This window comes from Prionailurus viverrinus, chromosome A3 (genome assembly GCF_022837055.1).
Source record: "Prionailurus viverrinus isolate Anna chromosome A3, UM_Priviv_1.0, whole genome shotgun sequence".
NCBI classification, from domain to species: Eukaryota; Metazoa; Chordata; class Mammalia; order Carnivora; family Felidae; genus Prionailurus; species Prionailurus viverrinus.
Window position 1 is genome coordinate 123,039,242 of NC_062563.1, and position 72,089 is coordinate 123,111,330.

At 42.4% G+C, this 72,089-nt stretch overlaps 1 long non-coding RNA gene and 1 other non-coding gene across 2 annotated transcripts; one reads left to right on the forward strand and one right to left on the reverse strand.

Moving 5' to 3' along the window:
• Nucleotides 1-19,061: 19,061 nt before the first annotated feature.
• Nucleotides 19,062-43,172, reverse strand: LOC125162515 (uncharacterized). The gene is made up of 3 exons (XR_007151068.1): nt 42,354-43,172; nt 39,354-39,533; nt 19,062-19,217 (listed from the first exon to the last, which is right to left on the reverse strand). It is a non-coding gene; the product is annotated as an uncharacterized LOC125162515 (long non-coding RNA).
• On the forward strand, nt 28,270-28,374 carry LOC125163142 (U6 spliceosomal RNA). The gene has a single exon (XR_007151302.1). It is a non-coding gene; the product is annotated as a U6 spliceosomal RNA (small nuclear RNA).
• Nucleotides 43,173-72,089: the final 28,917 nt, after the last annotated feature.

Below are 72,089 nucleotides of genomic sequence, written 5' to 3' on the forward strand. Positions count from 1 at the left end.
GCTGATATTGCTAGAGTTTGTCCTAGAAATTAGGAGACCCTAGGTCTTGATTTGCCTAGGGTAGTCCTGTTGTCTTGAAATAAATATTGATAGTGCATTCTTTTGTTCTCAAAAGTATGCCAGTTTGGACAATAATTTACTTTGAGGAAATTTGTTGCAGAGGGACAGGCTTGCTGATGAGACAGAAGCAAGTGTGAGCAGTGGCATCTATAAAAGGTGCTCATTCCCTTATGCTCAAGGCAGGCATCTCTATCCCTAACTTTCTAAAGAAACGTAATTCCCCTATCATGCAGCAGGGTATCTGGTCACTTCACTTATCCAGATAATAGCTGAAAATCAGAGAAAAAGCCAAAGTATCTGTGTAGTAAGAATTAGTAAATCCTGTAATAAAGTTCTTGCCCTAGTCTATGGGAAAAATTCTTATTCAAAGCCTGTCTACTCTTCTTTTACTCACAGATCTCCCCAAAGCTTGGGTATCTTATTTCCTCCCCCCAGGTGATTAAAAGGATAGGTTAGAAAAGAGAACAAATGCCTAAGGCAACACTTCAGCTTGAGCAGAAAGAGAGCAAAAATGGCTTATATGAGAGAGAGAAGACAGAAAACTTAAAAGGAAAGGGAAGGACCGCCATTGCAACAGCCCAGGACCCTGCGATGAAGCCGGAGAGAATCAGCACAGGGGGCAGCAATGGGAGTTCATAATGATGACCTTGAACTATCAAGAAAGTGTTTTATGCATTTGGTAGGTTGTATTTAAGAAGGTAGCACAGCCTGAAACATTTTAGATGGGATTTCTATCCAAACTAGTTCATATTGTTGAAATTAGACTTATAAGAGGTAAATCTTCAGCAATCTGAACTCCTTGATTATATGGAATGACTTAACCTTCTGAGAGTCCTGGGCAGGAAAAAAAAAGTAATATATAAGGAAAGGCATTTAAGTCATGCCCTCAGACCTCAAATTCTTATTGATAATGTAAGTTTTTCACTCTTCCTAGGAAGAGTGCAAATGTCTTTGCATTTTACAAAGGAGTCAAGTTCCAGTAATAGAATTCCAGGCACTGAGAACACAGGAGGAAAGTTTTCAGAGCTAAAGGATTTTTCTGCTTATCTATGCAGAGAGTTTGGCTTTTCTCCCTGTGAAGATAGTCCTGCAAAAAGGGTGGCCTTCTTAGCTGCTCATGTCCTTTGGAGTCATAAACTCCCACCTCTGAGGGACCCTCTGGACTTGAATCAAGTCCATAAGACAAAGAGCAGAAAGTCAAATATGCTCATGGTCAGACAGAAGGCTAAGGGGTTCCCAGAGCAACTGAGGGTACTACTCAGAACTAATCAGAAACAAAATTATGGATCACTTAAGTGACAAGTGGTCCTAAGCTCTCAGAGTCAAGACCGTTGGGGTTCTGAGAATTCTGGCTGAATATCCAGCAGGCCTCTGCTCATTAATTCCATCCGTGGTGATGTTTAAAGTGTAATGAAAACTCAATGCAAAAAAATTAGAAGACCTGGAGCTGTTAATAGTTATCCCCAGGACACATGGCCTGAAGACAGAGGATGGAGGGAGCAGGAAAGAGAGATGGATAAGGCCACCTCCACTGCCGTGTTGCTCTCCTCATTGGTGCCCCACAGGAAACTCAGCCTAGACTGCAGATGGCTCCCTGGATGGATAAAAGCTCTAGATGAAAGGAGCACCATCTGCCCCATTGGAGGGTCAATCCTCCCCTCTACCTAAAGCCTCAGCTCAACAGAGAAGCTCTGAGGTCTGGGACAGACACTTAAATCTGCAGAACCATGATGCATCCCTGCATGTCGTTCCCCAAAGTAATTCTGGTCTACATCTCCCTGCCAGAGGCTCAGTGCCCCTCCCAGAATGTCACTAATCCAATACCCACTCTTTCTCTGGGAGATAGAACCTCGGTTTCTAATGTCCAACCAGGAAAAATAGCTGTTCAGATCCAAACAGCTCTCTGTTGACTCTACTTGCTCTTTCGATGCTTTGGGGGTTCCAGTTTCTCATTCTTTCCTGCTGGAGAAAGAAGGACAGCAGGGCCACAGGCAGCTGATTCAGATATGCAGGGACTAAACAAGTTGTGTCCCAGACTTGGGTTGAGGCAAGAAGAGTGGCTGCTTCCCATGCATGATCTCTTCTTGTACATGGATATCTCCTTTATTAAACACAGTATCTATTTTCTGTGGTTAATATTTACAATTCCATTATTAGAGGCTTATTCCCCTGTGGCTTGTGTGGGCCCACCTTATATGCCTCATCAATCATTGCACCTCTCGTGCTGCAAGAAAAGGTGTAGAGGGAGGGACCCCAGGGATGCTGGGGACCCTGGGCACCTGAGAACTGGGCGGCGGGGCGGGGGCTGCACTCCAGCTCAGGGAGAATGCTGACAACAGCAAAGACACATTCTGCTTCTCAGTCCCTGGTGCTTATCTCACACAGCTTCTGTTCCTTTGTCACATGTTTTATGAGCTGAATTGTGTCTCTCCCAAATTCATGTATTGAAGTCCTAACCCCAGTACCCCAGAGTGTGACTGTACTTGGACGCAGTCTTTAGAGAGGTAATTAAGTTAAAATTAATTCATTAGGATGTACCTTACTCCAATCTGACTAGAATCCTTGGAAGAAGAGGAAATTAGGATACAGATAAGGACAGAGGGAAGGTGATGTGAAGGCACAGGGAGAAAGGTAGCCATCTACAAGTCAAGGACAGAGGCCTTGGAAGAAGCCACCAAAATAAACTCTTGCTGTTTACGGTGCCCGTCCTGGGGTAGTTTGTTATGGCGGCCCCAGCAGACGGACGCACTGCATCATATGACCTCCACCTCACCAGCCCAGCCCTGCTGCCATCGTGGACTCCTGGAACATGGCTGCTGAGTTTGGCTCAGCTCTGCCACCTGGCCACAAAGTACTACTTGAACACGGAAAGAAAATCCTATCTTCTGCTCTGCTCAGAAAAGCCAAATTTAAAATACTTTGGTTCAGGGATTCAAAAGTTAGTGGCTGTGGATAGTACCAAGGAAGCTCAGGAGATTAAGGGTAAAGAGGCCCACCCCAGGGCCCAAACAGATTTTGGTGTTTACTAAAGAGGTGTTAACCACTGTCCTTAGGCCGGGGAAAACCTTGGTATAGATCTGGATGTAGGGAGTTGTAGAGTCCCTAGGGTAGGTCATGGTTGTTCTATCCCTCAATGAGCTCCAACGAGAAGCAGAGTCTGCTATCCTCCAGGGAGAGCCCAGGCTGAGACCATAAGCCCTGGGGACAGACACCTAGGCTCAATGTACACACAGGTACACACAGATGCACATAGGCATGTACACACACACACACACACACACACACACACACACACAGAAGCCCGAGGCCTGCCTGCCTGAACAAAAGAGTTTCCTGTGGTAGTAAGGTGCTCTCAGTTTAAGGAGGTTCAAAACAAGGACTGGGAGATAGGAGTCAGAGAAAAATTAAGCCATAAGCTTAATTTTACTTCCTAAAGCAGGAGTGTTGACTGAGCTAGTGTAGCCAGCAATCAAAGAGGCCCCTGTCACCTGTCATATATGCCTGTCCTTCCCAAGGTGCACACCAGGACAGGCCACCCCTCTGTGTAACTCATTTCCACATCATCTACACTTTTCAATAAGCTCTTACTCTATTAGATTGCTTCTTGAAAGAGCCACATATTGAAAATCACTGGTCAGTCAGTTCTTTATTCTGTTAGTCACCAAACTGATTTTTTAAGCTCAGCACCAATAAAGCTGTGACGGCAAAGAACTGATATGGATTTCTCATTCTCACACACTCATATATAATAATAATAAAACTTTATTAAACAAGAGACATGTTGTTTCAGGGAATTTTTCTTTCCCTTCTCCAGTGCCCCAAGGCTAAAATATACAATCTTATTAACTTCCTCGAAGAAATACTCCATTCCCTTGGTGCACCTGCTGAGCATTCATCTTCTTGGACCTGGAAAATGAGACGGGTCCCTGACATGAAGGTGCGTGGGCCACAGTTGTATCCAGGGAAATCTAGGGGAGTGAGCCTGATTAGGACATTCCCAAGGAATCTTAGTGGAGTGCAGGAAGCCTTCTGTAATAGATATTCCTGCATGGCCCAGGCCAGGAAGAAAAAAAGAAAGGATTGGCATAGCAGGACATGCAGATAGGAGGGAGACTGGAGATAACATTTAGTTCACATTCCCAGACAATAGGTCAGGAGACAGAGGCTCACACAGGGGCTGTCATTCACCCCAAGGCACACAGAATAGATGGTAGAGCAGGAACCAGAGTCCTGGTGTCCTGTTCCGGGCTCCTTCCTTCCTTACCTTCCACCCCACAGCCCCAGGATTGATCTCAAACTAAGGAGATTCTACTGTGATTTCTACATGTCCTGTGAGATGGCCTCATGCTCCTCAGGAAGGTCAGGGGTCATGTCCGGTCCCCCCGTCTCTGAATACAGCTAAAACAATAGCCGTGCAACTCACGCAGGCAGGAGAGTCCCCCCAAACCAGCCCAAATCTGCTGGATGAATGAATGAATGACCCCCATGAATGAATAAGATTATGACTCAGGAATCTAATTTGTATCATCCTACCCTGACTACAGACAGCGTGTGGTCCAGGGAAGGCTGACATTCTGAAACAGCCTGACAGTGGGTGGAAGACAAAGGAAGCAGGCTCTCACCAAAGTTACTTTGCAGATCCTCAGGAAGGACTGTCTCTGGACATCCAGGGGTGTAGGATTAGATCTCTGAGGAGGGAGGAAGAGACCCAGGACGATCTGAAGGGGCGATCCCTGGGAGGCAACACGCAGATCTCAGCCACTGACTGAGCCATGGGGCAGAGGAGCGTGAGACTAGTGGGACCAACTCCACACTGCTCTGCACAACCGAGTCAGGGTTCAGGCTGGTCCCTTGGAGTGGGGGGCTGTTATGGACTGAACTGTGTCCCTCCAAAGCTCACCTGGCAAAGCCTTATCACCCAATGTGACTGCTTTGGAGATAGGTCCTGTAAGGAGGGAATTAAGGTTTCCTGAGGTCACTGGGGTGGGGCCCTAATCTGATAGGACTTGTGTCCATATAAGAAAAGAGAACCCAGAGCTCTCTCCCTCCGCATGTGCGCAGAGAAGAGGCTGTGTGATGACACAGTGAGAAGGTGTCATAAGCAAGTTGAGGAGACAAACACATGAGACCAGTCCCGCTGGCCCTCGAGGTTGGGCTTTTAGCCTCCAGAACTGCGAGAAAATACATTTCCATCATTGAAGCCCCCCAGTCTGTGACATTTTGTTCTGGCAGCCTGAGTGTACTAACTCTGGGGCTGGTAGTCTCAAGCAGGGGAAGTGCAGAGGGAGTTAGGGCCAGGTGAGGAACAGGGGACTCCCATTCTTGTCGACAGCTCTGTGTGTGCAAGCAGTCTCTCTTGGTGAGCCTTAGCGGAGTGGAACAGCCCAGGGCTTCGCAGGCAATGATGTTCTGTGCTTTCTCCTTTTATGAAGTCCTAAAAACAAGCTGGGATCTTTCTGGGAAAATGGGAAAAGGGTCAAGTGACCTCTGATAGCCATTGGAACCCTAAGCCTCTAACTACAAGAATGACACACGCAGTTTATCATTGAAAATGATTTATTGGGTTTTTTTAACTGCAAGATTGGGAATCTTTTCACTCCATATATGAGGGAGTAACAGCGGGATAATTATAAATGAGTATTTATATATATTTATTTTGGATTATATATTCCGGATGTTTTTTAGTGAAAGCAAGTCAAATGGCTGTCAAATACACATGGTCTTCAGCAGAAGCTGTCTAGGTATTTACACGGTCTGGGAGGTTTTGCAAACGTATACAACAGCTGCAAAGAGCCAGACACATTCTCTGGTTGACCCTCTGCCCACCCACTAGTGGAGTTAATTTGTGGGGACCCTCCCGGGGTCCCTCTGACTCGCACTCAGGTGGTATCGATGCTCTGGCTCTGGACCCTGGGCCCAGCATCCACCCTCAGCCCCTCTGTCTGCTGCGCTCCTCTAGATCCCATTTCAGATCAAACACCAAATGTTGTCCAAGCAATTACCGTGCACCCAGCTCTGTGCTTTGCTGGACTGGGAGATAGTGGCTGAAATGACCTCTGAGGTTACTTCCAGCCAGAGACAGGGGAGGCTGCAAGAAGGCACATTCTCAGGGAGCTCGGGTATTACTCCTCCAGGAAGCCTCCCTGATTCTGCAGACAGCAGAAGTGTTTAGCAAGCTCCATTAATTCCCTTTCCTCCTATACACAGAAATAGACGCTGCTTTCCTACCGTCCCTTCATAGAAATGCACTCCATGTGACAACGGAATGTGGGTGGGAGTGATGTGTGTCACTTCCAAATTTGGCTCCTAGCTGCTCCATTTTTACCTTGTCTGCCAGTGTAAAATGTTGAGGTCCTAGGAATTGGCGGGAGCTGCCTTATCTGAGAAGCCTGGATCCCTCAGTGACCATGTGGAGCAGGGCCCCCACATCTGACTGTGACAAGAGTGAGAAATAAACCTGCACTGAGCTAAGCCTCTGAGAGGTAGAGGTGGTTTGCGCAGCAATTGGCCTGTCCAGGCTGATACACTGACTGGTTGAAAGTTGAAAATAGTGGTCATTTGCTAATTGAACACACCCTCCGGTAGGGCATTCGAGAATATGCCTCTTGGGAATATGCGTGAACAGTTTTCTAATTTGGTAGGGCTATGAATGCAAACCATGGCCTGTCGGACTCCAGAGAGTGTGCCCCTGACCCATTTCTGCTTTGTCACTCTCCAGGCTACAGTGGTAGCCATCAGTGCCGTGGAAGACTGTAAGGGAGAGCCTAACTCATAATATTCCTGAGCTGGAGAGAATTCTAGAAGTTGTGCATATGGGCATTTTTTGTTGTGTGAATTGTGTCTCTGTTTCACCTGCGTGTTCCTATCCCGTGCCCTCACCTCTATCCTCCCAAAAGAAACCAAAGCAGCTTTTGAGCTGGGTCTAGAACCATCTCTTGGGGTAACCTTCAGGCCGAAGGCAGCAAGCTCAGAGAGTAGGCTTTTGCAGATGGCCACTGTGGCACTTTCGGGAGCCCAGCCGAGATGCAGAGGTCCGATGTAGTGACTAGGCCTGCAGTCCACAGGCACACAATAGCAGAGGCCTGGTTTTGGGCACCCACGACCCCTGAGGTGCACTTCTATTTAATTGGGAGGTTCGCAAATAGAGAAATTCATAGCATTCTCAGTGGTTCCCTTGCTCGGCTGCCTCCCCAGTCTGGGCCTTGGCAGCACTTGCCTCTTTATAAATCACATTCCATCAGCGTAACTGCGGGGCTTCGGGGATCGTTTTGGAATACCAGGATGTTAATGCATTGGGTTTTGTTCCAAGCAGTGAGCCACCTCCTGGGATTTGGGAATCTCTCTTTTAAATCCAGATAGCACTAATGAGCTAGTAAGGGCTCCTGACCTCCTTGACTCCTTCCCTCACTCCCGTGGCTGCTCTGGGCATTGGAGTCAGCCCCATGTGCACTGCACTGCAGCCAGCCATGGGCCCGACATAGCCGTGGGCTTTCAGTGCAACTGGTTCCACCTGGAGGCATTCAAACTGCAATTTCTTCTTCCTTTTTTTTCTCCCTAAATTATTGAGTACACCTAAAAGTGCTTTTCACTTACAGGCTCTGGGTAAATGTTTGTGGTTATTTTGACGGCAATTGCACTGGTGTCCTTTATAACAGGGTTTGGCCAGGAGCTTTCCTTTAATTCTATACCCAGGCAAAAATTATGCTGGGGTGTCGAGGAGGTGGTCTGAAAAGGGGAGAGTGATAAGGGGAAGACACAGGCTGGCAAGCAGTTAAATATCACTTATCCTTTTAGCTAAGCCTGGCTCTCAGTGCCCGTGACTCAGAAATGCCTCGTGTAACACTTATTATGTGTCAGGGGCTGTTCTAAGTGGGTGTACAAATATTTACCAATCTACTCTTCCGCACTATTTTTATGTTCACTTTACCATAAGAAACCTAGGACACAACAGAGAGGCTAGGGAACTTGTCCAAAGTCACAGAGCTAGTAAGGGGGGCTGCCAGGGTTTGAAGCAGCAGCCTCTGGCTCCAAGGACCACACACTTAATCACTGTGCCATTTCTCTCCTCCACAGCTATTCCTGCCTCTCAAGCTTGGCTCAGATTGTTCATCTTACCTAGAACGCTCTGTTCCTTTCCTCTTCACACTTCTGAGTTCTAGCTCATCTTTCAAGGCCAGCTTACAACCTAGTTCCCACAAGAAGCCTTCCTGAACATTCTGCACCATGCTACAGTTGACTAACTCTGAAATCTGGTAGCACAGTGTTTCAGGGCATGGCACTTGGCACTAAACTGTATAGCCTTAGATCGAACCGAGCCCTATCTCTATGACCTTACATAAATTAATTAACTTCTGTGAGCTAAGTTTTCTTATCTGGAAATGGAAATATGTGTTGCCCAACAATACAACCCAACAGGGCTGTTGAGGGGATTAATTGGATTGTCATACCTACGATACTTCGAAGAGTGCTCACTTACTCAGACTGCTATATATGCATTTTTGAAATTATTATTGCTATCATTATTGTCATTATTGCACATTGCTTTTCCTATTGCTCTTGTGTCACACTTACACTTTCCTTGTCTGATCCTTATCTCTTGTAAGATTGCAGGATTATTTGCACCTGTTGAAGACCAAGATTGGTTGTGTGTGTGTGTGTATCTATCTATCTGTCTACCCATCTATCTGTCTATTTAATTCCCTGGTACTTAGATTAGTATCCTGCAAGAAGTAAGCATTCATTTAATGGCAATAATTAATTAATGAGTTGAAGGTAGCTAATATTATATCCCTAGGCGCAAGAATTCACAAATCCCTTTCTCTCCCACTGAATTGCATATAAATATAAGTCACAGGTCTTCATTGATCTTGGAATGGTACACCTCGGGGGAAATTGAATCTGTCATAGTTCAAAGAAAACCCACTCCTAAATAAGTTAACAGATGCATTCATTAACTGAGGTGGTCCAGTTAAAATAGGGCACACACTTGGTGGGATTTGAATATCAATAGTCTGTAGAGAAGCATCAGCTTCCAAGAATGTTTGGCTCCTGATGTGATCTTCTTAACCTTTGCTTTCCAGTCTAGTCTTCAGAGAGGCTGCCGCTCATGTATGATGGAGATACTGCAGACATACCGTGCTAGGTCATTGGGAAACCATCTGAAGACTGATGTCTTATTATCTCTCGAAGCACATGGCAAAGAACCACTTACAGAACCTTCTCTGTTATTTGACTATTTAGTCCCTTAGGTTCATTGACTTCAGAATAGTTTTACGGAATCACTCTGAAGTCAATAAGTCTCCATGACTTGGAAGGAGGCAGGAAGCTACTGAAGGGCTCTGGGTCTGGAGTTGACTGGCTCCATGCAAGACAGAGGCATGCTGCTCCTGCTGAAAATAGGGACAAGAGTTTAACTGCACGAGGGCGGGCGGCTGGCTCAGCACAAATCGCTGTGCTCAGCTTCAAAGGGCAGGGCCTCCTGCAGTCTTCCTGGGAGCAATAACATTCTTCCGTGGTTGTTTTGGGACGCTGGCCTTTGGGAAGGTGGCAGCTGAAGAGTTATGGAGAGTAGGACCTACTTTTCTCAGAAATGTGCTCTGGTTTCCCAGGGCACTCCTCCTGGAGCATTGGCATCCTATGCCATCCCTGAGGGCTTCAGCAGAGCTCCAAATAGCCAAGATGAGGAAAATGAAGCACCAGGAAGCAGTGTGAACCACAATGCTCCTTTGCCCTAACCCTCTACTCCCCCCTTTTCAAAGTATTTCCTACCTGCTTTCATATAGAGCCCTGGAGAGCACTGAGATCTTTTCCCTTCCTGTTTAGGGACAAGTTTGGGATGAGCAGGTATGTTGTCTCACACTTTCCTGGCTGCCCTGAATGAACCATACATTGGATGGCATCCCACAGATTGCTCAGCTTTTCTTTGGCCTTCTGTCCTGGCAGGTGTGGAGGGACAGAGATAACTGGGTGGTTCGAGGAAAGGGAAGTAGTCAGTGTTACCCTCCACCCCCATCCCCAAGTGGTTTTGGTAGCAAGGCAACAGTTATCCTGTGGAGTTATGTATGTAACTTGTTAGTGGTTTCTCCAGTTCTTCCAAATAGCACTCCCCAGAACTCTTTTAAGTCATGCTTAGTATTATAAACAATTGTTAAGGATATTCATTTCACCTCAGTACCTTTTCCATAACATTATACGTTTCTTCATCCTTTTTATTTCATTCAGTATTTCATGCACCCTGTAAATCATAGCCACTAATCACCTCTCTGTCCCTGTGTCAACAACCAGGACTCTGGTCCAGTTCTCATCAACTCATGCTTAGATGATGGTGGTTCAACCGGACATTCTCCTCTCTGATCTGGGCATACCAGTTTATTCTGTGCTCCCTGAAGGATTAATCTTAAGCTGCTGCCTGGCTCAAGAAAATTCAGTGGCTTCCCATTGTCTACTAAAAGTTGAGCTTAGCCTAGCTTTTAAGGTCCTTTAGAATCAGGCTATAATTACTTTTTTTCCCAGGAGTCCCTAATATATACTTCATAATTCTCATCCCCAAATTTTCTCCACACTGCAGATGTTTGCATTGCCACACAACACGTTGTCTCCCTGAAATGCCTGACACTCTTCTGTGCCTCATCTGCCAAGTCATCTAATTTATTTGGCAAAGAAAGAGTGCTTTCAATACCTCCAACTTTGGCTCTCTTAAAGACCTGGCTTGTCTTAACTACTTCACATCCATTACCCACTGCCTTGTTTTCAGAAATCTAAGTGTCTTCTGCCTACATTACTGGACCATTAGCTTGATGCCGTATGAAATAGAACATCAGCTCTGACACCCCTACCCAGATTTTTTCCCCCAACAGTACTTACCCACATAGGGCCAGGATTATAAGAGCTCCACAAATACTCTAAAAATAAATTATTTAAATTCCACCTTTGGGAACTCGGTGGTTGGTGTACAGTCTTATGCAAAGGAAAAATAACATGTATTTTATAGTCAGTATTATTGGAGGGGACACACCTGGAGATGCCACTTCCTTGATAGAATCTTTCTTTATTTGAAGGGACCCTGAGTGGAAGGAAGGCCCACCCCTGAGTTTCAGGAGGATAAATTGCCTTGCTCTCCCTCACCTTCTTTGCTGTACTCTTTCCTCCACTTGGAATTCCCTTCCCTCCCCCCAACCCTTGATATATTCTTTCCCAGCCTTTGATATTAAACATAAAATATTATCATGCTAGTAAAGTCTTGGCCAGGCCTCAGCTCTCCATTGTCATTTTATGTTATTTAAAATAAAAAGACATAAAAGTTAACACAATTGCCCAGTACATATATGACCTGATTGTTTTGGGAATATAAATCTTACCCCATCTGCGGACCTGTGGGGCAGGTCCTCCCCTCCATGCTGAACTGGCCCTCCATGCTGCTTTCTCATTATCATGGAGAGATGGCAGGCTTTGATCACCTGTCCCTAGTTTTTCCTCCATGGAATGTGCTGGCATTCTGGCTTTCTCTGCTCCCATCTGTGAGAATTGCATTGGTATACTTTTTCTGCCTAGATACCAGACACCTTCCTCAAGGACAAGAACATTGTGATTTATACCTCTCTGTTCTCTCATTGCTGATTCTGGCATCTAGCACAGCAGTGGGACTCAGTATCTATTCATTCACTGAATAAAGGGATTGAATAAATACCAGCCAGACACTTTCCTAATCATCTTTCCTTATCTTAATTTGTGTGTCCATTCTTAGGTGCATGACTATGTATATATTCCTGATTAAGGAGAACTAAGTAGGTCAAGTGACAGAAAGCAATGAATAAATCCATAATTTATAGTTTGGTTTAGGCTTCTTACTCTTTACATAGTAAGGCTCGGCATTAGTAAAATTTTCAGGCATTAGTAGGGAAACCTAGAGACTTTGTTACATCCTAGAAATTCTTATCATTCCATGCCTCATGCTACTTTCTTCCTTGAAGTAGGGCCCATCAACTTAGTCTACCTTTGTTTCCTTTCTTTTTTTTTTTTTTTTACTGTCCTTATCCCCAGTATATCCCTTAGGATTCTTCAATGTGGGAGGCACCATCTCTTCCAGATTGTTTTACTCTTTCTATCGCTACAGGGAAGTATAAGGAGGAAATAAGTAACAAATATGGGAAAATTACCAAAGCTTAAAAATTCCAGTCATGTCCTTGACCTCATTCTTTGGCCTTTCTAACATGGGCACTGCTTGTAGCAGGCAGTGTTAACCAATGGTTATTTCGAATTGCTAACTCAGCCACTTGCTAATTAGGAGGGACTTGGGCAGTCTATGTAACCTTGGCACTCTCGGTTTTTCCATCTGTGAAAAGGGGATGCTGAAGCTGCCTCTCAGGGTGCTTATGAGCATCTTGTGGGTTGATGTAAGGGTGCTCCTAGCCCAGAGTGCATAACATTGTTACAGCTTGGACCACTGTGTTAAATGTCACTGAAGCAGATGCTGCTGGAGTTATTGCCAGCTGTGGTATGTACTGGACACAGGTGTTACTTTTTCTTCCCAGGGCTGGTACTCCCTGAAATCCTGCTGCCTTCTCAGCTCCATTTCTGGAGTGAGGACCGCCTGGAGCTTCCTTGACCTTTTAGGCAAGACCTAATGAACCAGGTGCAGAGAAGTCAAGCCAAGGAGAGCAGAGGTAGAAGGCAAAACCAAAACCCAGCTCAAGGATAAATGCAAAGTGGTTTTCTGTTTTTTGGGTTTTTTTTTAAGTTTATTTATTATTGAGAGAGAGAGTGAGCATGAGCCAGGAGGGGCAGAAGGAGAGAGGGAGACACAGAATCGGAAGCAGGCTCCTGGCTCCTAGCTGTCAGCACAGAGCCTGATGCAGGGCTCGAACCCATGAACCATGAGATCATGACCTGAGCTGAAGTTGGACGCTAAACCAACTGAGCCATCCAGGTACCCTGCAAGTCGGTTTTCTTGAGAAGGCCTCTGGAAGGGGCTCAGATATTCATAGTTTAAGACAAAGAAACACAGGCGAACAGCAGATACAATTTCTTGATTTGACTGAAAGCTCTTTGGGTGGGATCAAAATCTCTCAGAATACACGTTGCTTATCTCTGTGGGTGCTTGGGCTCTCTTCTAGGAGGCTCTGACTCCTGACTCCTATTGCCCTCCTTAATAGCAGAACAGAAGCCCCAGCCTTCCCAGATATCAAAGATAAAATGATAAACTCTTTTCAATGAATAAATAAATGAGCGAGTGAATGAATGAATGTATACATGAATATAAGAGAGACAAGGCCTCTATGACAAAGCAGAAGCTGTCTAAGACAGTAATCCCAAATCCGGACCTCCAGCCTTCCCTTGGAAGGACAATATATATGTAAATAGAGCCATCACGTTTAGAATGTCAGGCCTCAGAGGGTTCCTCTGGAGCTTACAAAGGCCACTTCACACTTCTCCATGAAATTACAAAACTTGACAGCTTTCTTAACACAGTGATGGTGAGGAATAAAAACTTCAAAAATTATGCTATTTGAAAAGTAAACTATTTACTGTTCAGAGGAAAAGAATCTGAACTTAACTACTTGGCTGCTATCAGAATGTAACCCTATGACACAACAGTGATTTAAAATGTAAAATAGAGCTTTAGGCATGCAGAGAAGGAAGGCGCTATCCCCACCAAAGCCCAGCTCTGTGGCACCTTCACCTGCAGGGACACGACCGAGGCCCAGGCACTCACCCATCACTGCCTGGACCGGATCATAGACTACCTGAATTTGCAGGTTTTTCTCCACCTGCACCTCCTCACTGCCAAGGATGTAAAAGAAACATGACAAATGAAGGCCTGGATATACATTTTCATGAAGGAAGTATGCACTAAGTGAAGTCTAGGTTCATAGAAAAGGCAGGCATTCTTAAAAAACTTAATAAGTGACCTCTAGGAATAACGGAATAGAAGGTTGTATGTGAAATGCATTGTGCCCCTGTGTGTCATCCCTGTGATAATGAGTTAGCTTGATCCAGGTCTAGAGATGTGCATATGGGCCCATACAAATGGGCTCACACTCTAGAGCTGTGGGCCTTGAGAATGCGTCCTTCAATAAGCCTCGCATCTTCCTGTTGAATTTTGTAAGATGGAAAAGACCAGGCAAGGCTCCGCGGTGTGCAGTGGTCAACACAATCTTTATTGGCCTATATGCCCCTCCTTAGTTGTGGGCACCTGCTGCCCCAGGGCCTGGCAGTGTGCACTGGGGTCAGTGCCAGTGCCTGTGGAGCCGGTGCTGTTCACAGTTTCAATGTGAGTCGGCGGACGTGGCCTGGGATGGGGGCAGGGACAGATGACCTCTAAGTTCCCTTCCCATCTCAAGACTCTGTGATGAACTCAGAAGACATGACCCCGATATTCTGCAAAATTAAACTGTCACCTAGAATTCTGAAGACTTTTTGTGGGTCTCTCCCACTTTTTTGCAGAAGACAAATCCAAAACGTGCAGCCTATAGACAGAAATGTGATCCAACAGTTTTGTTCTTGTTTTTTTTTTAATTGCACCATAGTATTAATATAATTATGTGAAAGCACATGACCAAATATGAAATGTTTCATACACTAAAAATCACAAACACTTTATAACTGCAGCCAAATCACTCAGGAGCTCTAGGCAGGAGTAAGCCAAGCTTAATTTTTAGAGGAATATCAAAGCCAAAGAAGCAAACCAAGGAAGTCGCCTATGGATGTAAAATTTTGGGCACAGTTCAGTTCAATTCAATTCCGTTCAACAAATATATGTATCTACTAAGTAGGCCCAGGGCACTGTGCCTGTTTCTGTTCCATATGAAGAGGGATTGGCATTACACATATGGTTTCATAGAGATGGTGAGAGGTGGATGAGAGCAAGAGCACAAGTAGTTTTCCATTTAATAATCATAATTATAAAAATAATTAGGGAAAGCTACCATTTACCAGAGGGCCAATCATATGCCAGTGTTTATGCCACACCAGGCCCTCTATACGTACATGAATGCTTGCATACACGATTCCTAATCCTTAAAACAACTCAGCAGAGGTAGTTATTCTTATTTCCCATTTTCTCCATGAGAAAATCAAGTCATAGAGAGGTTAAGTCACTTAGCCAAGGTCACCCAGCTCTCAGGTACTGAGCCAGAGTTTGAAATCATAATTGTCTGACTTCAGAGCCAGCACGCTGTGCATCTCACCTACATTAACCTACATTTCACCACCTTCCACTATGGCCGTTACTAGCGGGCAGAAGGGATGAGGGCTGAACCTGGCCTGTGACTTTTGGTGAGAGTGGCTCAGCTGTGCTCCGCCTGTCCTCCCAGGCCCTCCTACACGCCGCCTAAGCCAGGAACCTCTCCTTGTTATTCCAAAGGGGCCAGACAGTGGGCCAGGCAGGAAGCAGAGAGACAGCTTCTGAACCTGGCTTTGAGCTTCATTAAATCCTCTCAGTCGTTGGTTAGGGCCAAGTATCTTCCAGCCACCATCATATACAGTCTTCCTTTTTCCTGTTTAAGTCAATTTGACTACAAATGCAACCTCGCTGACGTGGAGTCTATCAGTAGCTGAGCAGGGGCTCATCTACCTCAGGGGCAGAGCTTCCTGGGAGTGAGGCTTTGAAAGACAGCTGGCTTGTTCCCTGAAGTAGGTCACATGCTCTCAGCCCTCTCCTCCTCCTCCTCCTCCTCTTGGAGCCACCCAAGGGGAAGCTCATGGGAAAGCAGCAGGTTACTCCCTATCAGCAGAGATACATCTTTGCCCCCTGCGATGGGCTCTGCTGGTCCGGTAGCCACAGGCAAGCTGTGTTTTATTCACGAACATCCCTTCTTGTTTCAGCAGATAATGGACTCTAGTTAGGAGACAACACCATAAACACAGCATAAACATTGGGATGCAAAGCTGGAATGAGTCTGCATATAAATAAGAGTGCTGGGAGCCAGGGAGGTAATAAGTCAGGAATGCAATGGAGAAAGGTTATTAAGAGAGGAGCTTGTAAAAATCTGCAACAAGGCTGAAAGCTGGGAGCATTTCTTGATTACAGAGGACTAAAGGCAGCGGCCTGTCTCATCTGTGCTCTGCCTAGCTGGGTGGCTGGACTCCGCACTTAAAATCCTGCTGTTACTCACTTTGTTCAGTCATGAGGTTGGGATTTTATACACTTAAAACAAAGGAGAGTTGTCGGGCTGTTGTGAAGGTTGTACGTGAGTGAAAGCATTATGAAAAGCTGATGTTGCTGCACAAATGGAGGCTTATGTGATTCTTAATTTTGGAAAGTGGCTGAGATGACTCTTTTACACGTCTGAGCCCTCTTCTTGGTTGAATATCAAGCAAAGTTATCTTTTGTAATAGAAATCTCTCAGGGACCTATCAGGCATGAATGAAACCAAGGGTATTTTCTGTTGTGTTATAGTCAAAACAGAAGGTCCTTTTTATTGGCTTTATGGTCGTCAGGATATGTATGGTAGTCTTTGCGGCAGTAAGAAGTAAATCCCAAATCCCACTGGCTTAACCACAGTACCAGAAAGGAGAATGTTTGTAGCTCTCTGACATGACACCCAGTATGTCTGGGGCATTTCTCCTGTGTCTCTCTTGCAAACAGTGAGTTCTGAGCCCTAGGTTGCTCCTATCCAGTAGCTACATGGTGACTTCGTTCACTGCCTCGGAAAGGAAAGAAAAGGCTGGATCCCATGATGAGAGGTTTTAAATAGTCAAGCCAGGAAGTGGTTTATCACATCCACTCGTATTCTGTTATTCATAACCCAGTTATGTGGCCCCAACCCAACTGCAAGGGAGGCTGTGATGTGTAGAGGAACCCTGGATGTCTTGGTGAGCTCTGTGTCTGCCTCACCTTTCTTAAAGTTAGCATCTGGCTAATGAATAAAGGGATAGCTTGTAGTCAAGGGAGAGATTACACTACTCCGATGTTGTTCCAGTGACATGTAAGTCTCTGGCCAAGATTATGAACTTGCATATTTTTGGGGCTGAGCAAGATTCCCAAAAGGATTTATCAACCAGCTGTAGACTTCTAATATGGTATTGTGATTTTAATTCTGGACACTGGTACATCTGAACCCTGGTTTATTCAGGATAAGACTTAAGTAATTTAGCCATATTTCCAGGCTAATTGTTGCCATGCCGTCTTAGCAGTTATGATAAAATTGGGATAGTATTGCCTTTTAGCCTTCTAATGCTGAGGCTAATAGCTTTGGTCAGGCATTTTACTATTGATTAGAACACTTTATTAAAAGCTTTGAATTGGGGCGCCTGGGTGGCGCAGTCGGTTAAGCGACCGACTTCAGCCAGGTCACGATCTTGCGGTCCGTGAGTTCGAGCCCCGCGTCGGGCTCTGGGCTGATGGCTCAGAGCCTGGAGCCTGTTTCCGATTCTGTGTCTCCCTCTCTCTCTGCCCCTCCCCCATTCATTCTCTGTCTCTCTCTGTCCCCAAAATAAATAAACGTTGAAAAAAAAAATAAATAAAAAAAAAAATAAAAGCTTTGAATTGTGCAAAAAGAAAAATTTGCTAAATTCAGTCATATACATCTTATGGCCTAACATCTGGCATTTTCATAGTCTCAAGTCATCATAGATTGCTGACATTCATTACCACCTTCAAACTTTCTAAATTTTAAAATGATTCAATGGTATCTTTTAGAGTTGCAGAAGATATCTCAGCATTGAGGTTATTGAGATTTAAATTAATTAAACAAGGAGGCCGTTAGACTGATGTGGCTGTAATGCCATGGCAGCCTATGTAAACACATCAAATTCTAAACCTGTAAATACATCAAGGTTATAAAACTGGAACCTATGGACAATGAATCACACACAGCCAAGTAGGCTTTAATCAGTAGTCAATCAATAATTTCCTTTGCTTCTGCCTTTTCTTTATTCTTTATAAAAGTCTCACCCAGAGTTCTTGTCTGGGGGCGGGGGCGCTTTCCACCACTTTCGATTTGATGCTACCCAGTTGGAATCGGTTTTTGCTCAGATAAACCCTTAAAATTTTTAATATGCCTCAGTTTATCTTTTAACAGATTCCAATGTCATATTTTCATTGGAACAGAATGGGCATCTATAGAAAGCAATTGCTACCTTAAAATAGCACTCTGAATTTCAGTTAATTTTTAAATACCTTTTCCAGATGGACAGCCAACTGTTTTCATCAGTTTGGAACTTCCTAGCAGTGAAATGCTGGTGTATAAAGGTTACCCTTTCATTTTGTCTTCAACAATGCAGTCTGTTCTTAGACCCAGTCCATCTTCTCCCAGTTTGTGAGCTTGATGATTTGAATTCACCAATCCTAAACTCCATCTGTTTGTTGCCTGAAAACAGTTGAACAGATTTCAATAAATTTAGAAACTGTAAATAAATTGTTGAATAAGCCTGAATGATGGGTAGGATTTCAGCTCTGAGGATGGACAGCCATTGTATAAGACCTACAGATGTGGATTTGCTCCTGTCTCATCATCCACAGTTCAGATAAGAGCATCCTACTTTCTCATACTCCAAGTGGTGACATCATTGCCTTCCAAAGTTTGCAGAAGAAAGTAAATCTAGACTGAATTTAAACTGAATTTAAACCTCAGGCTTCCCTAGGTTTTTGAAATTAATCATCTATACATTCCTTTTGCATTTCCATCAGTTTTCCTACAGAAGAAACAAATAACAAAGGGAAAAGCTATAACACAGTACATAAAACATTTGTATATTATTTCATTCTTAAAGAATTTGAATATATTCTAACAGCAGAAGTTATGGTTCTTTTAGAGGCATTGTGGAAACACCAGGAATTCTAGGGAACACATGTTGATATAAAACATAAGTCACACAATAAGAGCTACCTTTCTTTTTTCTCCTAACTACTATTTACTGCAGGTATATTATATTTCAAGCATCGCTAAGCATTTTCCATATGGTATTCCATTAATATTTGCAAAGAAGCTGTCATTTATACTTTCTGGTCCTCGTTTAACAGATGAGAAAAGCAAGTCTGGAAAAGGCTAAGTAACTTGCCAAAATCACAAGGCTGGTAGGTAGAGGAGATGTGATTCTAATGCAGGTCTTTATCCTCTCCTTTTGATTTCTTTTGATTTTGTTTTATTGAAGGGATTGGGTGGTGCCAGTGAAGGAAGATGCATCTTTCTTCAAGTTCTTTGTTGCTTCCGGAAAGTCTGTGTTGATTAAGGAAAAGAAGATGTTTAAGTTTTTGTTTCACAGGCATCCTTTGATATTCCTATTTCAGATCATTCTTTTAAAGGGACAGCTAGGACATGCTAACTTCCTTCTATAATCACATTACTCAGAGATGGATACAGGCATCTGAACATGATTAGAGTCCTTTTTTTCTGTATTGCTATCATGAAATATGGGTTCAAAGTACATTTCAGGTCCTGTTTGTTTTCATATTGACAAACCTCCTGTACCTTCCACTGATTACCTTTTTTAAAAATTAAGTAAGGGGTGCCTGGGTGGCTCAGTCGGTTGAGCACCCAGCTTCGGCTCAGGTCATGATCTCACGGTTTGTGAGTTCGGGCCCCGCGTCGGGCCCTGTGCTGACAGTTCAGAGCCTGGAGCCTGTTTCAGATTCTGTGTCTCCCTCTCTCTCTGTTCCTCCCCAGCTCTGTCTCTCTCTGTCTCTCTCTCTCTCAAAAATAAATAAACATTTAAAAAAATTTTTTAAAAATAAAAATTAAGTAAACTTTGTTGAGATGCGATTTACATAATGAAGATTTAACTATTATAAGTGTCCAATTCATTGAGCTTGGGTAAATATGGACACTCATGTAACCACAAGCACTATAAGGATAGATATTTCTATCATTCCAGAAAGTTCCTTTCTATCTTTTGTAGCTCATCCCTATGACCACATATTTGATATTTGGCCCAGGTAATCATTGATTTTTATGTGATTGTAGATTTGATTTGCATGTTGTAGAAGTTGCATAGGTGGAATCATATAGTACGTGCTCTGCACTTTTTTTCCTTCTTAGAATAATGTTTTTGAGATATATGCTTTTTAAAAAATTTGTTTTTAATGTTTATTTATTTTGAAGGAGAGAGAGAGAGACAGAGCATGAGCGGGGGAGGGGCAGGGAGAGACAGGGATACATGGAACCTGAAGCAGGCTCCAGGCTCCGAGCTGTCAGCATAGAGCCCAATGTGGGGCTCGAACTCATGAGCCATGATATCATGACCCGAGCCAAAGTAGGATGCTTAACCAACTGAGCCACCCAGATGCCCCCAGATGCCCCCAGATATATCCTTTTTGATGCATGTATCAGTAGTTAGTCCTTTTTATAAGAAGGTAGTATTTATTGTATAGATATAACACAATTTGTTTATCCATTCACCTGTTGATGGATATTGGGGTGGATGCCAGTTTGGGGCTATTATGAATAAAGCTATAAGAACATTTTTGAATACATTTTTTTTTGTGAATATATGTTTTCATTTCTCTTGGGTAACTATCTAGGAGTAGAATTGCTGGTCAACATGGTAAAGCTATGCTGAACTTTTAGGAAACTAATCCATTATTTACCAAAGTGGTATACTCCTATATGAGAGTTCCAGTTACTCCACATTCTGACAAACACTAGGAATTGCCAGTATTTTTAAAATTCTGGCCATCCCATTGCATGCAATAGTTTTTATTTGCATTTCCTAAAGACTAATGGTTTGGGGCATATTGTAAGGTGCTTATATAACGTTTTTTCTAATCTTTCTGTTTAACTATTTTGTCCATTTTAAAAATTGGATGTGTCTTCATAGGGTTGGGTTGTAAGATACAAATCATTTTTCAGATACATGTATTCAAATGTAATATCACAGACGGTCATCCTTTTATTTACTGCCTTTCAGGGAATCAGTTTTTAAATTTTGATGAAGTCCAGTATAGCAGTGTTTTCTTTTTTTTTTTTTAATTTTTTTTTTCAACGTTTATTTATTTTTGGGACAGAGAGAGACAGAGCAGGAACGGGGGAGGGGCAGAGAGAGAGGGAGACACAGAATCGGAAACAGGCTCCAGGCTCCGAGCCATCAGCCCAGAGCCTGACGCGGGGCTCGAACTCCAGGACCGCGAGATCGTGACCTGACTGAAGTCGGACGCCCAACCGACTGCGCCACCCAGGCGCCCCAGCAGTGTTTTCTTTTATGACTTGTGTTTTTCTCTTCAATCTAAGAAATATTTGTCTATCTGAAGGCCACAAAGATTTTTCCTGTGCATTCTTCTAAACTTTTAGAGTTTTCACTTTTCACATTTAAGCCTATAATTATTTTAAGTTAATTTTTATGTATGGTATGAAGTAATGGTCAGGTTTTATTTTATATAGATACCCAGTTTTCCAGCACTTTTTGTTGAAAAGACTATCTTTTCCCATTGAAATATCTTGGCCTCTGAAAACCCATTGATCGTATGTGTACAGGTCTATGTTGAGACTCTGAATATGTTCCCATTGATCTATTTGCTTATATTTGTGTCTTACTAGGACTTTATAGATCTTGAAACCAAGTTCTATAATTCTTCCATTTCTCTTCTTTTTTAAGTATTTTTTTAAGGTTTATTTATTTATTTTGAGAGAGAGCCTTATGTGGGGCTCTCAAGGATTGTGAGATCATGACCTGAACCAAAATTAAGAGTTGGATGCTTAACAGACTGAGCCACCCAGGTGCCCCCATTTTGTTCTCAGCAAAGTTTTATAGTATTAAATAAATAAAACTTGCATATGTTTTGTTAGATTTATTCCTAAGTATTCAATTTTGGATGCTATTCTAAATAGTATTATTTTCAATTCAATTTTTAATTTTTTTTCTTAGTATATAATTGATTTTTGTATCTTGTTTCCCGAAACTCAGTTCAACTCATTATTAGCTCTAAGGTTTTCTCTAATGGGTGCCTGGGTGGCTCTGTTGGGTGAGTCTCCAACTCTTGATTTTGGCTCAGATCATGATCCCACAATGGTGAGATTGAGCCTCACATTGCCCAGCACTGAACGTGGAGCCTGCTTAAGATTCTCTGTCTCCTTCTTCCCCTCTCCCCCATTCATGTTCCTTCTTTCTCTCTTTCTCTCTTAAAATAAATAAATAAATAAATAAATAAATAAATAAATAAATAAATTTTTCTCTAGATGTATTAGAATTTCTTCATATAAAATTTCTTTATCTTTGAATAAAAGCATTTTTATTCTTTCTCTTAATCTGTATGCCTTTTTTTCTATCCTTATTCAGCTGGCTTAGACCTTTGAGTACAGTGCTAAATCGTAGTAGTGAGAGAAAACATCCTTGCCTTCTTTTTGTCCCTAAGGGGAAATAGTTAAATATATTTGTTGTTACAATTAAACATTGTGTTAACTATAGATTTTTCATAGATACTCTTTACTAAGTTAAAGGAAGAGAATAGGTGTTAAATTTTGTCAAATGATTTTGTTATATCTATTGATAGGATCATATGTTTTTTTTCTCCACTATTTTTTTTAATATGGTAAACCATATTGATTGGTTTTGAAATTTTATGATAATTTTCTAATACTTGAATAGGTCCCACTTTGTCTTGGTATATTATTCTTCTTATACATTTCTATATTTGATATGCTAATATTTTGTTAAGGAATTTTGCCTCTATATTCATGACAGTCTTCAGTTTTTTTCTTTTTTAATTTTTCATTTAAAAATTTTTTGTTTATTTATTTTTGAAGGAGAGAGAGACAGAGCATGAGAGGGGGAGGAGCAGACAGAGAGGGAGACACAGAATCTGAAGCAGGATCCAGGCTCTGAGCTGTCAGCACAGAGCCTAATGCGGGGCTCAAGCCCACGAACTGGGAGATCATGACCTGAGCCAAAGTCAGATGCTCAACCCACTGAGCCACCCAGGCACCCCAGTGTTCTTATACTATCTTTGTCTAGTTGTTTTGGTATCAGGATAATACCAGCCTCATAAAATAAATTGCAAAATATGTCAAGGAAGAAGTAAAATTTTCACTATTTGCAGATGATATGATACTGTATATAGAAAACCCTAGAGATTCCACCAAAAACCTGCTAGAATGGATAAATGAATTCAGTAAAGTTGCAGCATATAAAGTCAATATGTAGGAAATCTGTTGCACTTCTATTCACTAATAATGAAGCAGCAGAAAGAGAAATTGATAAAACAATCCCATTGATAATTTCACAAAAGAGAGAAAAATACTTAGGGATAAACTTAACCAAAGAGGTAAAAGACCTGTACTATGAAAACTATGATGAACTGATGAAAGAAATTGAAGATGACACAAAGAAATGGAAATATATTTCATGCTCATATTGTAAGAACAAATATTGTTTAATGTCTTACTACCCAAAGCAATCTACAGATTTAATGGAATCTCTATCAAAATAGCAACGGTATTTTTCACAGAACTAGACAAAAAGAAATCCTAAAATTTGTATGGAACCCAAAAGTCTCTGAATAGCTAAAGCAATCTTGAAAAAGAAAAACAAAACTAGAGTCACCACAATTCCAGACTTTAAGTTATATTACAAAGTTGTAGTGATCAAAACAGTACGGTACTGGCACAACAATAGATACATACATCAATAGGACAAAATAGGAAGCCCAGAAATAAACTTACAATTATATGGTCAATTAATCCTTAACAAAGGAGGAAAGACTATCTAATGGGGAAAAGACAGTGTCTTCAACAAATAATGTTGGGAAAACTGGACAGCTATATGCAAAAGAATGAAACTGAACTACTTTCTCACACCATATATAAAAATAAACTCAAAATGGATTAAGGATGTAAATGGGAGACCTGAAACCATAATAATCCTAGAAGAGATCATAGGCAGTAATTTTGGCATCAGTAATTGCAACATCTTTCTAGATATTTCTCCTGAGGCAAAGGAAACAAAAACAAAAAATAAACTATTTGGACTTCATCAAAATAAAATATCCTGGAGTACCTGGGTGGCTCAGTCAGTTAAGTGTCCAACTATTGATATCATCTCAGGTTGTGATCTTGTGGTTGTGAGATTAAGCCCCACATTGGGCTCTTTGCTGAATATGGGGCCTGCTTGGATTTCTCTTTCTGTTTCTCTCTCTCTCTCTGCCCCTCCCTGGCTCTCTGTCTCTCTCAAAAATAAATAAATTAAAGTTAAAAAATTCTTCAGCACAGGAAAGGAAACAACCAACAAAACTAAAAGACAGAATACTGAATGGGAGAAGATATTTGCAATGACATATCTGATAAATGGTTAGTATCCAAAATCTATAAAGAACTTATAGACTCAATACCACAAAAACAAATAATCTAATTAAAAAATGGGCAGAGGACATGAACAGACATTTCTCCAAAGAAGATGTACAGATGGCCAACAGACACACAAAAAGATGTTCAACATCACTCATCATCAGGGACATGCAAATCACAACTACAATAAGATATTATCTCACACCTGTCAAAATGACTAAAATGAAAAACTCAAGAAACAACAAATGTTGGTGAGGATGTGGAGAAAAAGGAACCCTTATGAACTGTTGGTGGGAATGCAAACTGGTGCGGCCCCTATGAAAGACAGTATGGAGATTCCTGAAAAAGTTGAAAATGGAAGTACTATATGATCCAATAACTTCACTACTGGGTATTTACCCAAAGAATATGAAACGCTAATTCAAAAGGATATATGCACCCCTAAGCTTATTGCAGCATTATTTATAATAGCCAAACTGTGGTAAAAGTCCAGATTTCCATCAATAGATAAATGGCTAAAGAAGTGGGATATATATACTTATACAAAAGAACTATTACTCAGCTATAAAAAAGAATGTGGTCTTTCCATTTGCAACAACATGGATGGATCTAGAGAGTATGATGCTAATAAGGGAAATAAGCCAACCAGAAAAAGACAAATACCAGATGATTTCATTCATATGTAGAATTTGAGAAAAAAAACAAAGGAAAAAAAAACAAGCTCCTCCCCCCCCCCCCCAAAAAAAAACCCACAATAGACTATGAACTATAGAGAACAAACTGATGGTTACCAGAGGGAAGGTGGGTAGGGGGATTGGTGAAAGAGCAAAGGGGATTAAAAGTACACGTATCTTGATAAGTGCTAATTAATGTATGGAACCTGCTGAATCACTATATTGTACACCTGAAATAGTATAACACTGTATGCAAACTACACTGGAATTAAAAATTAAAAAAAGAAAAACAAGAAAACAAGAAAAATTGAAAACAAATGAGCTAGCAGTGAGGAAGAGCCAAATAACATGAAAAAGAATTGGAAAATATTCTTACATTTTTCTCTTTAGAGAAAGGGTCTTGGTGTAGGAATGGTATTATTTTTTTCTTAAATGTTTGATAGGCTTCACCAGTGAAGACATCATGCTTCAAGTTTTTGTTACTAAGAGGTTTTTAATTAAAAGTTTGGTTGTTCAGGGGCACCTGGGTGGCTAAATTGGTGAAGCACTGGACTTCAGCTCAGGTCATGATCTCATGGTTCATGAGTTTGAGCCTCACATTGGGCTTTATGCTGACAGCTCTGAGCCTGGAGCCTGCTTCAGATTCTCTGTCTCCCTCTGTCTCTCTCTGCCCCTCCCCCATTCGTGCTCTGTCTCTCTCAAAAATAAACATTAAAAAAATTAAAAAAAAATTTAAAGTTCAATTGTTTTAATAGACCTATTGCTATTCAGATTTCCCATTTCTTTTTTCTGCTCTTTTGGTAAATTGTGTTTTTAAAAAAGTTTCTTATTTAAGTTGTTAAATTTATAGCCATATGGCTATTCTTAGTGTGTGTGTGTGTGTGTGTGTGTGTGTGTGTGTGTGTATTAGTTTTTAAATGTTTTATTTTTATTTTCGAGACAGAGAAAGAGCATGAGCAGGGGAGAGGCAGAGAGAGAGGGAGACACAGAATCCAAAGCAGGCTCCAGGCTCCGAGCTGTCAGCACAGAGCCCGATGCGGAGCTCTAACTCACAAACTGTCAGATCATGACCTGAGCTGAAGTTGGACGCTTAACTGAATGAGCCACCCAGGCACCCCTAGTTTTTAAATATCTATAAAATACCCCAAATTCCAGCAGAATATAGTCTAAATCTATTTCTCACTCAAGTAAAATTTGCTAGAGGTCGTCTTAACCTTCAGGGGCTCCCAAGCATGTACTGAGTCAGTGATCTAGGCTATTAGATCTTGTGGTTCTGCAATCTTTATGCATGGTTCCCATACTCAATGCTGAATGGAAATAAAGTTAGAATATCTTGCAAGGTTTTCCCTTGCCTCAGTTTGGAAATGAAACATGTCATTTCCACTCATAACCTTTGGCCAGAAATAGTCACTTGGATTTGTTCAGGTGCAAGAGAGCTAGGAGATATGGTGTCTAGTGTGCCCAGTGAGGAGAGAATACAATACTGATGAGCACTAATGATGTCTACCGAAGCGTTCATCTGTCACCTGACATTATGCTTCTCTCCACCACTGAAGAGAGCACTTCAGGCCGTATTACATGCCTGTAATCCCTCCACCTGTTCAAGTGCTTTCATATCCATTATCTTAATGTGTCTCCAAATCACTGTGTGAGTTACGCAGGGCAGGCTCTTTTAACCATATTGCCTTGGGCGAATTATGGTGAGTCCAGACACACATCAAAGGAGAGAAACCAGAAAGAATTTTTCAGTTTTGTTGTGCTGATGATTCCCTGGGCAGAATACAGCATGCCATGCAGGACCAGTCAGGGGAAGCATGAGGGTCTGTCACCAAGGAGAGGGAGGGAAGGGAATGGTGGGCAAGCACCTTGTGATTTTTACAGGAAGGAAAGAGCAAGGAGAGGCAAGCAGATTTAGAATTGCCTAATTTAAAATCTTTCAACAGGATCTGGGTCATAAGGGCTATTAAAGGGTTGTCTGTTACCTGGCCCTGTTACTCACCCTGGAATCAGGTGAGTTATAAGGGCCAGGAGTATGAGTGCTTGATAAGGGAGGTGGTTGGGGTGTGGACTCAACTGACTTCTCAAGAAAAGGAACTGATGGGGCACCTGGGTGGCTAAGTCAGTTCAGCCTCCGACTCTTGATTTCAGCTCAGACCATGAGCTCATGGTTCCAGAGATCGAGCTCTGCCTCAGGCTCTGGGCTGATGGTGCAGAGCCTGCTAGGGATTCTCTCTTTCCCTCTGTTTCTCTACCCCTTCTCCACTTGCTCTTCCTTTCTCTGTCCCTCTCTCTCAAATAAATAAACATTAAAAAAAAATAAAAGAATGGGAACTGACTAGCCTCTAGCCTGGGCCTCAAAACTGGGTCAAGATAGCATTAAAAAAAAAAAGTATATTACCCAGGTAGTATTTATTGTCCCCACTTTGCATTTAAGGTACTGAGTCACTTTGAGGTTAGATCAATTACCTAAGATCATCTAATTATTACCTAGAGGGCCCTAGGCTTAGAACACAAAAACCCTATTCACTGATGGATGTGCTTTACAGTGCATTGCCTTACACATCAGGGAGGTTTAATAAATGCTTCTGCGAATCACATTACCCAATCAGAAGCCTGGGTTCCCCACTCTGCTGTCTCATTTAGGAGCATGGCCCTTCCTCTTCTCACAGAAGGTCATAATCTGTCAGTCCCAGAGGGGCCACTGGACCCAGTTCCTCTTGTGCATCAAGGGGAAGCACACAAGATAGTAGATACTGAAGCCAGGATGGCAGCCTTTAAGGGGGTGGCAATAGTTAGAGCTGGTGATTGAAGCTTTTCCAAAACTAGGTTAACCTAGGCCAAAGGTTAGCCTAACACTTCAATGTCATCCTTTTAAAGGGATGTATGCATAGAACCATCACTTTCAATGATGCTTTAGGTCTTTCAAACACTAAATGGCACTCCTCCCTTACCACCGATCTCCCAAGCAACGTTGTCCAAGGCAAGCCTGCTGACTGCTGAATTCAGCTTTTTGGGGAAAAGCTAACAACCAGGAATTGACATGCTGTGCTGTTTAGGCCATATGAATATTAAGACCTATTTGCAAACACTATAGAAAAGCTAAATTGAGTTAATTTCTATTTCTTGAGTTGAAACACTGAATTAAAAAACAATTTAAATGTCTTACTCTTTTAGGAAAAAAAATCAATGCTTTAAAATTAATTTCATTTTTTAAACTTATTGTTAACTCAATAAAGCCTTTTGGGCTTTTTAAGCTAATTGTCTTTGAACTCATTTTAAATTCAAAAGTTTTTATAATTTTGATAATATTTTAAACACTATCTTCACTATATGGCAGTTCATGTTATAAACCTAGAAGGGTACAGAAAAAATTACCAAGGTCCTTGTGCAAGAACGACACAAATATCTTTGAAGCATTCTTACTGTTTTTGTGGAATAGTAGGAATTGTATTATTCTATTTTGTTTAATGGAATCATATGTGTGTGTCTATATGTATGTGTGTGTGTATATGCATATATATGTATATATGTATATATATGTATGTATATGTATATGTGTATGTATATGTGTATGTATACATATGTATATATGTATATATATGTATGTATATATGTGTGTGTGTGTGTGTATATGTGTATATATATATATATATATATATATATATATATATATATAGTGAAAATTTATAAACCTGTAGATAAATATCCGAAAGACTGTACACTAGAATGTTATCACTCGGGGATCTACAATGTGGGTACTTTGCTACAATTTTTATACTTTTGTTTTAACTTGATTGTTTCCAACAAGTTTTTAAGACATTTTATAACTTATAAAACAAGTGATTTGAAACATCTATCAGGCCATGAATCAAACAATTTATTTGAATGTGGTCAGGTTTATTTTGCCCATGTGTGAACTTCAAATCGTTTTCAGATTCTTGCCAATGGCCACAATGTTTGGCCACATATTATGAACATCTTCCATGCCATTAGTCTTCCACAACAGTGACATTTTGAATAGTTTCATAATATTTTACTTTCTAAGTGCATAAACACTTATTTCCAATTTTCCAGTTTTTAGTTTCAGTGGGTACAGTACAGAGGTCAGGCAAAGCCAGGAGTAACATACTCTCTTCTCAACCACCTTCCACCTCCTTCTCTACGTGGACACATTTGTAAAAGTTTAAAGCACGTTTTGCTGGACTGTTTACTATTTCCATGCAAATTCAGTCAGTACACGCTCCTTCCCTGTCGTGCATCTTCTTTTCAGTATTTCTATCTCTAATTCTCCCAGTGGTAACCTAGAAATGATTTACTAATTTCAAATATCATTTGTTGATTTGTTCAGTATATGGAATGTTTATATCATTTACACTAGTTCCTTCTCCATTTGATCTTCAATCATCATGCTTTAATTATAAGTGTACTGCTTTATTTTCTGTTCTTGAAATTATATGAAGATATCTGTATCTGGACCTATCTCCATGCAATTACATTTGTCTTTCTCCCTTAGGACTGGGGCTGAAAAGGGCTAGATTCTATATGTTTTGGATTCTGTAGAATCCGTATGGATTCAATACATTTTGCTTGGCATCTGCACATATGTACCAGAATTCAAGCTTATCCAGTGACCCAACTCTTCCTTCTAGAGCAGCCATGGACCCCAGGCTCACAGATGGCAGACTGCATTCTGACTGATAGAAACCCACAGAGAAAGGAAAGGCAGGGAAAATGTGACCCTAGGGCTCTGGGTTCGTCTTCCTCCGCTGTCTTGAATTCATTTGGGTCTGACTTCTTTGTGCATATGGGCACAAGGCCCATTAAAGGCTTTAAGGCTATGACTAAAGAAAGTATTTATTTTCTTCTTGGGACATGCCCATGAGCAAGAAGGAGGACGAGGTCAGAAGATGTGTCACCAGACGCTCTTTGATATTCCCCCAAATTAATAACTGTCTTCAAAGGGGTGAGGTTACCAAGCAAAGAGCTGGGATTTTCTGGAAGTACTTTCTCCGAGAAGCATTATTTCAGTGGCCCCATCTGTCAACCTGGGATCACACACAGGCTTTGCAGACAGAGTGGAGTTTCCAATAATTCCTTCTACTTCCAGGCAGAAAGGCAGAGAGGATTTGAAGGACCAGCCACTGCTGTGACTGAGAAGGGGAGGTGCCCCTCACCTTGCTTTGCCTTTTAGAAATAATCCTCTTATCTGTGCACACTTTGCAAGCCTTCCTTAAATGAATCTTCCGGTGCCTACATGGGATTTGCACATCAGTCAGACCTCACTCACCCATTCTGCAGCCAATAGAGCAAGGCTAGGACCCCTTTCACTGCTTGTTTAGAGCTCCAGGGGTGCTCCCTGGAGCACCCCACTGTGCTTCCCCCACTGTGCTCCCGCTGCACTTGTTTCTGCATGGTCTCTAGTTTCCCACTGTTGGCTCTGTCTCTGTTTTTTTGGCAAAATCCTCTGAAACTTTTATGATTTTATTCCCTATCTTTTATAGTTGTTTTGCCAACTAATTTGCCTGCCTCTTTTTTTGTGGTTGCCGTGGAAGTCACTCATCTTTATCGAGTCTTTCTACAGCATTCCAGTTGGTATGCATAAAACAACGCTGTTTGTGTTTATCTTTCACTGGTTTATGTGACATTTAGTTACATTACATTATTACCAGACCATAGGCTGGCATAAATAGGTTGGGGTGCAATCGCAATTGACATGGCTGAGCATCCAGCTCCATTGGTGGAACTGACAGTGTTTGTGTATATCAGAAATTAGCCAACTAGCAGAGAGCCTTCAGTGCGCGGTGCCCTCAGCCAGTGTGATTTACCCAAGACACGGAGAGGATTCATTAAGCGAGTAGTTGTTTGAGGGAGAGCAGTTCAGAGAGATTGCTCTTCCATGAATTCTATAATGGTTAGTCACCAGAACTCTCTCCACATCAAAAGGACACTGCTCTCTGGCTTGTATCCCTGGGACCTGAGTCTTGATTAGCATATGTGGCTAGAACCTCAGCAGACCCTTTTTGGATGTGGGTGGCTGGGAGGAGGTGGGGATCATTCAGACTACCCTGCAATTGTCTTCCCAATATCAGGTTCAATGCCAAGCTCACTAAAACTGTAAGCCCAGCATATCTCCAATTATACCTATTGTGTTAGGCAGCCTCCTTTCCCCAAAGATGTCCATATCCAAATCCTTAGAATCTGTGAACATACATTACATGGCAAAAAGAAATTAAGGTTGCAGATGGAATTAATGTTGCTAATCACCTTATCTTAAAATAGAGAATTATCCTGGTGGGCCCAAGATAATCAGAAGGGTCCTTAAAGGTGGGAGAGAGTGAGTCGGAAGGAAATGTGCCTGTGGAGAAGCTCACAGAAATTCAATATCAGAAGAACTCAGTGTGCCATTGCTGGCTCTGAGGTTGGACCATGCCACGAGTCAAGGACTATGAGCAACCTCTAGAAGCTAGAAAAGGCAAGATTCTCTCCCGGAGCCTTCATAAAGGAATGAGGTCCTGCCTACTTCTTTGTTCTAGCCTCCTGAGACATGCCTCAGACCTCTGAGATAATAGGATTGTGTTTTTTTAAGTTTGTCATAATTTGTTATAGCAGCAATAGTCATCTAATGCATCTACCCTCTTAATTCTGTGACATCTCCCTTTTCCTAATAAAGGAAATTACATTTAGAGGATTTCTTTAATGGAAGCTCTGAATTTTACAACCCCTTCCTACTCCCCAATGTATTTAAATGTAGTTTTAAATCTGCTGCTTGTGTCCAGAGAAATGTAAAGCAAAGAGCCAAAACTCTTTACAACAAAACATTTAAAATGCTTCAAATATCCAAGGAGAGCTTTTAAAGGGCAGCTCTGTCATGGATGGAGAAAGAGTAAGGAGACTGAAGTGCTCTGCAATGTATCATGCTTGATAAGCCAAAGTCCTGGGTGAGCAAGCGTCAGACCCACACTTAGAGATGGGAGGGCCTCTCGGGGCAGCCGGCATCCCCTGCCCCAGCCCTGCTTGGCTGGATGGGTCCCCAGAGTGACCTTGTAAACACCAATTGCTGCCAAGTTTGTCTTGGCCAGTGTTGTCTATCAGCACAGAACCTCTTACATTTAGACAGAGAGACCCCAGGGAGTTGCAAGGAGGAGAAATGCCGAAGGGAACACGCACTGTTAAGTCAATAGGGCTTTGTACAGATCACCAGAGGAAGCAGAGCAGGGAGCAAGATATCCGGAGACAGGTGTGAGGCCTGTTGCTACAGGAAGTTAGAGGTCTGCAAGGAGGCAGAACGTTCCCCAGTTCAGAGTCCAACATAGAGGTGCAAACCCCTTATAGGGTGGTGGTGGTGGTGAGATCCTGAGAGAGTGCCCCGGTGCTCAGCCTTCTGGAGTGCAAAGGAGGGTCTTTCGCCATCAGCTCAGGTGCTGGGCCCCAGTGGAAAAAGAACAAAGTGAACAGAAGAGGAGGATGGTGGGGTTCTGCATGGGGGGGCCAGACTGTGAGGAAATACTCCTGCTCTTATGACCCTGGGTCAGCAAGAAGGAATAATGTGGGAGATTCTGTTACGGGACACCCCCTGAGTTAAAAAGCTTGGGCAAGCAGACTGTTGGCAAATTGCTGCTGCTCTTTTCTTCCAAACTCAGAAAATGCACCTGCTCTCATTACTAGAGATTCTCTGAGGTTTGTGAGCAGTGGGGTAACAGACATAAGCATTTCTGCAATATTAATAATCTAGAGAGGAAAGAGAGGGTTACCCAAGATGGGTGCATGGCTTGGGACAGGGCATATCACCCAAGACTTGATTCCCTTGTGTAAATGGCATCAAGGAGACTCCCCTGTATCCTCAGACTTAAGAATAGAGTGATGGAGGAGTATTGGGTAGGCTGATGGGCTAAATGGATGATGGGCAGTAAGGAGCACATTCATTGCAATGAGCCCTGGGTATTCTATGTAAGTGATGAATCACTAAATTCCACTCCCAAAACCATTATTACACTATATGTTAAATAACTTGGATTTGAAAAAAAAAGAGAATAAAGTGAGATATACATATTCTGTAAAGTTTGAAGCATTTTGCTTAAGTTATGATTAGTATTTTCATTGCTCTTAATAGATTGATTTAAATTTATATGATTTCATCAGAATCACCAAAGCCTTGTAACAATTTTTCTGTCAGAGTATTTTGTGGTGAAAGAATGAATTGATTCCTTTTTGGCCCTTCCTTAGTTATCTTTTATCTGTTCTCCTCCTCATGACCAAATACCATGTTTCTACTTTCTCACCTGCCATGCATGCATCTGTCCACATCACACTGACCTATATGTTCCCACTGGTTTACTGAAATTGCTTTGGACAAGGTCATTAATGATCTTCTAATTGTCAGATTCCATAATAATAGTAACAATAATAATGACGGTGATAGCTAATGCTTATCAAGGCTTAATTATGTCAGGCATGGCTCTAAGTGATTTGCATATATTAAGTAATTTAAATGTACACTATCTTGTGAAGGAGGTAATGTTATCAATCAGATTTTAATAAGAAGAAAACTGTGGCAGAGAGGCATCCTGGGCGTAGGTCACAGGATTAGAAAGAGGCAGAACCAGGATGCAAACCCAGGCAATCCTACTCCAACACCACGCTTGTAACCTCTACATGATGCTACTTCTTCATTTGACTGCCCTCTGTGGCTTCCACTGACAATCCCTGGTTGAAGATGGGGCATTGAAAAGCAGTGGAGGGTGCCTGGGTGGCTCAGTTGGTTAAGCGTCTGACTCTTGATTTCAGCTCAGGTCGTGATCTCCTGTTTCATGAGATTGAGCCCTTGCATTGGGCTCCGCACTGACAATGTGGAGCCTGCTTGGAATTCTCTCCCTCTCTCTTTGCCCATCCCCAGCTCATGCACATGCATGCATTCTCTCTCAAAATAAATAAACTTAAAAAAAAGAAGAAAGAAAAGCAGAGTGGGAAGGTATGCTAAGGCCATGCAGCTGGCAGTTAGATCTAGAGATGCCCCTGCTCTTGACATGGAGAAGTCTGTGGCACAGGCCAGGGTTGATAGCCTTTCTGAAAGTCCTTGGTCTGGGGCTGTGACTGGATCAATGCAGAAGGAATGGCTGAAGAGGCAGTCACAGGGAGGTAGGTGGTCCTAGCTAGACATTGGGACAAGTTACCAGCAGGGAGAAGGGGTCACTATTTCCAGATCTGGGGCATAAGAAGAGTCACAAAGTTGGTCTGTGGGGAACCACAGTGACTTTCAAAGCCTCTTTGTGGCACTTTGGAGGCTTTCAGATCTTTGGTTTCCCGGTGCATAAATGTCCCTGTCTTTTCATCAGGCTCTATGACTAATATGCCTTGGTGATCCACACATCTTCAGGTTCAAATGGCCAACTGGAGATTTTTTTAATTAATTTTTTTTTAAATTTTTTAAGAGAGAGAGAGAGAGGGAGAGAGAGGGATCACAAGTGGGGGAGGGGCACAGAGAGAGGGGGACAGAGGATCTGAAGCAGGCTCAGTGCTGACAGCAGCTAGGCTGATATAGGGCTTGAACTCAGGAACCATGAGACCATGAGCCTGAGCTGAAGTTGGAAGCTCAAACGAGTGAACCAACTGGGTGGCCCCCAACTGGGGATTCTAGTAAAGCAGACAGTACCCTCCTATACTCTTGTTAGCTTCCTCTCAGCCTCCTTAGGGTACAGTGAAGCTGGACAGAAAAGGCAGAGCCCATTGTAGTCTGCCCGTGGACATGCCTGCATCCTACAGAGATAGGAGAAAAAAGGAGTGAAGAAAAAGTCACATTCTGGAATGTTATGTTGAGAAAAAAAATCCTCAGAAATGAAACAAAGCTCTAATCAACTTGAATACAAATGTGTTAGCTTGCCTGTTCTGGGATAAGTAATTTTTTCAGATGTGCATAAAGCAATTTAGCCACTCATAAATTTGACAAGTCAAGACATAGTCCCTTAAAAAGCAATGTTGAGCAATTCGCCTGTTATTTTACAGAAACCATTTAGTAATCATATAAAGTAAGTGAGAGTAGGCAGTATAAATATTCCTAGTGCTCCTAATCAATGAAGAGTATCCCAAAGAGAGGACTCTGAGTATCTTGGAACAACCTTGTGTTGAGTGTGCACGTATGTGTGCATGCAGATGTGAATCCAGGGATGAAAGAGAGCAACTTTGTTTTTGTAAAGACCTTTTATTTTATCAACAGAATGAAAATAATTTGACCATGGCGATCTTAACTCTCCATGGCAGAGAAAGTCTTGATTGGTCTTTGTCTCCAGAATAGAACACCTTGGGTCTCTGGAAATGTTATAGCTACTTAAATAATTTATTCAAATGGTCACCAACCAGGACAGTGCCTATTTTGGGAGACCAATGTCTTCAATGAATTTCCCACCTCCCCCAGAAACCCATACCCCTGTTGGAAATATCAGTGAGATGCTCTGCTAGTCCTGTAGAAGCCCTCCAATCTCTGTTCCCTGGGCAGAGTCTCTAATTACCAACCATTATCTTTTCTTACTCTCTTCCTCTTAATAATACAACATTGCCCCCACCCTGAGTTTTAGCTGGGAACATGGCCCACATCCACCCAGTTAGAGGCTGATTACTCAGCCTCCCTACAGTCTAGCTGTGGCATGTAATTAAATTTTGGCCAAGAAAGTGATAATGGAAGTGATGTATGCAAACTTCCAGACTGAGTATAATGAAGCTGTGTGTCTTTCACTCTTTCTTTTCCTCTCCCCTCTGGCTGGGAAATGGCAATTGAAGCTGCTCCTTTGGACAGAGACGGAGGCTTCAAATTGAGGATGGCAGAGCTGCCCAACCTTTCTGGACTGTTTGATGAGAGAGAAGTGAAGTTCTATTTTATTTAAGCCTCTGGATTTGGGGTCTCTTCATTAAAGCAATTTTACCTGTAACCTAAGTAAGACATGACCTAAGAGATCAATAAGTTGGGCCCATTTGTGTCCTGAAGTACTGTGGTTGATATCTTCCCTGAAGCCTCAGTGACCAAAGAGAGCTACTGTGTAAGTGTGTGAGGGCAGAGCTCAGGACATTGTGGTTTGTTTAAACCATTACTGCCTGGGGAGCTAAGGAATGGAATTCATTGCAGTAGCCTGGAAGAACGCCACCTCAAGATTTACAAACATGTGTTTTATTGTTGCTGATTGTGTAACTTTTTATTTTGATATAATTTCAAGCATATACAAAACTTACATAAAAGTTGCAAGAAGAGTACAGGAACATTTTCAAATTTTCCAACTGTTTATACTATATCCATTTACTTTATCATTCTCCTTTGTGTGTGTGTGTGTGTGTGTGTGTGTGTATCAATATAGTCTCTTTAAAACATTACTTGCAAGGAAGGAGACTGTCTTTCATGATCTTTCACATTTTGAAAAACAGCCCAATTATTTGTAGAATGTTCCTCAATCATCATTAGATGTAGTTTGTTTATTTTGTGCAGGAATGTCATAGAAGTGATGTTATGCCTTCTCAGCGCCTCCTCTCAGGAGTCAAGTGATGCTCATTTGTCACTTTGATCACTGGGTTAGGGTGGTGTCCACCAGATTTTTCCATTGTAAAATTCCTCTTTTTGTCTATTAGTAAATGATGTGTGTTTGGCTACTTTGAAACCATGTAAATATCTTGGGGCGCCTGGGTGGCTTGGTCGATTAAGCGTCCGACTTCGGCTCAGGTCATGATCTCACGGTCCGTGAGTTCGGGCCCCGTGTTGGGCTCTGTGCTGGCAGCTCAGGGCCTGGAACCTGTTTCAGATTCTGTGTCTCCCTCTCTCTCTGCTCCTCCCTTGTTCATGTTCTGTCTCTCTCTGTCTCAAAAATAAATAAACGTTAAAAAAAATTTAAAAAAGAAACCATGTAAATATCTTGTTACTCATCATATATTCACTACCAGTTTTAATATCTTTTAATGATTTTATACACTAGGAATTTTAACATGGATTTACTTGGAGAAAGTATGTCACCTCAGAGAGGGTTTAGGACTACCTAACTTGGAAGAAGAAGGAGGTCTGGAGTCTAAATTCAACCTATCAACCCCAGGCTTCAGTTTCCTCTTGGGCAAAACAGATAGGTTGAGGGATGGTGGTCTTGGGTGAAATGGCTGCTCTCTAGCTTTCTTAAAAAAATTTTTTTAATGTTTATTTTTGAAAGGGAGAGAGAGCGAGAGAGAGAGCATGAGCAGGGGAGGGGCAGAGAGAGAGAGACACACACACAGAATCCAAAGCAGGCTCCAGGCTCTGAGCTGTCGGCACAGAGCCGGGCATGGGGCTCAAACTGTGAGGTTATGACCTGAGCCGAAGTTGGACACTTAAGGGACTGAACCACCCAGGTGCCCCTCTAGCTTTCTAAATCTAAGGATCTGGAGTTTGTAGGGACAGGCATCCTGACATCCTGGGAAGGTTAGTTCTTTGAGGTGCAAAACTCTCACATGCTCGCTCGGTAGTACCTTCAGCATCCCTGGCTGTTAATCACTAAAGTCTCAGAAGTTTTCTACACTGGAGAGGTTTTAAAATATGGCTGTTCATTCTTTGACACTTCTCCCATCAGGAGGTGGGGTCTACATATGTCCCCTTGAAGCTGGGTGTGCCTGCTCCTGTTTGTGCCAATACAGTTCAGCCACAGTGACATCATGTGACCTCTGAAGTTTGGTCCTAAAAGGCAAGGTAGTTTCCCCTTTGTTTTCAGGAAGTCTTAATCTTGGAGGGCTGGGACATCATATGAGAGATTGGCTACTGGGACTGCCATGCTGTGAGGAAGCCCAGTCCCTAGGGAGAGACCATGTATCCATAGAGTTGCTTTGGCTGACAGCCCCAGCCAAGTCCAGCTTTTGAGTCATGCTGGCTCAGGTACGAAACCTATGAGTGAAAACATCTCCATGATTCTGGTCTTCAGTTATTTGAGAACTTCTTAGCTATTTGAATCTTTCTAGCTAGAATCTCAAGTGTTGTGGAGCAGAGACAACCATACCCTATCTGAATTCCTGATTCCTCAAAATCTATGAGCATAACAACATGATGGTTTTTTTTCTTTTTATGTCATTTTAATTAGGAGGACTTTGCTATGCAGCAACAGATAACTGGAACATCCACCCCCTTCCCAGTTCCCCTGAGGGGCCTGTGTGACCTCAGGTGGGAGCCACTGTGGATTCTAACCTAATGCTTCTCTTTTTACTACTTGTCAACAAAATATATTTTAAATCAAAATATTACAATATGCTGAATGTGGTATGTCTCTCCTGTATCCTCTGGGGAAATGAGACCATGACTTTTGTGGGTTTTTTTGGTAATGTCAGCAGCCTTTGAACTTTAGCCTCATTTACTCTCTGGAGCCTACCAAGACCCCATGGCATGTTTATGGGACACGGACAACTTCCAAACAATAAGTACTTTATAACAAGAAATGTCACTTATACTCTACTTTTTCAGCTGTGCTCCAGAAGAGGTGGTGATGAAATGGAAGCTATAGAGGGAATTGTATTTCTCTAGAGATGTGGTTTATACATTTGGAGATGTATTCTGGAGTCTCCTGTCTCCTTATCCTAACATTGAAGACTGGCTAAGTGGGGAGAGTGAGAGCTTGTGACTTGACTTGACAAATACACTGTGGTCATTTTCTCTTGATATTTAATAGCTGCCAAACTGGAGGGAGACAGAATCCTAAACATTCATTCATTCATTCATTCATTCATTCATTCAACAAACCAGGAATTGTGCTAGGTTTTGGTGGTGGAGCATTGAAGAAGGCAGGCACAGTTTCTGCCCTCATGAAGCTTATAATCAACCTATCAGAAAAGACAATGAATGAGAAATTTATAAGTTTGGTGAATATGATACGTTGTGCTTCTCAGACTGTCTATGGCAAAGGGCCTGTTCATTTTTCCTACTTACCTACCTACGTACCTATTGTCTGTATATAGCATTTTTGACTTCCAGTCAGTCATGAATAGGTGTATCCTAGTACAGGTGACCAATGTGATTTGACATCCAAGTTGGACAACTTCCAGATTAATCTGCACACTGTTCAAAATAGATGAGCCTGTAGATTCCTTCCTTGGAAGTTTTGACAACGCCAAATTGCTACCCAGGTATTGACATGTTTACTTCTAATGTCTGTATTGATCTCCTTGCAGATCATTGACAGGACGCTTACACACTGGCCCTGGTGCACAGACCACACCTCGAGTTGCACAACTATAGATAGGGAGCAGTGTAGGCGGGTGTCGTGCTGTCACTTGCCCTTATTCACACATTTCTCAACGAAACTTAGAAAACTGGAGGGAATTTTCTCACAATGCACAGACTGACTTATGTTCCAAATTCTTATGCCTTCATTTTAGACTGATCGTAGGAGAACTGATGAGCAGAATCTGGGAGTCACCACCTTACCTTTGAGAATCTACTAATTCCTGCAAGGACATGCAGGTTCCTTCCCCATTGTTTCTCAGGTCATTCCGTTCAGGGCCTGGTGGGGAGGATGCAGAAGACAGAGTTGACTTGTGGTACTCCAGGTTCTCACATACCCAGTGTTGATATCATGGTTCTCCAAGGCACAGTGTTCTTGGGAGGCTGTAATGAAGAAGTGATTCTTTTTTTTTTTTAATGTTTATTTATTTTTGACACAGAGAGAGACAGAGCATGAATGGGGGAGGGTCAGAGAGAGAGGGAGGCACAGAATCCGAAGCAGGCTCCAGGCTCTGAGCTGTCAGCACAGAGCCTGACGCAGGGCTCAAACTCACAGACCGTGAGATCATGACCTGAGCTGAAGTCGGATGCTCAGCTGACTGAGCCACCCAGGCACCCCTGAAGTGATTCTTGAAATAGCTTTGGAGTCACTCCTTTTATGATATCCTTAGTGACATCATTTGCATTTTACAGGTAAAGAAATAGTAACATACTAATTAAGGAACTCTCTTGGGTGAACAGATAAGAAAAGGGACTCTCAGATTCTGAATAGATTTTTTTTTTTTTGGTCAGGATTTTAAAAACTAGAAAAAAAAACACTTAAAAAGATTTGAGGAGGGTGGATTTTTATGGTCTAGAGTTTCTTAATGCTTCTAACTATATATTTGAAATACTATAAACATTTTTTTATAAATAATTTCCTTTTGATCGTGTGCCTGGGTAGCTCATTTGGCTAAGCGTCTGACTCTTGATTTCAGCTCAGGTCATGATCTTGTAGTTTGTGAGTCTGAGCCCTGCATAGGTCTCTGTGCTGATGGTGTGCAGCCTGCTAGGGATTCTCCCTCTCTCTCCCTCTCTGCTTCTCCCCCAAAAATAAATAAATAAACTTAAAACACTTAATAAAAAAATTATTTCCTTTGGAAATCAACCCAAAATGCAATGGATTATGCAACAGCAAGGCATAATATTGCCCTCAAACCCTAGTTTACTTTGTGCAAAATGAGGAAAAAAGTGTGCATCATCCTAGATTCTCTCCACCAGCCTGACATGAGAGGACTGGCCTTGGGAGCATTCAGGGGCAAGGTCTCTGGGGAAGATCATGTGGCCCCTCTACTTCTCATGTATAACTTGGCCACTGAGCAGAATTTTGCTCAATCAAAATGCAGGGAAATCAGCTAATCATTGACATCGTGCCAGCTGTGGAGTATATTCACTAAGGAATTCGAGCTGGCAAATAAAGTCCTGCTGCTTATGTCCAGATTTATTTGTCTGAAAAGAATCATTCACACCCCCCCCAAAAAAAATCCAAAGAGCAAACAACAACAGCAACATCCAAACAGAACAAGAAATATAAAAGCCACCCAATAGTCATTTCTCCTGCTTTTCCTTCAAAAACACCAGTGTTTATTTAATAGGTCCACAGCCGTAGGATGGAAACAAACAGATCAATCACTAGGGTGTTCCATTGTGCCCATCATCCTGATGTCTGTTGATGGGATTTATCTGAGTTTGAAAGTCATCACAGGGGCACAGGTGCAGCTGATGTGGCATGACATTGGTGCTATATAAAGGACTGTGAGTGACAGCATGAAGGTAAAGGAAATTATGCCTGAGCGCTCCAGGCAGCCAGCCCACCTCCCAGCCCTCCTGCCACCCTCTGCCTTACCAGAGTCACCTCTTGGACACGGCAACCATGTCTCATCATTGACTTCAATAGCAGTTGGCACTCTGCTTGCCTCCTGCTCTGCCTGTGGCTAAGGCTGAGATGAATGTCTAATAGGCCAATCTTTCTCTGCTGGGATGAGCTCATTTTTATGTTGCTCCCTAGCATAGGGCTGTGCTTATTTCTCAGACAGGATATAAGTTTCCAGGGAAAGAGTCTGCTCATATCCAGAAGACCAAGACTGAGGCTTGAGATTTATGAGCTAAACAAAACTCTCAGTGGAAAGTTAAGGACACTAAAGGAAGAGTGTTTCTTCAGCATTTTAAACCCTGGTTTATGAATGGAGGAGAATAACTATCTACCACTAGGACCCACATCAAAGTATATACTTTATATAGCTTAAATAAATGAAATGCCACAAAAACCTTGAGCTTGTCCAAGTATGCTGGTGGGCTGGTTGGTTGAGTTGAAAGCTACTCCCTGGGGATTTGACTGGGGTCATTGTGAAGAATGGGCACAGTCAGTATGTTTTGGTGATAAGAAAATAGTCGCCATCTTCCCAGGGTCTCAGAATAAAACCTATGGTAGGAGAATCCTAGAATCCTAAATTTATTGCAACTCAGATTTGATCTGGATCAGTATCATTTTTCTCATCTATAAAATGCGCTGGCTTTGATGTATGTAAAAGCTCACTAGGTGAGTTACTAGGTTTCATGCAACCTGGTATAAGGTGGGTTGTGTGTACACAGGCAGTTGGGGTGGGGGTATGAATGGGGTTAGGTGCCCTGAGAGGGGAACTAGAAACTTAAGCTCTTGTAAAGCTTGCCCAGCACCTGCCTTCAGGAAGACTTTCCTCAGGGATCAAAACTCTGATAGTTTTTTTTTTTTTTTTAATTTTTTTTCAACGTTTATTTATGTTTGGGACAGAGAGAGTCAGAGCATGAACGGGGGAGGGGCAGAGAGAGAGGGAGACACAGAATCGGAAACAGGCTCCAGGCTCTGAGCCATCAGCCCAGAGGCCGACGCGGGGCTCGAACTCACGGACCGCGAGATCATGACCTGGCTGAAGTCGGACGCTCAACCAACTGCGCCACCCAGGCGCCCCTCTGATAGTTTTAAAAGTAGCATATGCTTGCCTTCATTTAGTTACTCATTCAGTAATTGATTCTTGCCTTATTTAACTCAGTAATTCAACAGATATTTATATGTGTAAACAGTTTACCAACACTTCTCACTAGGATATGTATGGGGCCCCAGCTTAAGTTCTTTTGGAAGGTTTACCTATCCTGTTCATTCATTTATTCGTTTAATAACATCCTTACCCTCTGGAGCTTGCATTGTCATATACAGCTCTTTAGAAGAACTAAAATTCTTTGCCCAAGATCTCTGGTATGGAGCTGGGATGATTCATGGCTGCTTAGGAGACACCTAAGCTGGATGCTTTTCAAGAGTCAGGCACAAGGTTTGCCTCACAGGGTCCTCCAGAAGGGTGGGTGTCTGCTCTGGAGGAGATGTGCTCGGAAGAAGGGCAGTGAGTCATGACTTTAAAACTTCTCTGTAGATGTTTTGCAGGTCACACATGTGAAGGCATTAAGCAGGAGGAGCAGAGTCATTGTCTTTGAGTTAGTTTTGCCATTGTTAATTACCTACCCTTATGTTGTCCCCTTCATGTTATCAACCCTGGCTGGCTTCCCTGTTGTTTTCCTGTTATTCTTTGAGCTTCAGCTCACGTATGCCTCTTCCAGGAAACTCCCTGATTATAGCAGATTGATTATATATGGCTCCTCGGAGCATCACCATCCCTTAGTATATGTCTGCATATTTCATGGAGACTTCATAGCTCATAGAGGACATATTGTCTCTCTCTGTCTAGACTCTGGTCTCCTTGGAGAGCAAACGTTAAGTGCTGTCCCTCTTGTTCTATTCTTGAATAGTGGACACATTGTTCCATGGGCACTGCTGACATGATGATACTTCAGTGGGCAGGTAGGTAGTTGGATCACACTCTGAGGTTACTTCGGGGGGGCTTTCTGTACAGGTAAGAACTTAACCCTGTAGCAGCAAGGCCCATCTTCAGCTGTTTCCATTCTATACATTTCTTGTTAGTGGTGCCCTGAGGGCTCCTGCTGTGTCTCCTCAGATTTTCCTGTTGGAACTTTGCATATGTCAGTTTGCCTGCAGACACTGCTCTGCTATGATGTCACAATTGCAACTTGATGAGAGCAATTTTCCTAAATGAAACAATCCTGGTGATTAGCTCTAGCTCCCTTCTGCCAGCCAGTACAGCTGGAATGGGCTGCAGCGTCTACATACACACAGATGCATGCACACACACAGCCTGGGGGGCCGGTTTCCTGGGTGCTCTAGGACCCACCAGAGCTCCTTCTGTAAGCCCCCCCTCCCTTCCCGAGGTAACAGCAGTGTCCCAGATACATGCATAACAGGTTTCCAATTTATTTCTTTTCAACAGCCTGTGGCAAACATTTCTTCCCCCTTTTCTCCTTTTATTGCTTGCCTTTACTTTATCTGCTAAATCCCTGCTTGTGGGTCTCCAGCTGCCTTTATAGCACCTGGCCTTGTTAATATCTCTGTGTTGTTGCAGTTGCTGCCCTTGGGGTCTTAATGAGGAGCAGGTGGATATTATCAGGTCACTTTCAGGAAAGAGGATAGGAAGGGAACCTATTACCAACCAACACATTATATAGGTTATCTCATTTAAAACCATCCTTGTGCAGTAAATACTATTTCTCTGACTTTATGATGAGAAAAACTATCCCCAGGAAAGTCCCCGGATATCATTCTTTGGAAATTCCCTCTAAGAGTCAGTCTCTCTTCTGCTCAAGTTCTTACAATGGAGTCCTAGGATCTAATATCGAGTAAAGATCACATTCCTTAGCCTAGTATTCAGAATTCCTTACCATCTGGCCCTCATCTACATTTTCTGTCCCCTTGCTCACTACTTAATATTCAATCATAATCAAATTGAGTTTTTTCCTCTTCTGCATAAGTACCTGACTCTTCCCCACCTCCATACCTTTGCTCCTGTCATTCTCCCCTTTACAATGGCTTCTTCAAACCATTTTCCCCGCATATACAGATGTTTAAGTTTTAAGAAGCAGCTCAAAAATCACAGGCTCCACATGGACCCACCTGGCCTGCTCAGTTGGAAGTGACTGTTCCCCACTCCCCCAACCATGGAGCCTAACCTGGATCACCCTGTAGTAGTAATCCTCCTTATCATCAGCCCATTTGAAGCCATGAAAGTGAAGAACTACCTCTGGTTTTAATTTATCGTCTCACAATAGGACCAGGGCAGTGCCTTTCTTAGAGTTGACAAAACAAAATAAAACAAGATAGTTGTTGAATTAATGATTTGGGGAAAGTCACTTTATCTTCTAACTACCATCTCCATCTGTGGTTAATAACTAGTACTGATTAAGATGCTTCTGAAAACTCACAAACATCACTACCAAAGGATTAGCATCTGAAAATTTTTGCTTCATGACGCTAGTTCTTTCATACTTCCCCAAATAGTTTATCTTTAGTAACTATCTTTGTATTTGGTTAAATGGCCATGGGTCTCCTTCAATGTAAACCTGAAATTTCACAATAATAAAAAATTCTTCCCTTCAGAATAGGACAGATGCAAATCAGGTGCAAAGTAGGCTAATCCCTTTATCCATGGACAATTGGTTATGCAAAAATTTACACATGAAATATGAATTATGCTTACCGCAGAAGTTATTTAGTGGTAACTTACCTCTCTTGACCTGCATGTAACTATTCATTTAATTAACAAACATATGTGTAGTCCTATATGTTTCCTAAGTTTCAGACCTGTGGATTTAGTTATCAACTTAACAACTCTATGTGGATGACTCATAGCCCTCTGGAACCCATGAAACCTAAAATTGAATTTATAACCCATACACCTGTCCTGCCAACCGAGCCCGGTCACATAGGACCTGTTCTGTCTGCTCTATCTAGATCAGATAGCAGTGCCCACCCATCTCCTTCACAAATCTGGTAATTAACCTCTATTTTTCCTCTTCCTTATTTTTTCTCATTCCTGCCCAAACAGTCAATTATTCAGTACTGTTGATTATCTTGCAGAGGTATCTGTAATGTATTGTTACCTCCACTGCTACTGAGTGTACCATTTTTGAATAAAACAACAAAACCAAAATGGCCAATTGGCCAATAACTTTTACAATAAACTTAAGGTATTAGGCATCTATGATGTCCTGACAACATACCAAGTTCTTTATAGATGTTATCTCATTTAACACTCACAGGAAGCCCTTGAAGGAAGGCATTTCAAACAAATTTCTTCTTAAAAGAGGAGATTAAGACTTAGAAAGTTGGGCTGCCTAACGGTTCACAACGGGTATGTGGCAAAAATGGGATTTAAAGTGAGTCTCTGAGACTCTGAAGTCTAATCTCCTTTGCTGTGCTATATTGCCTCTCACTGAAGAAAATGATAGTTTTGATTAAAAACATTCATCAGTTTGTTCAGCAAGTCCACTGAGCATGCATATGTTCTGAGCTTTGTTTTAGGCTGATGACAAGGTGATATTTTCAATCCTGGAGGGACTCCCGGGGCCACCAGCACTGGCCAGGTTGTGCTGCTGTAATAGACATCTGGAACTTCTTAGTCACTTTGAGAACACCTGTTGTACTGCTCACTCACACCACTTACCTGCTGATGGGTGGCTGAAGCTCTGCTCTGTGTCCTTCCCTTCCTCACCCCAGGGCCCAGGATGATGGAGCAGCTACTTTCTAGATCATTGCTGGTTACCTTGATAGTGGGAAAATAGAGTTTGGTGAAGCAAGTGCTACTCTTGAAGCTTCCAACCACGAGTATTGTCATCTGGTTAGAAGCACACACTTCACTGGCCAAAGAGAGCCACAGGCAGTAAAGCAGGAAGGTATAGGGAAGGCAGTAAATATTGTTGAATAGGAACACAGCTTACTACAAGTAGCAAACACATACATCTATAAAGGCAGTCATACACATACTGCTGGGAAAGGAAGCTTTAGTCTCCTTTCCCTTCATCAGAAATATCCCGAGAAAGGAAAAGTTGCTAAAATGGCTGATCATTGTTCCAGGCACCTAATCCTGCTGCCAGACCAGGATAGATCCTGTCCTTAAGAAAGATCTAGCTTGTATCGCTCTCACTATATTCTGCCATATTCGATAGAAGTTGCAAACTGAAGTGGCAACTTCTTTGGTGCCCAACCATCCCTTTTTCTCCTTAGTCTGGTCTTTATATGGCTGCTAAGATGATGCTAGGAGGCCCAAGTTTAGACTTCACAAAAGTGGGAGGGAGGAACTAGGAGGCTTGAACCAAACCCACGTCTCTAACCCACTTTTGAGGAGAGCTCAGCGCTGGACAGCGAACTCTGAATTCAGCCCTGGGACACTCTCTGAGCTAACAGCAGAATAGTACTTTGTTACCCATACGGCTACAGTTCCTTCAGACTCTCTCTGCCTGGGTTACCATTGGACAGAAGCCCTGATTAGTAAGATTCATTTTTTTTTCTTTTTTGGACCCTTGCCTTAATACCATCAAATTCCCATCTGTATTCATAAAATGTGCTGATGGAAGCATATACACATTTTATGGATCACAGAGGAAACCAAAATAAACAGTATATTCTGCAGGTGTGTAAGGAAACGAAGGTTGAGTTCCTTCGGTCCTGCAGAGTGGGAGGAAGGAGCAGGGCAGAAAGAGCAGCAAACATACAAGAATGAAGAAAGAGTCCAGTATCGTAGGTGAATAACATGTGAATATAGTGGATTCATAGCAAAGGTTTTTTGGTGGGATTTGTCAAAAACAGAAGCTGGGAAAGCCAGGTTATTAAAGGTGCTAAACGATAAAAATCTTAAGCATCTTCCTTTTGCATTTCAGAACCTCTAGTAGTCATTATGCTATCTAGGACAGAATATTCAGGGAATGAATTAATTAATGGAAGAATAACAAGTACAACATGTAGAGGTTATTTACTATATGGAGACATCAGATCAATATATCTCTATAAGAACTGAATATAATAAATTACTATTGTTATTCCCTTAGTAAAGATGGGAACCCTGAGGCTTATCAATATTAAGAGTGTGATGTATAATGCATCTATTAAGAAGCCTTTGGCTGCAAGTAAAGGTATGCTTGTGAGATAATAAAAAATACATGTATTGGTCTCTGCTCCAGTTCCTGGGACAGAACTCCCCCAACCCTGGTAACTTCTTAAGTAATAACAGTACTAGGGGCATCTCTTGTGTTAATATTTGGTCTTTGATCTTGGATCCTGACACAGAGTTTCTAAATTCCTTGGGATTTCTGGCATGATAGCAGTGTCTTTTGTTCTAATGAGGTGACTCTTAGTGGGCTCCTGGATGGGGGCTGCTCACCAGAAAAAACCAAGCCATGATTAAAAGCTTGGACTTTTCAGCCCTCCCTGCCTTTGTCCAGAGAAGGGAAAGGGGCTTGAAATAGAGTTAATAATTAATCATACCTACATGAGGAATCCTCCATAAAATCCCAATAGAAATTTGGAGAGCTTCCAGGTTGAAATGTTTTTGTCATTTCCATGAGCCACTCTAGCAAATCAGTCAAACCTAAAGAGGGGTCACTGTAACTTCTCACCACAGCCAGGTGGCCAGAAGCAAGAGGATAACCAGGGCTTGAACAGGTGTCTGAAGGGGGGAGTCAGTCCTGTGGGACTGAGTCCTTAACCTATGGGATCATCGTGTCAGAGTTGAGTTGATGCATTTGTCTAAAAATGTTTTAAATAATGATAAACACAGAAATGCTTATTATTTCTTATGAAAAGAATTATGGCAGTAATTCCTTCTAGGGTTACATTTTTTAGCTCCCAAGCCCTTTGTACTCTTCCATTCTTGGCTCTTGTATTTTTTCCCCATGGTTACAAAATGATTGCCACAGTTCCAGACATCACATGAAGCATGATAACATCAGCTGACAAAGAGTGTCTGCATGTCCTTATTAGGAAGGAAATCGTTCTTAACCATCTTTAGAAAAATATCTCTTTAGGCTTTTTTGGTGTGGCCATGAGGGCATGATCTATCTGTAGATAGCAAAGAGGAGAGCACTACATTGCTCTGTTTATGGTGTTAGGTAAAATATGGGGTTGGAGTAAACAGAGAAGTGAGAGAGAGAGAGAGAAAAGAGATTAAAACAAACAAACAAACAAAAGGACAGCAAGTTGAGTGACGTTACAGGGGAATTGGGACGCTGAAGAAAGTTTTTGAGAATTAAAAAACATTTTTTTTTTAGTTTTAAAACTTAACATCTTTATATTCCTGTGGTATATGTTCCCTCCATTTTCCTGATTCGTCTCTGCAGACTGAGCATATATAAATTCCACCTGTTTGTTTTGGAGAGAATGTCAAGGAAAGGGAATGTATTCCCTGATCTCAGTTCGTATAAAGCTGTGAATTTAGATTAATGCTGGGAAGATTTAGGGTTCACTCATTACATGAACTTGAAGATTATGCACAGAGAATCATCAGAAATCTTGAGGAAGACGCTGGAATTTCCACAGGCTACGAGATAGAGTCTTGGGATGATTTTATTTAATTTTCAGAAGACAGGGAGGCTTCAGATGGCATGTGGGTCATGCACAAAATGTTGCATTAAGTATTCCTAAATGTCAGTCTTTCCCCATATTTCTGATAATTCCCTGTCTATAATTTCCCATAAGAGCAATTACTGGTCCAGAGGTTGTGGACATATATAAAATGCTTGAAATGCATTGCCATTTGCTGTGACAGGGCTCTCTTCCCCATACCCTTGCCAACACTGGAAGGTATTGTGATGTTTCAGAATCTTTGAAGGTTTTAAGTGCCTGGGTACTGACCCTGAGAAAATGTCCATGTTTTCTTCTGGGCATCCTTGCCCACCTGCAGCCTCAACCAGTATCCATTGGTCTGTTTTTGTTTTTGCTTTTGTTTTTTATTGTATCCCCTATCTAGAAGCAGCAGAAAATGTGCGAGAAGGAGGAAGGAAGGAGCGTGGGACAGATGAGGGACCCAGGATATTTCATGTCTATGAAAGGTGAAAATAGCAAATGGCATAGTCTTTAAGGAAATTAGCCCCTTTCCTGAAAAATTCAAGTTCTGAGAAGGATCTTTAAGGCTGAGATATCTCAGCCCCAAACTTGAGGTTAGGTGCTGTCTCCCAAGGACATTCTAACTTCCTCTCTATTCCCCACTCCCCCACCCCCTCTAGTACCAGCAGGCACACATACTCCAGGCCGAGCCACTTTCTGACATTGCAAAGCTGTCACTTTGTCCTGAAAATGCAGATTGCATGATAAGATGTCATCAAAACTCATTACTCCTGAGTAGCTTTGAAGGTAGGACCCCACGTGGCAAGGGGTTGAGTGGAGCACTCCTTTTAAACCGACTAGCCCTTTTCCTTTTTAGAAGGAATTCATCTTTTGCCTTTGGCCACCTGGGTTAGAGACGGATCTACTCCGAGGAAACAGAACCCAGCCCAGCACTAGTGGCCTGGGCTGTATTTTGGCTCCAGGGGAGAAATCTAATGAGGGATAACACTGGGGAGAATGAACTGATCATGTGGTATTTTATGTCTTCTACATCTGCTGCTGTCTGAGTGCCGTGTGCATGTGGGGGACAGAGCAGGGCTTGAGAAATGCTGCTGGGCACCAGATAACTAGAGGTCCTCCTGCAGGGAATTTCCATGTTCCCATGAGTCTGTTTCCAGAGGACATCTACCAAGCTTCAAAATCCAGTTTGCCTAAATTCATTTAAGTATATATGCTGGTGAGGTTTGGGAGTGATTAATCTTAGGATATGTCACTTCTGATATGTCGTCCTGGTTGTAATCACCATCGTCTTCATTTCTCTTAGAATCATAGAAGCCCAGAGTACATTTACAAACAACTGGTGCTTCTGTTCCTCAGTTCACAAATGTGAGGTACCTTGTGGGCAGGTAACTTTCTGCCATCCACCTATGGGATCCTAGCGTTCTTACAAGGCACAGGAAGGTACTCTGCATGTTTTTACTGGACCAATGAGGCAATATGTGCACAGGTGAATAGTGTAGTACTGTTATTCAGGAAAGCTGCCTCTTCTGTTGCATTTAATTGCTTTCCTTTCTAACTCCAGTCCCCCTTCCTCCTCCCTAAATACACTCTCTCCAGTGTATTTAGTGTATGTCCTCCCAATTCAACTTCCACATTAATTTATATAAGCTGTGTAGCTTAAAAAAACCTTTTATTATGTATATTTAATTCATATAAATAACATTGATTAAGTCCCTCTCTTTTTACTTATTACTCCCATGTTATTCTATGCAAAACTAGTTGACGATTTCTGGCTGTTGCAGATAGAGTATTTCACCGTGGGCTTATACCACGTTTCATGTATCTATGCTCTGGTCATGGGCATCTAGGTTGCCTCCAACTTCCTGCTGCCACAAATAATGTGGCCATCCTCATAAATGTCTGTGAGAGGGTTACTCTGGGGTGTCCACTCAAGGATGGCATGACTGGGGGCCATGGTCTATGTGTATGTTTAATTTCACTAAGTTTTGTCCGGATGCTCTCCAGAAAGCCACCAGCAGTGCATGGATATTTCTATTTGCAACATTTGGTTTTTCCTACTTATCAGGTTTTGTTTTGCAAAGTGATACTCACTGATAACTACTGGTTATGAGCATCTATTATTAGTCTTTGGATCCCCTCTGAGTTGCCTAGTCTTATCCTTTGTCTATATTGTATTGGGTTTATTATCTTTTCTAGATGATTTATAGAAATTCTTCATACATCTAAACAGTAATTCCTTATTAATATCTTCTTCCAGGCTTTCCTTATTATTGGCTCTGCACAGAGTGACATTTGAGGTACAGGAATCTTTTTCTGTTTAGCTTTCCCCTCATGGTTTATGTATTTTGAGTTTTGTTTAACAAAGCCTTTCTCACTATAAGGTAAATACCTGTCCAATCTTACGTAAATATATGTTCTACTACATTTTCTCTGTTAACTTAATACTATTGACATTCACAATGTTTTTTTAATCCACGTATATGTCTGAACTTGGTATATGACAGACATATCATCACAAACCAGTGGAAGAATGAATAGATCATTTAGTAAAGCTTCAAAAAAAAAAATCAGCTCATTGTTATAAGAAAATAAAGTCCAAGTAGATTTAAGAACTGTTTTCCTTTTGGTGTGTATTCTATCTTTTGCTATTGGTTGGTCCATTTGTTGTCTTTTTTTTTAATGGTGTATATTGTCTTCAGATACCTCACTTTTCTCTACGAGCTTGTCTTTAATACCCTTGGGACCACCAGCTGTCTTGACTAGTATGGAGGAGCAAGCCTTAGGTCCTAGATTTTTCCTCTTCGTGAGTTTAGGAAGATGTGGAGGCTCTGGTGTTGATATTTATGTTTAATCATCCCTTGTACTCTTTCCCAGAGAATTTCCCCATGCTCCCTACTGTAGGGCATTCCCCACCCCGGGCCGGCTCTGGTACGCTAACTGGGGAGATAGAAACAACTGCACTCTTATATTAAGCCTTGTGTTAAAACAAGCCCAAAAATGATATGCTGGGGCCATACTGGGACTCAGAGTGGTAAATCAGATATTTCCTAAGTGAGTCCTGGCTTGCCCCTTGTTAGGCCACTGCCCAAACTCAACTACCAATCTTCTGTCTCCCCAGAAACTTCACACACACTTTAATTTTTGAGTTACCCCCCCCCCCCTTAAATACACAAGCTTCTTTTTTTCTCTTCTGGTGTCTTCATAGCTGGTTGGGGAGGGTGCTAGCAGTCTGTATTTGTTGGCCGTGCTGTGGAGAACTGAAAGCCTGTCAGCAGCTGTCTCACTGGGCATCTGGTATTGGAGATTTGTGCATGTAAAGCATAACTGCACAATGCTTTATGAGCTTTTACTACATTTGTTTTCTTCAGATTATATTTGTTATCTTTTAAGTTAAAAAAAAAACTTTCAATATTTAGTCCTACTTGTTGGACACATAATTATAACAACAGGTTTTTTGAGAGTAATAATGTTAACTGAAGAGTAATCTCCATGAAATTCTGTGTACTCATAATTAATCATTAATTTGGTCATCCAACATCTTTGTAAGAGCAGTAGGTTCTCTGTCTTATTTTACAAGTGCAGAAACCAGGGTAAAGCTGCAAGGCATGTACTCAAAGCCATAATAGGTATTGGTGTCACCTGAGACAAAATTGTGGCAGTCTCGGTTAAAAGCTTTGTATTTCCATAACATGCCACAGGCTCTCCAGGCTAAGTCCTGCAGCCATCCTGGCTCTATTTCTCAGGCTTATGGAAGCTGTATTCAACATTTAGCTTCACTAGGAAGGAGAAACCCATTGCCCATATCATCCCCACTTAAGATATGTGGGGAAAGAGTCTAGGAATGAAAACCCAGAGATGTGGCTTCTAGTCTTGGTCACAGGACCACTTGGATGCATAACTTTGGGCTTGTTTTTTTATCTTCCTTGCTCTTACATCTTGCATTTCCAATTTGTTAATGAGGAAGCTGACATGATACATCTCCCTTGTCACTCAGCTCTAAAGAGGTTTTTTTTTTAATGTATTATTTTGAGAGAGAGAGACAGAGCACGCTCATGTCAAGAGGGGGGGTAGGAACAGAGAGAAAGGGGGAGAAAGAGAGAATCCCAAGCAGTTTCTGCACTATTGGTGTGGAGCTCGATGTGGGGCTTGAATTCAGGACCATGAGATCATGACCTGAGCAGAGGTTGAACGCTTAACCACTGAGCCACCCAGGTGCCTCAGAATTTAGGGTTTTTGATTGGGAGTGGGGTTCAAGCAGTTCCTGTCTTTCATCCAGAAGAAATGAGTTTACTTCCCCTCCAGATGAGGAAATGTCAGTATTTAAGGCTGAGATTCCTTTTGCAGTCGTGGGAGTCTAACATGCATTAGGAGCAGACATCTTTTCTAGCATATTCCTAGATTTCTCCAAGTGTTTCCTTTCTTTAGCAACTCTGCCCCAATTGCTTTGCTTCTCTTCTTTCCTGCCTTCACCCTTCTAGTAACCCTATGGTTTCCAGAATCTGCTTTTGCAAATGTGCGGCCTGGCACAGGGCCATGTCCACAGAAGGTGCTCATGAAATATCGGGTTGCGATGTGCTCATCAATCCCATTTTTTGCAGCTTTAGTCTATGATTATCAACTCTATCAACACCTGGGCCAGCTTTCATCCTTAAAATCCAGGCAGATGTTAACCTTTTAAAGGCCCCCAGTTGTGGAATGAGCTTGAATGGGGTGGGAGGAGACCAGATGATATCCAACACTGGATGGAAGGATGAGAAGGGCAGCAGAAGTGAGCAGAAAGTCTGCCCCAGGCAGAGAGCCTCTGATGTCGGTGACCAGCAGGGAATAAGTGGAGATCTCAGTATCCCAGCTTTTTGGGTTATGGCAGAGCCCCTGCTGGGGCCCACGTGACTGTTCCCTATCTGGAGGCAGCAGAGAGGTAAAGGAGATCTTTAAAACTGCGCAGCAGACAGCCACTCCATAGGAATATCCATTTTGACAAAATAAACCATGGATGTGTCCGAAGAACTCAGGCAGCAGGGCTGGTGGCCTCCTCCCCGGTTTCATGCTTGAAGACTTTTTCTCCCAGTAATGAGAGCACCGAATGAGCAGGCCTTTCCCCCACAGTGCTGGCAGCAGGACGACTTGTGCCCGGGATGGATTTTTCTTCATTGATTCTAATCTTCTTCCTGACTGTCTGTCTTGGCTGCTTTGACATATTGAACACTGAATAGTCCCTGAGTAATTCTTGAACATTTGGGGATCGTTTTTATTTTTACAAGACAGTAGAATCCAATGGAGTGATTTATACATGTACTGGAAGAAAATGAAGAAAAAAATAACAAAGTGGTTTCATTCTGGGAATAAACACAGACTCAATGGCGATTAAAAAACCACGCCAAACAAAAGGTTCGCACCCAATTTTCGATAATTTCATAATTTTGGAAAGATGCACAGAATCATGTAGAGATGAACAGTAACGGATAAAGGGCTTTCACAGCTGTGGCTTCAGCCATGATTGATGAGAAAATGCTACTGGAGGGAGAAAAGGAAAATGAATATTTATTAATGGAATAAAGTGTCGGGGGCTTAAAATCTAAGGAGATCCATCATTTCATATTCAAGGTTGGATGCATTCAAAACAGAAGGTTCAATACCATGGCCCTGTAGCTGAGCCATGGACCAGAAAAATTCACAGGCGCCACCATCATTTGGACCATGGGGAACTCTCTGGAGATGTTATTCCCACTTCAGCCCCTATTAACGTCATCCTAACAGGGCAACATTACATGAGTTATCACTTCAACGATACTAGGACAATTGCCTTCACATTTTAGAACACCCAGAGCTATGTGGTCTGGTCGTTCACCCAGAAATTAATATATCATGTGTGCATACTTTCTCTGTATATGGTAGTTACGGTCTCTGTGCTGACAGCTTGGAAATTATTAGTAAGATTTTTTTTTCTACCATGACTTCATCAGTTCTCCCTTGAACCTTATAATGGCAATATTTAACCAATTAATAGCACTTCTTCACATCTCCTTGCATATATCTTCTCCCCATAGAACCCCTAACCTGCAATTGCTCTGTTTAGGTTGGTCAATTAGTTAACACTCAAAAAAAGGCTGTTTCCTTTTGGTGAGATGTTACTCACCTGACCTTAACATCTTAAAAAAAAAATTAAAATAGGAAATCCAAGGAAGCACTGTGGATCTCTTTTCTGATGGTATTATTTCTCCATGTAAACACCTTGTTCAGACAATTAACAATAGTGATATTGTAGCTTGTTTTGACGGGGGAGGAGAAATTAACTGATGGCATTTTGCTGCCTTAATTTAACTTAAGGTGTTGAAGTTGTACTGGAAGTTTCAGTGTGTAGATTTCAGGTAGTGGGTATCCCCCAAGTACATCACCCATACTCACATAACCATATGCACAAAATGTAGCTCCCCAGGTTTCTTTGGGATCTATATTACTTTATTATAGAATATGGCAGTGGTGGCTTATTGGTCCAATGAATCCACCTACACGAAGCTTTTGAAACCACTGTCCTGATAAACAGTCTGAGTCTTTACACTGTCACACTCATGTTATTTTTAGATGTTACTTCTAGGTGGCAAGACTTGGACTACAAGAGCTGGCTATTACTGGTTGGTTGTGTGTGTTCTGCTGGAAGAAAAGTTGCTATTCCATGAGACAGTGTTTTTCAATTTATTTTAAACCTTTGATTGTACCAAATCCTTATCAGTAGATTTGAATGAGTTATCTCTGTTGGCCATCTTTGGGAGAAGGCCAAGAGAGTATGAATTGTATTATTATTTCTTTTAGATCATGTATACTTCCCACCTCTCAAGACAGAGAAGTTTAGTCCCTAGGAAAGGGCTAGACTGAAAGTAGGTCCCCAACAAATATTTAATGGGTTAACTAATTAGTACAGTTTGTTATTTGGACAAAAAGCAATATTGGAGTTTTAATCTGTCTGGAAAAAAAGATTCACATCCACTGATAATTATGCAGCAATGGCCAGAAGCTATGTATTCAGGGAGGCTGCAAATCTCAGGATATAGTTGAAAAATAAATGTTCTCTTCAGAGAGTTGTTTTGAGTGACTACAAATAGGATATTGGGCAAGTGAGCAAGAATGTTGAGAGATGAAGCTACAAAAGAGTAGTTAGGGACAAGACCCAGAATATGGTGGTAGTTTCTGGCTAGAGACTTTCAATTGTGTCCTAAAAGCAATGAAGCATTAAGGATGTATGAGACCAAATGAAACAGACAATGCCTGATCAGATTTGCATTTTAGAAGTATAACTAATAATAATAGATGGAATGGAAGGTGGCAACAGTGGAGGAAGGAAAAATGATAGAAGACTATTTCCGTAAGCTAAGACAACAACCATATCGTTATGGACTTAGTTGTGTCTCTTCAAATTTCTTATGTTGAGGCCCTACTCCAAGCACCTCAGAATGTGTATTTGGAGATATGGTCTTTAAATAAGTACTTAAGTTAAATGAGGCTGTTAGGATAGGTTCCAATTCAATCTGCCTGATGTCTTTATAAGAAGAAGAGGTTAGGACCCAAGAGATACACCAGGCATGGGCATGCCCAGAGGACACAATGAGAAGGTGGCCATCAAGAGAAACCAAACCTGCTGATACCTTGATCTTGGACTTCCAGCCTCTGAAATTGTGAGAAAATAAACCTCTGTTGTTTAAGCCACCTATTCTGTGGTATTTTGTCATGGCAGCTATATTAGTCAGAGTTCTCCATTGAAACAGAACTGACAGGATATGTCTATCAGTCTGTCTGTTTATATCTATCTACTCATTAAACTTATTTAAGGAATTGATTCATATAATTATGGAGGCCAAGATGTTCTTAACCCAGCAGAGCCAATGGTGTAATTCCAGTTTAAATCCAAGGGCTTAAGAACCAGGAGAGCAGATGGTACAAGTTCTAGTCCAAGGCCAGTAGGCTTGAGAACCAAGAAGAGCTGGTGTTTCATTTCAAGTTCAAAGGCAGGGAAAAACTGATGTCTCACCTCAATCAGTTAGGCTGGAGGATTTCCATTGTATTTGGGAAAAGGTCGTCCTTTCTGTTCTATTTAGGCCTTGAACTGATTGGGTTAGGCCCACTCATACTGGGGAAGAAAGTCCACTTTACTTGGTTTACCGATTCAAATGTTAGCCTCCTCCAAAAACATGCTCAGGGACGCACCCAGAATAGTCCTCGACCAAATATCTGGGCACCCCATGACACTGTCAAGTTGACACATAAAATTAAACATCACAGCAGCCCAGCAAACTAATACATGTAGCAGTAGCCAAGAGAATATGCCAGGAGAGATGGAGCTGAGAAATAGTCTAAGTGAAATCATAAGGTCTTGGTGACTGATCAGATGTGAGGAGTAAGGGAGGGTGATGAGTCAGTAATGTCTTCAGTGTTCCTATCCCAGATGATGGAGTGGGAGATGTGCAGAGGAAACACAAAGCAGCACACCTACACACACCAACCTCTATTAGATACACATAAAATTAAGGGATAAATTGAACTTTAATCACGTATCCAGAGTTCAGCATTTTTCCTATTAGGAAAACTCCTAATAGGAGTTCACCTATTTTTGCTATTAGGAGCAAAGCTATTTAACTATAAGTAAGAATCCATGCAAATTAATAATAAAGGTAAAGATGGGAAAATCATAGGAGAGAGACTGTGAGATCTTTAGAACCTTTAAACTCATTTTGCATAGTTATCTTTTGTTGTTGTTGTTGTTGTGTATTTCACCCTAAGCCCACATCTGATGGGAAACACTGCATTCATGAGAAGTGTGTGAGAGTATATATATCTGTGTGTTGCATACAGGAGAGAATTCTAGTCAGGTGGATTAACCATATGTGGAAATGACTGCCAAAGCCCAGTTCTGAGAGACGGGCACAAATCTATAGGAAGTAGTACATGAGCATACTGGCACAAAAATTTGAGGCCGTTTTGACCAGGAACAAGTAGGCCCACACACTCAGTGGTCCTGAGGTCACTGGTGACTGAGTCATCAGTAAAAGGTTATATGTGACCATCAGATCTATTACCTAATTAGTCAAAGAAATAATTAGTAGGTTTTATAAATAAAACAGAAATGAGTTTTTCAGTAAAACTAAAATGTGATGTTACAGCCATTGGCAGGGGAATGAAAATGTTGGTGGAAGTTCCCTCATGATTGGGCAAAAGGGCCAGAGTGGGGGCAGTGGGTTAGGGAAGAAACTTCCATACATGGCTCATCCTGGGGCCCAGACTTCCTTCTGCTGTACTTGCCACATTACTCATCTGCAGGATGTCTGTCCTGAATGATGCTGCCGCAAATCCCCAGCTCCACCTCCATGGTCCTTTGACTGGTGGAGGGATTTGATGAGCTTCAACAAACAGAAAAGTATGGGAGAAATAAAACACATCTTGTCCTAAGAGGCTTTGCCTTTCCTTGCTATTTCAAAAGCTGCGGCTTCTCATTTAGTCCAGTTGTTCTTCCGGCGATCTCTTGGGTGGAATGAATTGGTTGGCAAAAGGGTGGACACCTGTTTGTGGAGAGATTGATGACTTAGTGTCCAGAGGCCATTGACATTCTGCTGTGCAAGGGACTGCTCCCTCTTTAGTCTTTAATCTGTTAGTACAATTTCAAGTGAAAACTCACAAAGAATTGTATTACAAGCATTTTTTTTTCCTTTTTTTGTAGAACTCACATGTGATACAGGGAGGCCGGTTCTACATAAGCTTCTGACTCAGTCTTTTATAAAATAAAAATAAATTTATCCTTGATTGAAGGCCTGTGTGGGGAAAAGGAGGGAGCAGCAAGGGAGGGAAGGGGAGTGGTGAGCAGATGTAAATTCAGGGTGAGTCATTTGTCCAGTTACTAGAAAAGGTACTAGCAATGTTTGTTAGAATTGTCTCATTATCATATGTACATAGGTACATACAGCAAAGTATTTACCATGTGAGTGAGCTTGGGAACAGATCCTGCCCTGGTTGAAACTTTATATGACTGCTCTGTTGACCTTGACTGCAGAGCTGTGAGACGGAAGATGTGGCTAAGCCACATGTGGACTCCTGACCCACAGATGCTGTGAGATAATAGATGTGTGTTGTTTCAGGCTGCTGAGTTATGGGGTAATTTGTTACACAGCCATAGATAACAAATACACCACCTGAGATTTTGGGTAAGTGTAACGTAAGTGAGGGCTAAGTTAATTACAGCAAAGAAATTTCTGTTGATACAAGGCATATTCACCTTCAGGCTATCCTCCTCCACCTCCCAACTCTACCGTTTTTCTACCCAGGAGTGCACGTGGCTCACTTAGGTTGGTATGCAGAATCTGTTTACTTAGGATGAGGAGGCAAAGTGATGGTCAAAGTTTTTGTCTTCAGGGATTCCTTTGGTTATATGTTAATCTTAAACTTTGTTTGTTTGGGTAAGAAATTAGGCCTAATCATCACTGCAAATGGTACCCAAAGCTGATAATGAATCAGTTAAGCCATACTTACTAGCCCATTTAGAGACACCAGGTCAAATAAACCATTAATATGAATGAGTCCTGCAATGATAGAAAAATACAAGTTAAATCATGACAGCTCCTGCTTAAAGAACTTCCTTTTTTTTTTTTTTTCCTGTTCACACATCAAAATATGATAAATACTTCTTGGCACTTTTCCTGCTTGGGGCTTAAGATGGTCAGCGATCCTGAGGCTGTGGTAATAGTCACACTGTTTATTTATTACTCTTTAGACTCGGACAGCAGTCCCAGGCCTCAGACCTCTGGAAAAATGAATATGGACATCTGGCCAGAAAATGACTCTCATGCCATCACAAAGCTGCCTGGCTCTGGCATCTGCTTTTTTTTTTTTTTTTTTTTTTTTTTTGCGTTTGAGTATGTATGATGGTCTTTTTCCTTCTGGGGAGTGAGAAGACTGACATCCTACTCTCTCTAGGAAACTTAGTCTAGAACTGTGCTGTCCAGTAGAAGTATAATGTAAGCCACAAATGCTATCCCCATATGGAATCTTAAATTTTCTAGCAGCCATATTAAAAAAGTAAGAAGAAGCAGTTGAAATTAATATATATTTTATTTAACCCAACATATCTAATGTTTTATCACTGCAGCCTGCAATCAATGTAAAAAATCATTAATGAGATAGTTTACATTCTTCTTTCCACACTAAATCTTCAAAATCTGCTGTGGATTTCTATTGCAATGATAGCAGATCTTAACTCATGCAACACACGTTTCAGGTGCTCCATAACCACATGTGGCCGGTAGCCTCTGTACTGGACCAGCCAGGTCTAGAATGTGTGCAGAGCCCCTGCCTCCTGGGCTGCTTAGAGCCCACCTGCATGACATTCTGTGGTGTCCTAGGGAACTGCCCTGTTCTTTCTTCCCCATAGCATTCTTGCTCTGTGCCCTCTTCCTCTGTCTTTGAAAGCTCTTTGAAAGTTTTGACTTTCTCATGTTGCATAATTTGGCTACACCTGGGAATGATAATTCAACATTAGGTTCTTGGGATGTTCCTCTAAAGCTCTCTTTTGAAACAGGAAACATAATAGGATGTACAGTGTGGCAACATTCAAACTGTTCGTCAATTATCCATTACATCTGCCATCTCCCTTCTGCCAATCAAGGTAACTATGTTATTACCAAAAAAAAAAAATCTTATTTTAATTATAATCCAATCAGAAGATGCATCCATTATGTAGAGTGCTTTGGCATGTTCTAAAGATTTAATTTTTACCTAGATAGCAGAGCAAATGCTGCAGAGAGGAAAGAGTTTGTTCATGTCTTCATGAATTCAGTCATTAAAAAAATACATACAGAGTACACGCTATGGGGAGGCATTGTGTTTGGTGGGGAGACACATGTTATAGACTGAATCCTCAGCTCTCATGAAACTCACAGCCCGAAAGGGACCTGAAAAGATGTCCAGCATGGCTGTGTGTCACTAGGAGGGCTCTGACTTGGGGGCACTGGGGAGACATTTTGGAGAAGGTGAAATTGCACTAAGTATGGAAGGCGTGGGTAGGATTTTGATGTGTCACCATGGATGAGAAGGGAGAGGCAGGGAGATTATTTCCAACAGAGACTGGCATGCTTCTGTGATGCAGGCAGGTAAAATCACATTGAAAATATGTGCAAGGATACATCTTTTCCACAGGTGAAGCATAGAAGGGGTTCAAGGACCCTGTCCTCAGTGAGTGTGCACAATTAGGTCATGCCGGATTGTGGTGGGATTTTAGTGCTGGCTCAGAGACTGGGTCTCATTTCTGGGCTGTGTGGAGCCATGGAAGATTCTAAACAGAGCTGTAAGAGGATCATAGCTATGCTTTGGGGATGGACCTGACGTGAGTGTGAATTTGTGCACTGAAATCTGAGGGAAAGTGGGGGGTAGGATTCTGAACACTGTCTCTCATGGGAACAAAAAATATTAAAGTAATGGGTTTATGCATTTTTTGACCTTTAAAAAATGGTATTTTCTGCAAACTTCCTCCTCCCCACCTTACCCTTGTTAAATATTTCATCTCAACTGGAAAATACCCACAACAATGATTTTTTTTATGGTTTTAGCCTTTCAGTAATAAACCAAAACAAACAGTGGGGAGCTTAAAAGGCCTTTCAGCTGAGAAAGATAAAAGCAGATGCCTCTGGTTTAGATTATTGTTAGAAAGTGCAAGAGTCCATTTCTTCTGGAAATCCTGTGAGGAAGAGAGCAGGAGAAAGGGCTGGTGCCATGACCATCCCATCCCTGACCTGACATTTTGGTAGCATTTCTTACTTGGCCAGAGTTTATGCGTGCACCCCAGAATCTCATTATCTGAAGTACAGTCCTGCTTTCCCTCCCTGTCACTAGGACCCATTTGTTTCTCAGTGTATAGGGAAAACCCCAGTAAGAAGCTTGTAGGAATTGGGACCCTTGGGGCACCTGGCTGGTTCATTCCATGGAGCATGTGACTCTTGATTTTGGGGTCATGAGTTTAAGCCCCATGTTGGATATAGAGATTACTTAAAAATAAATTAAAAAAAAGAAATTGGGACCCATTTTTCAAAACACTAGTGAGAAAGCAGCAATGCCTTTATGACTTAATGTCCTAGGTGCAGCAACAAAGTTACGTTCAAGCTGGAGGGATGGTTTCTTAACACAACTCTTTGCCTAGACCACTGACTTAAGATACATCTTGTCACTCTGACCTGGAATTGCCCAGGGAGACACACACTCCTTGTCTGCTTATACCACTCCTTCTCGTGAGCCTTTGCCCCCTCCATTTCTCCCACCTAGCCTAGCCTGCCAATTCATTTGTTCAGCCAACATTTAATGAGAACCTCCTGAGTGTTAGAGCCCAAGGATTCAGAGATGAATAAAATGTGGTCTTTCATGGGTTCATGGGCAAGTACACAGGTATTAAAATAACTCATGGCAAGTGCCAAGACTGACATCATCTTTAAGGCTGTATGGGCGCTCAGCCCAACCCACAAAGTCAGGGAGGTCTTCTCAGAATAGAAGATGCCTTCTTCTCAATTAATGACCTAGGACATAACCTTCCTTCAAGATCCCTCCACATTCAACACATCTCCACTAACCTGGTGTTTCCTCCCTCTGAGCATGGCCACTTGCCCACCACATGCTTCTTGTTATGTTTACTTTTTAGACTGTCACTTATCTCATTTATTGGAACAAACGAATGAATTTATGGGTATTTTGACTTTTTAAAGAATAATAATTTCAACAAACTTCTTATCACTCAAGTCTTTATTAAGTACTCTGTGTCAACTGAATTTCACCTGTTGTCACTTTGTAGGGGGGCCATCAAGATTGGATTAGTTTAAATGAACTCATATTTTCACTTAATGACCACACTTTAAGCACCTCTGTGTCTTGTGGTGTTTACAATATGAACAAAGCCAATCATAGTCCCTCCCCTCATAAAGCTTACATGGTAGTGGTAGTAAAAACCGTAGATTAAAAACAACAACAGCAACAACATCAAAAAACAAAACCTGGTGAGAAGCAAGTGCTATGAAACAAAATAATGAAAAATAAAGCTTTTGGGGAGGTGGGCCTATGGTTTTTCTTCTCTCACACTGTACTCGTTTTTGTCAGTGTCTATGTTGGTCACTTCCATGGCCTGTGGGGAAGATTTGGTGCTGATGAGTGCAATGCATGGACTTATGGGAAGGGCTCTGTTGGGGGTGGATAGTGGGCACAGGCTTAGATCTACTTCTAGGGAGGCCTGCTGAATTGATGTCAACTCTGAAGGATGTCCTAAGGTAGGAACCTAGGCATCCAGAGCTCCGTGAGGGTCCCCTGGAGAACAAGTCCCCCTTGCAGCCAAGTCCCTTGACTGCAATGTGCTAGGACATTCCCCTACTTTCTCTACACTTTCCTTTGTAAATACAGCATCCCATGGGATGAGATTGGGTCCATTAGAGACTCCAGCTCCACCCCTCCCCCCAGTTGCAAAGTCAGTTTTAATTTCTGACAATTTCTAAGGAGATGTAAAGGAAAACTACAAACTACCTGCTTTGAAAGAGGGCCTATTTGGTTGCCAGGAGAGGGGACTTAGTGCAGGCTGCTAAAGCAACACTCAGCCATCCCCATGATGACCACAGCCTGTCTTCAAATGGATTTCTCCCCCTTTCCCTAAGGGAGGGATGGAAAGGGTTGGGCAGGCACCTTGAATAGTGAGGAATGTTTGCCATTTGCCTGCTGTAATTGGTATTAAGGACCAGCAGAATTACTTACCATATTGAAGCAATTTATAAGCCTTTTTGTCTGGTGGGAGAAATTTTTTTCTGGCTTTATTAAGATATAATTGACATAGCATTGTATTAGTTTCAGGTGTACAACATAGTGATTTGATATTTGTATATATCACAAAATGATCTCCACAGTAAATCTAGTTGGCGTGATCATCATGCATAGTTATAGATAATTGTTCTTGTGATGAGAACTTTTAAGATCTAGTCTCTCAGCAACTTTCAAACGTACAAACCCGTATTTCACTGTAAGCTATAGTCACCGTGCTATACATTACATCCCCAGAACTTATTTATCTTATACCTGGAATTTTGCACATTTGACCATCTTCATCCACTTGAAACTTGTTTAAAATGAGTCTCAAAATGTCCCTTGTCCATTTTGATAGAGCTCACAATCTTTAGTGGGAAGGTGTGAAGCTTGAGGGAAGACCAGAAATGCAGGGATGTCCCCTAGCAGAGGTTGTAAGAGAGCAAGACACTGACTGTGGGCTCTTGGGGCTGTTCCCAGGACCCCAGCCAGAGTCCTCCTGGACCAGGCCCAGATGGAGTGGACTGACCAGCTGGCCCAGCAGTCAGCCTTTCTTGTATGTTAGATATGAGACGTGTGCAGTGAACCATCTGACAACCAACCTAGATGCTTTAATTGGTGCCTGCTGGGTGCCTTGCCCGTGCAAGATTACCACAGGGCTAAACAGTCCAATGGCATAGACGGGGACACTACGCTCAATGTAGGTGATGCGACCCAGAGAGCTTGTTGGTGGCTGTGCACCAGCAGCTGGCCCTGGTCATTGATTCTCACCCTTTGGTGTGAAATAAGTGTTCCAGGGGTGCTTGTTAGGATAGATGCCTGGATCCCATTCTGGGCGATTCTGGTTTATTGGGTCTAGGTTGGAGTCTAGAAATCTGAATTTTTGGCAAGGACACTCTACTATAGTTGACACAAGTTCGAGAAGCCCTGCCTGCACACAGCTCAGCCCAATCTTATGATTTTTTAAAATCTACTGGCAACTTCATTTTTATTTTTTAAACTGCTTTATGGAGATTTTATTGACATGTACAAAGCTGTGCATATTTTATGTATACGACTCCATGAGTTATACTGTTTGGGGACACATGTGAAAGCACACCTGTGAAGGGCACCTGGGTGGCTCAGTCGGCTGAACACCCAACTTCGGCTCAGGTCATGATCTCACAGTTTGTGGGTTCAAGCCCCGCGTCAGGCTCTGTGCTGATAGCTCAGATCCTGGAGCCTGCTTTGGATTCTGTGTCTCCCTCTCTCTCTGCCCCTCCCCCTCTTGCACTCTGTCTCTCAAAAATAAAAAATATTTAAAAAAATTTAAAAGGAAAAGAAAGCACACCTGTGAAACCATCACCATCATCAGGGCCATAATTGTATCCATTGCCTCCCAAAGTTTTCGTCTGCCCTTATTATCAGTTATTGTTATTATCACTTTGTGGTAAGAACATTTAATATAAGATCTATCTCCTTAGCAAATTTTAAGTATCTGGTACAGTATTAGCTATGGCATAACTGAAACTTTGCACCTTGTAACCATCACCCCCTCATTTCCACCTTCTCCTAGCCTCTGGCAACCTCCATTCTACTCTCTCTGCTTCTATGGGTTTGATTATTTCTGATTCCACATATAATAGAGATAATACAGTGTTTGTCTTTCTGTCTCTGGCTTATGTCACTTAGCATAATGCCTTCCAGATTCATCCATGTTGTTACAGATGGCAGGATTTTCTTCCTTTTCTAAGACGGCCTGATCTTTGGCAGGAGTACGTGGTATAGGGTCTCAGGAGCAGGGCTACTGGTGCCAGCTTTTTACAGACCCTAGCCTTTCTCTGGGCCTGATGCACTGACTCCAGCCTTAATTCCCTCCTCCTCTGACCATGCCAAGGTAGCTCCTACTGTTGGTAGAAGGAGGCCTCTGGAAGGTGTTCTCTCCCTCCCAATAAAGACAAGCAAAGGTCATTCAAAGGAGAAAGGGGCGATATTTACTGAAATACCACAACTGTTAGTACTGCTATTAATAATATTAAAAATTGTGATTGTTTATTGAGAGCTACTATGTGTCATACACTTTTTTTATTCTGAAAACCAATCTTTGAGGTTTGTACTATTATTATCCCAATTTTACAGATGTGGAAACTGAGAGAGAAAAGGGCAAGTAATTGCCTAGGGCTACACAATTGATAGGAACAGTTTGTGGCTAAGGAAACCCAGTGTGGAGGCCTCCTAGAGCTTGAACGTGGTGCGGGATTGGAGTGACAGAATGGCTTCCACTTCTTGGCTTTAGTTTCCTTGCCCACAAAATAAGGGTTTTGGATCATATGACTGCTAAGCAGGACTGGCTTTGTGGGTGTGCAACCTGTAGAGTCAAACAGGGCCCTGAGATCAGAAGGGTCTGAGGTTTGGTTCCCTGATGTGCTGTTTCTGTGTTTGAAACTGCTAATAATATTTTAGCAAGGAGCCCCATGTTTTCATTATTCACAGGACCCTGCAAACTACGCGGCAGGTCTTGTCTCCCAAGGGCTCTTCTTGGTACACCATACCTTTTTTCCCTCGGCTTTCCTTCAGATCCTTAACAATTCGTTGTGAATCACTGGCCATGGAGCCACCATCTGTCGTGGTGAAGGAGTGGTGGGGCTGCCCTAGACCTTAAGGTGAGAGGAGCTTTGGGGATGGCAACGTGTGCCCAGGGCATGTCTGCAGACTCTGGTAGGCACCCGGCGGAGCCGAACACATGGAAGGTTCTCTGTGGCTAAGGGTGGTATGCCATGTGCTACTGGCTCTTGAAAACAGCCACATTGCCAGCCAACCTGGGGGCTAGTGAGCTTTGCTGCTAAGTGGCCTGTCTACAGTATGTTAGCAATCTCTCCATGCAGCAGACAGAGAAGGACTCCGGAAGAAGAATCAATGAATTCAGTTTTCCCTGAGAGGCTTTGCTGGCCTTTGCTGACCACCCCTTGCCCAGTCTTTGGCCCTGTCCCAACCCCCACTCTCCATCAGCCCCGCCCCCATCAATCCTGAGTTCTGGGAGTTTGTCCCTGTATGTGGTACCTGGAAAAGTTTTTCAAAATGTTGGTTTCTTCCTGACAATATCTAGTGTTACGATACACACAGTGCACAAACTTTATTACACTTGCTGCCTGAAAGGTTTGGCTCAGGAACAAGGGAAGGGAATGTTTATCGAGTGCTTATCATGCGACCTTCTTATTCTCTTTCCTTTGGCTCTTGCTCTGAGTAAAGTCCTAGTCCCACTTACTTTCTAATAGAAAAAAAAATATTAAAAGGGTGCTTAGCAGGATTCGTGACTTAGATTCCTATCAGCCCTGAAACAAAAAATTCCGACAGACGATCCATCCAAAGTGTAGCATAAAAGGTTCATTCTTCACACCTTGATGCTTACAGATAAGCCATGAGAGAAGTATCTGCATGTGCCTGTGTGTGAGTGTGGGACCTGTGTGTGTGTGTGTGTGTGTGTGTGTGTGTGTGTGTGAGAATGGGGTGTGTGTGCGTACATGTGTGCCTGTGCGCATGTGTCTGTGTGAATGTAAGGTATGTGTGTGCATGTGTGGGTGTGCATATGTATGTGTGTGGACCGGGAATGCAGAGAAAGTTCTCTTGTCCTAAATCGGGCATCTTCCCACTCTAACCTCCTCCTTCCCTTCCAACTTCTACATCTTTTAAAAATGACGTTTGAACAGTCCCCCTCACCAAAGCCTTGGCATTGCTTCCTCCCAGACACCTGCCCGTACTGCAGCCCAGGTCTGGGTCAGATGTCTGCCTTTGTGCTGCAGAACACTCCTCCCCAGCCCCTTAGTGCTTACCTCCCTCTGCATTGTGACTGTGTATTTACTCATACGAGCCCCCTGGTCTGCGATCTGGGGGCTGGCAGTGGGATTGTCTAGTTTGCCGTTGCAGCCCCAGTGAGGATTAATAAACAACTGTGGAAAGAATGAATAAACTGCATGGGGAGGAGGTACAAATGGCAGTGAGCGAGTCCTGGTGCCTCAGGTGTGAAGATAGATGCCTTGCATGGGGCACAGTGGAGGCAGCTCCATCCTCAGGGCCTAGTCGGGAAAGGCTTCTGGACGTCTATACTTCCTGAACATTCACCAGGTGCTCCATGCAAAGGACTTTGCTTGTGTCTTCCTGTCTTACCCTTAGAGCAACTGGACAAAGTAGGCCCTGAAGAAGGTTATATGGAGAAGGTAACCAAACCTTGAAAGGTTGGTCAGGTATAGAAGACAGAGCGAGGCTTCTCATTCATAGAGAACAGATTAAACCCTGTGCCAGGAATGTGGAAGTGGGTTCGGCTGAGTGTGTTGATGGCTGGAGGACAATGGAGAGTAGTTGAGTCAAATGGGATGATAATGCTGAACTTTTACCTGTCCTCCCAGAGACAGTGGCTGTTAGAAAGTCTCCCCACCCTTCTGTGTTAAGAAAAAATAACTACAGAGACCACCATAATCTCGAACATTCTTGGATAGACACAAGAGACTATGGCTATGGCTAAGATTGGACTACAACTCCCTTGTTTACCTGCCTTTATAAAACTCAAGGCCTATTCCTTTACCTTTGATTCATGAATGTTTTGCCTATTCCAGTAGCCTGAACAACAGCATCTCTTTTGTTGTCTGGCACATTCTGTCTTGCACAGGGGCTGCAGCTGGTGAGGGACCAGATAATGGGGGATGTGTAAGCCATGGGCAGGAGCTTCAACTTGATTCTGTAGGCACGGGAAGCCAGTGATGGGGCTGAAGGATTTTCAACAGAGGACTGGCAAAGTCAGATCCGCATTACAGAAAGATGATTCTGTTTTGTGTATGTGAGAAGGAGAATTACCTGAACACCAAGAAATTTCAGATTCTGATAAGAAAGGATAGGGCTCTGCACTTAGGGAGAGTCAGGTATGGATGATGTGTCAAGGATGGCATCCTTTGGGACATGCATAATACCTGGATGTGAGGCCAAGGGAGGGCACTGCCAGCTGTCCCGAGAGAGGTTGTCTTCCATCCAGACTATGGAAGGTGAACAGCACAGAAAGCCACAGGCAGGCCAAGTGCATAGGGAAGGTTAGAGCAGGTTCTGATGGCACCCTCAGAAATAGAGCTCAGGTGCCGGCCAGACTCCACAAGTACCCCTAATGGATAGAGATTAAAGTGGGGGTGCTGAAGATATGTATGGCTTACTCAGTCTAATTAGGCCCCAATCTAATTTATTTTTTCCCATACTGCAATCCTGCTTCTATCAGAGAAGGGATCTCCTAGCATCATGATCCCAGCCTGTGTCACTTCAAGGACAGCTGCACGGAAGATGGAAGAGATGGACATCAAGGCACCCAGAGAGATGGCATTTGTAGGTTTCATTCAGTCAATCCTCTGGTCCATTGTTGGTTAGCAGTAATCAAGCCCAATGGAGACCTGAGTTCTGGGACCCCTCAGCCTTCCCACCTGTAAATCTATACTAAGGAAATGTAGCTATTTTATGGCAGCCAAGGGGAGAATTGTTTCTGTGGCAGGTGCCACACTTGAAGGCAGTGGATGATCCAGGTGCTAATTCCTCAGGAAGGAAGACGCCGTTGTTGTGTGTCTTCATGATCCTGTGCTCAGGCTGGAGCTGTAAATTGCAGACAGCCTGGTGAAACATTCTTCTCGGGTGTTCTCAAGATATCTGTGGGTTTTTTTAAAGTGTTTTTCACACATTAATACCATTTTCAGGCTTTTTTCCCCCCCGGTCTTTGATTGCCTGAAAGCTTAAAGTAGATGTAAGCACTTCCCTGGATTCTCAGTGAGAAATGTTACATTAACGTAATTACAGCAATGATGATTCATATTGTCCCAGTATCACGAATCTTGGCCTACAGAAAACTCTTCACACAGAGCTCTGACTTTGTCTCTTTCCTCAGAATGTGACATCTGCCCTCTGTGTGGTGGCTGCCCCGGGATGCATCAAGCCTGGACCATCCCTGGGGACCGACCCCCGCCACACCAGTGCCTTCAGGATGGTTCAGATGCTGGGACCTTTCTAGGCATTTCTGAGCCTCCTCTTCTGTTCTGATAACTGGGCCAGAGAACCAACTGTTCGCCCCATGTCACCACCTGGATTTTCCACAGAAAACTACAAGCCCCACATGTCTCAACATGGAATTAGTCATCTCTCTGACCCATCCATCCCCTGCCCCCTGCTCCAAATTGCAGTTGTTTGGCCTCCAGAAGAGAAGCATTGAGACAGATTCCCAGAAGAAGTAATTTTTTTAATATGAAATTTATTGTCAAATTTGTTTCCATACAACACCCAGTGCTCATCCCAACAGGTGCCCTCCTCAATGCCCATCACCTCCCCTCCCCCCACCCCCCATCAACCCTCAGTTCATTCTCAGTTTTTAAGAGTCTCTTATGGTTTGGCTCCCTCCGTCTCTAACTTTTTTTTCCCTTCCCCTCCCCCCATGGTCTTCTCTTAAGTTTCTCAGGATCCACATAAGAGTGAAACATATGGTATCTGTCTTTCTCTGCATGACTTATTTCACTTAGCATAACACTCTCCAGTTCCATCCACGTTGCTACAAAAGGCCAGATTTCATTCAGAAGTAGTCTTAAACTTAAAGGTTGAAGAGATGTTAGCCAAGCAAACACTGAAGAGTGCTGTTGGGCCTGTGGAGCAGGTCAGGGGATGGGCAAAAGCTTCTTCCTGCATCCTGAGTGCATAGCCAGACTGGGCAGCTGGATAGGGCAAGGCCACCTCGTCCTTGAAGAGTGGACACGCAGCCCATGGTGTGCTAATGATCAGATGTTGCATGTGCTCCTGTCACTGCCTCCCCGCTTCCCTTTACTCTCTCCAGTTTCATTCTTTTTTTTTTAAATGTATATTTATATATATATACATATATATATACACACCAACTTTATTTTTTTTAATTTTTTTAATGTTTATTTATTTTTGAGACAGAGAGAGACAGAGCATGAACGGGGGAGGGTCAGAGAGAGGGATTCACAGAATCTGAAACAGGCTGCAGGCTCTGAGCTGTCAGCACAGAGCCCGGCGCAGGGCTCGAACTCACGGACCACGAGATCATGACCTGAGCTGAAGTCGGCTGCTTAACCGACTGAGCCACCCAGGCGCCCCTCTCCAATTTCATTCTTAAGTGGAAGTTTTCTGTAAAATTCTTAAAGTCTTGACTATCAGTTAGCAAACTTCATAGTCTTGAAAATACTCTCTTTGGGGCACCTGGGTGGCTCATTTGGGTAAACGTCCAACTTTTGATTTTGGTTCAGGTTACGATCTCATGGTTTGTGAGATTGAGCCCCGCATTGGGCTCTGTGCTGACAGAGTGGAGTCTGCTTAGGATTCTGTCTCTCCCTTTCTCTGTGTCCCTCCCCCATTTGTTTGCTCTCTCTCAAAAATAAATAAAAATCTTAAAAAATACTCTTTTAAAAAAATTTTAATGTTTAGTTTTGAGAGAGAGAGAGAGAGAGAGAGAGAGAGAGAGAGAGAGAACAAGCAGGGAAGGGGCAGAGAGAAGGGGAGATACAGAATCTGAAGCAGACTCCAGGCTCTGAGCCATCAGCACAGAGTCTGACGCGGGGCTAGAACTCACAAACTGCGAGATCATGACTTGACCCAAAGTCGGATGCTTGACTCGCTGAGCCACCCAGGTGCCCCTAAAATACTCATTTCTATAAATAACCCTATAAATAACTCATTTCCCAAAGCAATACCCATGTCCAAAAGACAATCCCATAGAGGAACAGCTCTCCTTTAGGGAGACAGGGGCTTTGTGCATCTTTGAGATCCAGAGACAGGGAGGTTGTGTGGTGTGGAGAGCAAGTAAGGTGATTTACAAAAGGCTTGTTTTTATTCAGCGGTTCCTCTTTCAGGACTTGGGTTCTGGGTTGAGCATGTGTCGGTCCACAGTCAGGGAACTGGCAGCAGCTACTCTAGTATTTATTTGCAGCTCAGTGAGGCTGGTGAGGACAGTAGCTCCTTCCATTTTAGAGGTGATGCTTGCTTGGGGGGGATGGTGAGTGGGGGATTTGGTAAGGGAGTAGAGATTTGTGTAGAAAAAAGGATTGCTTCTTAAATGTGGATAAAGCATATTCATGGTCAGTTTTCTGCCTTTTACATTTTTCCGGAGTAATTGTGATCAGTTGAATGATGACAAGTTTCCCATGCCGTGTAATCCATGCTTGCATGCCTCCCTGCGCAGTAAATGACGTATTCTTTCCTTGCATATGTTATGAATCGACACTAAAACCCCAGTGCCTAGTGGTCAGGAGATTGCGGTACAGAAGTAAGTTTGGTGGTAGAGGGGTGTGTGTGTGTGTGTGTGTGTGTGTGTGTGTGTGTGTCTGTGTGTGTCTGTGTGTCTGTGTGTCTGTGTGTGTGTGTTGGTTGGACACGTGTGTGCATCAGTGTAGAAGTGTGAGCTGTGTTCCTGTGAGAGAATACATTTGCAAGGTGTTTTGCAAGTGAAGGCCCATTTCTTTATAAAAATAGAATTGCTTTTCTAAGACAGATGTGCTGAGTAAGTGGAAGGACGGCTCTGAGTTTTAGAAGGAGCTTTCCAGAAATTGGTGCAAGGAACTTGCTAATGGTACTGGGAGATAGAAGGGAGATGCACAGGCCACGTTGTGTTTTGCATTTCAATCTCTGCGGATCCTCTCTCCCTGCCTATGCATATT